This window comes from Lutjanus erythropterus, chromosome 9, assembly GCF_056507025.1.
Source record: "Lutjanus erythropterus isolate fLutEry1 chromosome 9, fLutEry1.hap2, whole genome shotgun sequence".
Taxonomy (NCBI): domain Eukaryota; kingdom Metazoa; phylum Chordata; class Actinopteri; order Lutjaniformes; family Lutjanidae; genus Lutjanus; species Lutjanus erythropterus.
Genome location: NC_139325.1, coordinates 38,343,544 through 38,398,558, shown reverse-complemented (window position 1 = coordinate 38,398,558; position 55,015 = coordinate 38,343,544). Strand labels below are relative to the sequence as shown.

Sequence of the window (55,015 nt, the reverse complement as noted above, 5' to 3'; positions counted from 1 at the left end):
TTTGTTTCACCTGTTACCACTCCTTCAACATGGCAACTCCTCTCTTGATATTTACGGAAAGACACTTATCAGCTTTCTTGTCAAAAGTTAGATGAGAAGATCAATACCGCTCTCATTTCTGTCTGTTAAATGTGAAGCTACAGCAGGCAGATTGGCATAACATAAAGACAGGAAACAAGGGGAAACAGGTGATTAAACCCACCTTCCAGCACCTGTGAAGTTTATTAATTGACAGGTTATTCATTTATTTAATTCATACAAAGTTTCTTTTCATTAGCATGAAGTTTGCCAGGAAACCAGTGGAGATGCACTGCACAGTCCACAAAAAAAGTTCAGCACATATTATCCCAGAAAGACAAAATTTGTTGTTTTTGCACTATCAGGGGTCTTGTTAGACAGATTTTTGAACCAGCCTTTGTGCTAAGCTAACCAGCTGCTGGCTGTAGCTTCATATTTACTGTACAGACACAAGAGGAGACTCAGTGTTATAATTAACTCTGGGCAAGAAAGCCTGTAAGCATTATTTCCCAAAAATGTTCAACTCCTTCTGTTCCAGTCACTGGACAGACAAATCTGCTGTATGTTGACTCAGTTATGGAGCCATAATGTGAAACAAAGAGTCTGTCTGGTGTAAATCTTTACAGCTACACAACCGCTGCCCTCGTTCTGAAAAACGGCACCAAACTTCAAGAGAAAAGGAAAGTGGTTTCACATGAGAAAAGAAACATTTAAAATACGGTGCATATCTGTTAAACTTACAGCAATTTAAAGCTGCTACAAGGAGTTTTTAATCATCTATATGACCTACATAAGCAAACAAGACCATCAGCAAGAAGGCTGTCTCTTTAATTATTCTTGATGTCTGCCACCAGGTCGGATTCTCTGTGGAATCAGATGAAAGAAGCCTGTGTTTTTTTTCCATTTTTCCCAACAAAAGTCACAGTGAGCACCAAGTTAATCACTTAAAAAAAGCAGGAAGTTTTTATTTCCTTAATTTTATTTTAGAAGTCATGTTTGTCTCCACAGGCGCCTCCAACATCAACAAAATATTAAAGTTCCTTGTAGTAGTTTTAAACTGATTGATGATTCTGATTGTATCGGGTCAAACCATCAATAAAACATGCAGCCGTGATGCCACTGCTCATTTAACCTACAGTGGGTGTGAAGGACACTTACTGACAGTACAAGCTACGTGATGAGCTAAACTGTCCTTTTTTAAGAGATTCTTTCAGATTACGGAGCAACTAATGATTATTTTCATTATCAATCAATCTGCCAGTTATTCTTATGATTGATCAATCAAAGGTTTTGTCTATAAAATGTCACAAAATTTTGCAAAATGCTCACTACGATTTCCCAGAGGCCAAAGCATTTGTTGAATTTCTATTTCAGATCTTTTTTTTTCTTTTTCTAACAAGGCCAGGCTCGTCTTCTCGCTGCAGCTTCATACTTACAGTACAGAGACAGACAGACAGAGCGTGGTGTCGATCTCCTCATCTATCTCCCTGCGAGAAAGCAAGTTTCCTAAAATGTCAAGCAATCATTAACGAGGCCCGACGACTGAATCAATGACTGCTACCGTTTACATAAAATCCACTGCTACAGTTAGTTTGGATTGGCTGTTACAGAACTCACAAACTGATGGTTCTCGCTCACTAAAAACACATATTTCATGTGCTACAGTACCCCGAGTACGCAGCTTTAATAACGACAACTGACTTTGGCAATAAACAATGATTCAAGAAACAAGAAGAACCTTTTAAAGGCTGTACAGTGGTATTTTACAAAACAGCTGTTTGGGTATTTACAAAAATGTTGTTACAGGGCACAGTTAGGAGAAGTCGAGTTGTTTTGTTTACTTGTTTTGCGATAAAAAAAAAACTTTCTGCCATTTTATAACTGAATTAAGAATGAAAGCTCTTCTACCACGTGAAATTTTGTTAAAAATCTTGAATGAATTCCATCTAGAAGCAAAGGTTGAATGATATGTTTTAAAAAGACTTTTATAAGCTTCCAAACACAAGAACAGAATTTTTCCCCTGTGATTCTTAAAATACTGTTCGCTTCTAAAGAAAATGTCTGAACACCTTGAAGTTTGCATAAAAAATACTCACAGAAATAAATTATAAAAATAGTGTACTACTGAAAAAATCTTTTCAGAGATCAACACTGTGCATAACAACAGAAGAAGTCCGCTTTTGTCAAGTTTGCAAAGGGTATTGCTTCACAGTATGTGGACATCATCGATTGGTCCCGCCAGACAAAATTTACTTCTTCAGCGCAAGTCAAAGAAAATGAATTCTATACAGTGGAAAACAACACTGACGTATGAACAGCATCTCTTTGAGGACAAAATAAAAATTCTATGTAACAGAACCAATGCAATGAACTAGATGAAGAGCTACGACACCTTTTGGCTTTCGTGTAACGGGAACGTCGCTGGGTGATGAAGTTGCAGCAGTAGGGGTGACTGACAGACGGCAGGGAACAGGGAGTTTCTTTAAGTCACAAACTCTGTGAGGGCACCATGAGAGGACAAACTCACAGCAAACGTCCGACCTATTTTTATTCCAGCGTTCACAGAACCAGAGCACTGCAGAGAAGTAGAACTTTTTGAGGGTTTGAGGAAGTAAAAAGCAGCAACGGCAGTGACCGACCAAAACACGTTAAGAAAAAAAAAACAGAAGTGGTGGAAAAAACAACAAGTCAGGTGTTGAACCAGTCTCGTTCCACGATGTTATCTGAGATCTTTGGTAGCTTTGGGGACCTTGAGAACTTTGTAAATGTCATTAGAAAAGACTGTGGTGAAGTGGGGTCGTGAGTTCCTGGACATGTGGGTGCAGAGGGGGACTTTACCAACATTTTGGGGATCCTCAATGTCCCAGATCTCTGGCATGCTGCACCCAGGCCTGGGAAGAAAAAAAAAACAGAAATAGAACTTCACTACACTGCTCTTTCTAATTCTCTCTGGACAAAAGCTTCAGCTAAATAACCAAAATCAGACTGTGGGTAACAATGTGGCTCCTTCTGTGAGAGGGTGCCCGTGGTGTTGAGGTACCTGGTTCGCCTGGTGCACCAAGAATCCTCCAGGACGAAGTAATCCACTCCCAGCTTCATCAGGTTCCTCTTGACCGTTTCTCCAGACATGCGGCTGTACATGGAGTAGACCAGCTTTGTTCTTTCTCTGTGAGGAAACACAATAAAACACACAACACAATACATAAGGTGGACTTCTGTCACGTTTTATGCAGTTAAATTACAAGAACGAAGACTGAATCAAACACAAAACCAGCTGGATTAATTAACTTAAAGCAAACAAGTGCTTGAACACTGCAGAACTTTGAACCTGTAAATATTTGGATGACATCCACTCTTTGCTGGCTCTTAAAATCAGTCATGAAAAGAGGAGGATTCCCCAGAGAAAAATTTTGTTTCTCACAATCACCTGTTCTTTGTCTTATGAGAAATAAATGAGATTCTTACGTATCTGTTTCTCCTAAAGCTCCTGTTTAAGAGGAAAAGGAAGAAAACAAAAGAAAAACAGCAGATCTTTTGCTGAGCTCATAAATGTCTCAAAGATCTTCAGTGGGGCTCAGATTATTCTCAGGTTGAGATGAGACAAAGAATAGGAGGAGGAGACAAATTCAAGGCGTATGAGAAAATGGTCTCATTTATGTCTGAGAGACAGAGTAAATTTTAAATGAAGTTATAAAATAACATGTAGATTTCTTTCTTGGAAATTCATTCTTCGTGCAGCTCTGATCTGAACAAAGGTGCGGCCATGCTGGTGCGACTTCCACTGACCTCAGACCAGCGTCCTCGTAGTGGGGGTGGTTGACGATGGGCCGACCCGTGGAAAGCTTCACGCTGGCCATTGTGGGCATCGCGCCAGCAAACACGGAGTCTGCATCAGTCAAGAATAAGTACAGAATGTAGTTCTCTATTTGCAGCAGTAAGATGCATATTTATTTTAAGACAGAAGACACAGACATGATAGAAACATTCATCATTATAACACATTACTATTCAAAACCACCACAAAATACATACAGCTGAATCAACACCTCGCTACAAGACAAAAAACTGAACATTTTAAAGTTTGTGAACTTAGTATTTAGCTCAGGGCTGTTTTATTAGACTGCAGTAGTTTGAGATAGGTGTACACTGAGGCTGCATGATATGTTAAATGATATGGGGTCAAAACAGCTTGTCAAAGGACTGCAGTTGAACCCTAACACTTAACCCATAAAATAAATAAATGACATGGAATGACATTTATTAGGATCTGTACAAAATAAACATGTTTTCTTACATCTAGAGACCAAGATTTGTCAGCAAGGCATCTCTGCAGCACTACAGTACTTCATTATAATGCTGTTTTTAATTACTATACCATATTGCGATTTCAATAATATTTAAATTAACTGTGCAGCCCTTGTGTATGTAATTAACTGAAAACTGAGTGTGTATTCAATATTATCATTTCAAATTTATTCAGTGATGTTTAATCTTAGATGTTCAGACCGCGTTTAACCTTCAAATTCGTCCAAACAGTGCTTACCGTCTACAGAAACAACCAAAATGTCACCTGTCGCACACTGACCTTTACCTCCTTGACCTTTGCAAGGAAATATTAATTATTTTCCACCTGCTGTAATCGTGAAGGTATTTCAGATATTCAGTGGATCTGCCTGAGTAGATTTTGTACAGCACACACAACTATAACTGCATATAAATTGGAACCAGAGGCTCTCTTGGTGATGTCTATTGTTCTACTTCAGCATGAACTTGTAATGCATTCTGGGACAATATTGACCATAATAATCAGGATTATAATTTTCATGGCAGCAGGTGACTCCACTCACCAGGCCTGGTGTTGTCCTGGATCCAGTCCAGCAGCTCCTCCTGCGGCAGGTTACTGAACTCTCCGATGATCGCCCACTGGGCCTGCAGGTTGGCCACTCCCTGTACGGCCATGATGGCCATGACCGCAAACACCACAATCTGGTGTTTTAACTTCTCCCCAATCCAGCCAAACAACTGACAGGGAGAGACAGAGCGTTACTGAGGGACAGAACGTGTGCTCAAACATCTCCTCGGCACTGTTCAATATACATATAATTCAAGTGGAAATGAAGCTTGAGATATTCTGTTGTTTTTATTCACACTCTTTACTTGTGCGAGGAGGCGGACCTGTTTGGAGCAGATGAGCGAGGCCATGATGCACATGTGGGGCGTCAGGAAGAGCTTCAGACGCATGATGAGGATGGCCAGGACAGCAAACGCCACCAGCTGCAGACTGTGGTACACCAGCTGCAGAGTGACAAGTTCACACACGGTCTCATGATCAAAACTGACAGGAGGGTGCAGAGGAAATAAATCAAACACGATAATCCTCCAGTAACTGAGACCAAGCTCTTCATCAGCCCACGTCATTAAACACAGAAACATAAACATCAAACCAAAAACTAGTCTCAATCACAATTCTGAAGAGTTTCAGACCACTTTATGTGGATTCATACTGCTGTTTTTTGCATTGCTGCGATACTGATTACTGAATACAAAGTATATCTGAGATTAAATTAAGAGAATAAAAGTTAAGTGACACAGTTACTGCCAGGTGCTGCTGAAATAATTTGTTGATTAGTCGACTGACAGAATATTACAATTGTCATAATCATAACTTATTTATCAAGAAAACTCCAAATACTGAGGTCTAACAATTGTGTTGAAATTACAATTTATTAATAACGGAAAAAATAATCAGTCAGACTCCATGGTGATCGAGTACGTCATTGGTTGACCACTAGATGTCATATTTGTGACTTGTTACTGATAGCATAATTACCTAAAAGCATGTAAAGATTATAAATTCGATCTGCATGCTCTCTGTGTGACTGTGTGAACAGTGTTATACTTATGGTGGCCCACCACATTAAAAATATTATCCACCATAAAATTATTTTCCATTTTTGGAGCTGTGCACCTCTGTAAAGTGTAAGATCATGCTCTTCACAGACAGGTCTGCTGTCATGTGTTTGTGAGAGACAGAGAGTGAGTCAGGCTTTGTTTTTGTTTTTTTTTAAACAGAAACAACGGGTACAAATCTTGCAAGGGTTTTGCAAATCAAGGGTTCCCATCTAGACACGACCAAAAGTGTTTCACACAGCAACAAGTCGGAAATATTAACGCAACCTCTACATATTTAATGTCTACAGTTTTCACCTGTGTTTGCTTGCTTTTAGTGAGTCTTTTTCATTGCCGTTGTTGGTGCACTGCTATGTTCCTTGGTGCATTACTGCTGCCAGGTCTTGATTAGTGTTACAGTGTGAAACCTTAGACAGATGAGTCTATCACATCACTACATGCTTGTGTGCATACAGTATGTGATATACAAGGAAAAGGGGAACCCACTTGTAAAAATTCGAAAAACTCCACAGGGTAACATTAAAATAAGCTGATTTTCTTATTTTATATCCTTATAAATTAAATATCTTTGGGAGTGTTGATCTGTTGAAACAAGCAATTTGAACACATACATTTATTCATCTATGAGAATGACTCAGTCAGTAGATAAAAGAGCTATCATATGTTTAAAATTCTACTGGTCGAACATGTAAAAAAACTAAAAATTCAATCTGTAATGATGTGTATAAATTCCTAAATTCCTGCTTGTTATCTTGACACCAAATTGAGAAAACCAGTGAGCTGAGCTACACAGATAATTGTGACATCAAGATAACCGAGATGTAATGTGAGGAAGCCTCTTGGATTCGACATCACAGATGGAAAAATCATGGATTAAGGTACGGCTGCTTGCTGGTGTAAAAATGAAACCACCTCACAGTAACATTAGCTTGTCAGTGAATTCAAATGGTGGAGGAATTACGAATGAATGGAACGTTAATTCTGCAAAGTAGGTTAGGATTATGTTACGTGGACTGTTTGAGTTAATTCAAATTAATTTTGTGTTCTAATGAGATCATAAATTGCAGACATACAGTCAATGAAACTATGATCACTTTCTAGGCAGCTCCCCTCTGATTCAAACTGATCTGAATTCTTAAGAAAAGCTACATTTGCTGGACAGACTGTATAATGACTTCTGCACAACACTTTCATCTTCAGTGTTATTTTTTAACACGACTTTCCCTGCGAGGACTGAGGACACCCTTGGGTCTTTGCAGTGTTATTCAATGAGCTGTACGGAAACATTAAAGCAATTATCTTGGAAACTCTGGAAACTTCCCCACACTGGCTGGTGGATGAACATCTCAACCTTTTTTCCTGCCCTGGGAAGGACATTAGAGAAAATGACATGAAGCAGCTGGGAGAGAGCTAACAAAAGGCAGCACAGTGTGATTTCAGAGCAGAAGGGACGCTCCCTTTCATTTCTTAGTAATGAGAAAAGGGATGAGAATCGGTTAGGGACGCGGCTGGTAACTGAGCTGCAGACGTTACTGCGCTGGAGGAATCTAATCAAATAAAACAGCTTTAGAAAAATGGAACGATGGTGTGTTAAAAAAAAAAAAAAAAAAAAAAAGCCTGAGAGCTGAAACTGAGGCGTTATCATCATATTACTGGTTCATGCATTTCACAATAACATAAACAGGGAACGCCCAGGGTTCTCCAAGTTAAATTTAAGACTTTTAAGAGCTTTTAATACCACTTAGAATAACACCAACTTCCTGACCATACTGACAAAAGTATGAGGGATATTAAGGAAAATCAGTTTGGATTGTAAGTCCTTTAAAATAACTATTATTATACTTGAAAAACATTATATTATACTACTCATATTCATATTACCTGTAATAGGCTTAACCAAATTGTATTCTGGATTCTGCTGCCACCTGTTGTTAAAATAATTCCCATCCATAATGCCCATCCTGAGGTGACAAGCTAAAGTTAGCTTGTAAGAGTCTGTTCAGACCCGGTATCAACCTGTGTCCTCTGTGATCTGATCTCAAGTGGACAGATCTAAATACGTGCATTTCCATTCATCCACTCGGGATCCGACCACACTTCCCTGCCCTACATGTAAACAAACACTGGGGCTATTCTGTCAGTTGAGTACTGTCCATTTGAATCCTCAGTAAGAAGATTTGACAATTTGTTCCTCTTTTTTTTTTTTAGTTCCGCACCACAGTAAACTTCTCTATCAGCCCACAATGAGCTTCTTATTTTACCTACGCTGTCAGCAGCCCAGAAGGAGAGGCTCTGTGGTGCGCTGAGATTTTATAACAGAACTATGTGCCAGATGACGCACTGGTTTACCTCATCTGACTCTGTGGAAATCTGATGTTTTCACATCACAGATGACAAAGAAAGGTGTTCAGACTCAGACAAAGTAAAAGTGTGTGTCCCGGCGCACCAAAGAGCAGGACCCTGCCTGCTCTTCACAGAAACACAGTGTTTTCTTCCAACAAAGAAACAACTTTTGCATTTAATGCTAAATTTACAAAAAGGCTTGAATAATTAAGAATTCACCACAGCTAATTCACTTAGTTCTTGACCAGCATCTCACACACTGAGACAAATGGACACAATCTTTTTTCCACAAAGAAAGAAATTAATTAATTTAGCTTATAACATTTGCCAAATTTTACAAAGAGGCCCAAATAATTAAGAATTTGTTGTAGACAGCGTTTCACGAAGTTTATAAACTTTCTTCTCACTCAGCAACTCTCAAAATAGTGTGATTTTTTTTAGGGAGTAGGCGGCCCTTTAACATGGCCAGGGACACATTAGCATCCACACTGCTGTAAGAATGTGGTCCCATGCAGCCAAGACCACAACTGAATGAGGTCTGAGTGGACAGATCTCTGGGTGTTTTCACACCTTACCTACTCAGTGCTGTCCACTTGTGATCGGATCACTCAAGACGCATGTTAATGCCAGGTCTGAATGTAGCAACTTGTGGGACGTTTTGTTCTCTTTCCTCTGATTTCGCCGGAGCTCGTGCACGCTCCGGTCGAGAGTGTAAAGCAATGCTGATGTAAAGAATATCTGTACTGCCTTAACTCCCAAGGCACAGCAACATTTTGTATATCTGAGAGTTATTTATAAGGCTATGTATTTAATTCTACAAAAGGACAAGAAAAAAATGTTTTATAATCACAAATTTAACACTTCTAAGGGCTTACTTTTAGAATATCAAATTTAATGTTTTTAAAAATACTTTTAAGACCCCAGTGTGCCCTAAAGGAGGACATGAAAATTAATTTTTCTCACCTCTCCTTTTCCAACTACTTCAGACCTGCAACACAGAAAAGACAAATGTATAAATTCAGCAGTCCACTTGGGACAAAAGGTGCAACTGCATGAATTATAGAAACAAACAAGATGCTGTTTTTTCAAAACATGCACATACTACTACTGTTGTATTGATAAAATTAACATGTAAATATAATAAAATCAGTGACAAGCCCGGCGAGGAGGCATCTGGACGCTCACCCTGCAGCTTCATCAACATCTTCAGTCTTCCCTCCGTCCCTCAGGAACCTGACTATATCCTGGAAAGTCTGAAAAGGACAAGGTCTGTCACATGTCACGTTTCCAACAAACCATGCAGCGTATCTGCAGATCTCCTCAACAGCTCGCCCAGCTTGTACTGCACACCATGCTTTGTCAAATTGACTCATGTATTCTTAGCTTAGCGTGGGCAAGGCATAATGAGATTAGAGTACATAAAGAGCAGTTCCTTAAATAGTTATTTTCCCTGATGTTTCCCCCCACCGAAATATTTCACGTTTCAGGAATAAATCCCTGTTCTTCCATTCTCAAAGCTTAAATATACATATGTAAACGTCAACTATGCTTCACATGCAGCGCAAATAAGACAACTGCACACTGAAAGAGTCTGACCTGAATTTAAAAAAAATCTCTGATTTCAAGCAGTTGTCCTCAGGGGTAGAGACCTACATGTGACAGACAGACTCCCAGTTTTGTCCTCCTGCTGCAGTGAACCAGTGTCTCAAGGCTCTAAAGTGATTTGAACCTCATGTTTGACTGCCTGCTGTATTGTTGTGAAAGGTCAGATGGGAGGCTTCGTTCTGGAGGCCGGACACTCTTTTTCTTTCACTGCAGAATTTCTAATACTACAGACGACACAGGAGACTCTTCATTTCCCAACGATTTTGAGAAAGGAGAACAGGGGTGTTATTCATATATATTATTGTTATATTGTGTTCCTTTTACCTGGTTTTCATTGCATTATATTAACATGAAGATGTGTCTTTTTGTAAGTATTTGCATGTAGATTAATTACTGAAGTTAATTGTGTTAGATGTTTCTGTCATTTTCAATTGTTCTTTGCAGCTTGTGGTGATGGATCAGTGTCGTACAACTGAAGACCGTGAGATGTGGTTGAAAGTTCTCAAAAAAGCATGGAAGTGGACTTTGACAGGGCTCAACAATAAGGCCTGCTTTGAAACCAAACCAAAGAGTTTGTCAATGTCTGTGGTACAGAATATTTACCTTCCAAGCGATGAGAGCAACCACCAGCATGTTAATGGGCAGCAGCAATGTTTTAAGGTAACGTACAGGAGTCTGAGGGAGACAGACAGAGATACAGAGCGAGGTAGAGTAAGAAAAGAAAAAGGAACAGAGCTACACACATGTAATAATGACCTCTCTACTCTAAGCACCTGTATGCACATTCACAACAAGCAAACACAAAAGCAGGGTGCTGTCTAACACAGAACTCAGCTCAGAATGAGCTGCCAGGTTCTGCTGTCAGGTTTCTATTTCCTGTGAAATTCAGATCTGGTTCCCTCTACATTGAGACCTGCTGTGAGAAAATACCAGCCTCTTTGATACAAAACAGCAGGCATTCTTCTTTTTCTGATGTCTTCACAGGAGACTGAGAGACATTTTGAAAGCACATTTTTTGGTAAGATTTTTCACACAAAACCACCTGAAAATTGCATTTTATCAGCGAATGACTCAGCGCACAAACTGAAAGCAATAATAAATGTCAACTCTAATGGGGGGGGCAGACTCTGGTCAAAACAAACCTTACCTCAAACTCGATGAAGTCAAATTCGGCAGCACACGTATACATCAGGGTGTGGAAGTCCTTGTAACTTGTGAACTTAGACTTGATCAGTCCACTGATGTGAGCCTGGAAAATACAAAAAACATACATCTTGCATTTAAAATGTCCTCTGTGCTCTGACCAAAAAGGACACTTAAAAGACATCATCCTAAACTTCACTATTTTCTGACATTGTTTAGATGTTGCAGACTTATGTTGAACATGACCATCAGCTTTAGTCTTTGTTATTTGATAACCACAACTAAATGAAACATTTTGTACAGGGGCTTCGATGAACCCTGCAAACTCGCTGCATTATCACTTGGCAAAACTCAATATGCACACAGTGAAGCTGATCATCTATATGGAACAATCTCCTAAGAAAACTCATGAAATGCATGCTACAAAGAAAGGGTCTGTGTAGTGGGTAAAAAAACCCTGCGAAACTCAGTCTGTGTGGCATGTTGCATCTGTGCTCCAGGTATGTCAGCCTTTAATTAAAAAAATATCATCACTTATCATATTATCATATCAAAGTGAAAGTAGAGCATCTTACATCATCTGAGGCGCAGAGGATTGTGGACAGCATGAATTTGAGCAGAACTGTGGAGCCAATCCAACCCAAACCCTGCATGACCTGAGGAGAAAAAAAGAGATGACACACTGACAGGCTGACAAGTACACACATGCGCACACACATAGCTCAGACAGGAACCTGTAATCAAAGCCACCACATGCTGTGGCATTGGGACCATACTGTGCAGGCTACGCTGTTAACTGGACAAACTGACCAAAAAACTTCAGCCAGTTCCATTATATTTCTTTCAGCTTCGTTGTTTATCAAAGTGAGAGATGGTTACTGGAAAAACCAGTAACCAAACCAGTATTGAATTTAAACATTTAATATGAAATGACTGTTTTCTTAGCCACATTTGGTTATTTTTGCTGTGATAAAGTGGCAAAATCATGTGCATCCTCTAAACACAAGAAGTAAATTCTGCGTACCCATGTGACGATGCCAGGTTTGAAGAGTTGAGCAAATCGATCCCTCAATGCAATGATTGCCTGAAAACAGGGCAAAACAATAACAAAATTAAAAACTAAACAAGAAAAATTCACAGCCACAGAAAAATGGTAAAACACAAACATATACATCATCTCACATTGAAAACCTCTTTAGTCCATTTCCCTTTTCAATACCATTTACCACGACAAATTTCTTTGTTGTTTCAGACCAGCTGGAAACATTGATCAAACTGAGCTTATCTTGACTGACCCAATAAATCTCAGCAGTCAATGATTGTACAGAATATATCAGTCTCCAAGGTCCAACTCACCCAGATGGAGACGAGTGAGGAGGCGTAGAAGGACGTGAGCAGCATGGAGTTGCCAAACATCAGGATAAAGCAGACGCCAAGCGTGATCTGCAGGGTGAGAGGAGGGATCATTCATCACATATATTCATACGGCCGTTGGACTGTGCAGTACTAGTAACTGGTGTTTTTCAGCCACTTGATGTGCATGATCTGTCAGCATAATTAGAAATAATGCCAAAACATGCAAGCTTGGCAGAGAGTTCAGAGGCACAGCCCGCTTTCTGTGGCTTTCCAGTGGTCTCATAAAAACACTCAGCTCCGTACTCACTGCTGTCTGCAAAAAAACAACATCTCTGCGTCTCTGCAGCAGGAGGGTGGTCTGGGATAGATTGTTTAAAAGTCAGTAATAAGTCCTTCTGTGTGACAGTGTTGTTGAAAACACTCAAGAGATTTAAACTAATGCAATAAACTTTGAATAGACAGCCGCTAGCACAATATAATCCTATTCAGTGAACTCTTGATGCTTAATCCCACAGTGAAGAGTGAAATAATGCACCACTCTGCATTATGTAGACAGCAGGCCAGTGATTCTAAACCAGAAGCACTTCTAACCAACACAGCAATTACCAGGAGGGGAAAGCTCCTTCAATTTGAAAAAATAGAAATCTTGTGCATAAAAACAGTAAGCAAGCGAGCAGAAGGATCTGGACACTTAAGTTAAACGTCCAGTGTGTAAAATTTATGGGGATTTATTGGCAGAATATGGAAGAAATTAAATATGATTTTCATATGCAGGGTTCAACATTAATGTTTATCACTCGCCCAGTCTGGGAAGTGGGTCAGAAATGCACTTGCTCAAAATCAATTTTACCTGCTGCAGCACAAACTGTTTTATTAGCGGTTATTAAATGACAACAAAGACTAAAGCTAATTGTTAAATTCAATCTAGGGCGTGATGTATTAAAATGTCTTGTTTTGTCAGTCCAAAATCCAAACATATTCTGTTTAATATGATAATAAGAGAAGAAAAAAGGGAAACCACCATATATGAAAGGATGAAAATGGCATTTTCTGTCTTTCTTTAAATGAAAAATTACTTTAACAATTAATCGATTATCAAAATTGTTTCAGAGCTGAGAATAAGAATTGTTGTGTTTTCGCTTGCTAAGAATGAGCTAAGCATTTTCATACTAAACTAAGCTAAACCACAAGCTGAGACTTTCTTGACTAAAACGGAATCAAAAAATAATTTGTTCCATGCCACAGATTACAGTTCTTATTTTTTCATGTTAATTTAGCTATTTATTTTATTCTTCATTTTCTGTGTCCCTTTCTACAGTTGCTTGGCATATCTATATGTTGAATTATTTAACATACAAAGTCATTTGATCAAGAAAAGAGCCTTCTGAGTATCTTTGCATAAACATACTGGTCCAAAATTGGTGCACAATTCACATAGAAAACGTCTTTTTAGGGTTATGGTCCATATTAGTAATCAGTGAATATTTCCCTCTAAAATCAGGATCAGTATTGGTGACAAAAATCCCATAACGGTCAGGCGCTAACAGAAATAACTGATGATGGATTAATAATTCAAATATTTGTTAGCTGCAGTCCTACATGTTTGTCTGTCCTGTAACAAGTGACACTGCTCAGGCTCATGAACAGTGCTGTAGGTCACAGAGGACACACATGCCCGGTTGTGTGTCTGGATTTCTTTTCTCACACAAAGCCAAAGTCATCATTGCCAAGCTCTCTAAATTATGCAGAGCCATATGCCTTCCTCTGACACAAATCTCCACAATCTCACCACAAAGTGCCTCCTCCTTATCTATGGAGCACACAGTCCCTGGCTAACAGCCTGGCATGCTGAGGGGATTAGGGGGAAAGAATGTGGAGCAGAGGGACGAACGGCCAAAATAACACACACACACACACACGTGCGAACATCTTTACACACTCTCACATCAACACAGATATACTTTTGTCCTTGGCAGGGTGAAACAACTTCACATATCCTCCCTCTTTCATGTCAAAAAGGCACTCGTTAATGCTAAAAAAAAAAAAAAAAGTCATCCCTGTCTCTGCTGGTGTTGTCCTCGTGGCTCATGAAATTCTTCCGGCCGAGGAGCTGAGCGAGATAAGGAGAACCGAGGCAGAGCACATTACAGCTCAGAGGACAGAAGAAGCTGGGAAGACTTTCACTTACACTGGGAACAACATATCATCCACACACACACACACACACACACTGAAAACTCACGTACATTTTTGATACAGCCAAGAACTGAGCAATGCGACCACATGATGCACCAGAGACAAATAAATATGTAAAGTTAGGATTCTGGAAATCTACTGTACCATGTGAGTGACCAGGATGGACTGCATCTTAGCGGCACCGAGGTAACCCAGGATGTAAGACGCAAACAGAGAAGCCACCTGGAAAAAGAGCATAGAAAACTGGCAAACTTAACCTCCTAAAACCCAAGCTTTGATTTTGTATGCATTATTAATTCCTTGTAGCTATTTGAGATTAGTAGGACCTGAGTAGCACAAAACCTAAGCACTGTCTTTGAACAGGAAGTAGTTTTTGAAAAGAATGATGTCCTCATATAGGGTCGATGAGGTTATTCTACTGTAACATAATAATGTATAAACCTGGTTATTTCAATGATTGAACACAGGCTTTGCAAAAACAAAACTGTAAACAATGCTAAACATCTAAAAGCTTTTTGATTTAGTCTGTTTTGTATCTTCCTCGCTCCCCACGCCAAATCTATTATCATCAATATTCCTGCTGTTGACAGAGAAATGCTCTGAGAAATAATATAAATGGAAACTAATTTGCACCACATGCAAGAACTATTTACACGCTTGTAAGCTGTTGGCTTCTTTCCAAATCTTTTGTTTCCTTTCTTTTACCTTTTACTCTCACATGAACAGTTAATGTTATAAAGTCCAAACGTCCTCACGAGTATCTCCTAATTAGCAGCGTCCTATCTTCTTACTATTGCTAGAATTTGTCAAATACATATTCCACATTAAAATACAAATGTTACTTTGTATAAATAACCAAGTTTCAGTCATAAAATTTGATTGTGTTTTGTACCTTTTCCCCTTTTATCTTTGGAGCCATCTTGTTGTTGCACTGATAAGTGTACTGTGTTTTGGCTACCCCTGGATAGCACAAAAGAGTGTCCACTAATGAGGACATCAGGTCTAATTTCAGCAGAACACAGTATCATGTAATGTCCTCATTTGCAGACGTGGGGTCTCAGGACTCAGCGCTACAATAACATACAAACAACTGCATTTCTTTTTCAAGTTTGAAAGTCCACGTTTGCACTCCACAACAGGAACTGAAGGTTGAGGTTGTCATTGCCAAATATGATTCACTCCTGTTTCTTATCATCCTGCACTTTAGTGAAATTTGAGCCTCTGTGGGCTTTCAACATCCACATCTGCAGATAGACATAGATACAGATGGACTACTTCACTTAAGTGAAAATTCAGCACTTTGATGCAGATGTCCAGTTACTGTTGACGGTAAATGTAGTCGATTGAAGCAATAAATCCCTCGGCGTGTGCAATTTTGACAGAGAAAACTGAGTTTTTCTGCTGCAGGCTGTTTCAGCTCGGCTGACTCTGAGCAGCCAGGCAGCGTGCTGGATGAGTATTTGTGTCACCTAACACTATGAAAGTAATAGCTATAGGCTAGGATGGTGATAACACCGCAGCACGGACGAGAGCAGCCATATGTCACTTTCCTGTATTAGAAAATGACCACAACCCCCTTTGGGTGGAAACGATGGACGATAAGTGGTCAGTCAGTATGAGTGTCTGCGTTAAACAATTTATCACAGGTTAGTTAATGATGTTACTAAGTAAATAGTTTAACAGTAAAAGAAATGTCTTAATGATATCAAAAGTGACAGATGTCTGAAATAAATGCTCTGAGAATACGTTTGAACTGGTGAAGACCGCCAGTCAAATTAGAATGGTCGTTTTCATCTAAAGTGTCTGGATGCTGTTGTTCTCATCCATGGATGAGAAAGTCACATGTTTGCCCACAATGCATCCTGGTACGTGTAGGTACTACTGCACGGCTCTGTGAGGAGGAAAACTCACTCTTCTTGGTCTGAAGAATTTATGGCTTCAGTTGACTACATTTACCATCAACACTGACTAGACATTCACATGGAAAGTGTCAAAAAGGAAGCTGCGTCGAACATAGATCAGCAAAATATGCTAAAAAAATAACTTAACATTTGACAATTAAAAGTAAAAACTAGAGCTTTATGTATTTCCTCTGTATCTTGTCTCAGTGCCTTTTTGTGTTAAAGCCAGTTGAATTTCTTCGTCTCCTTCATGAATTCTTGTTGCAACTTTTCTCAGTTGTGTGAATCTGAAGTCATTGTTTTGCGAAGCACAACTGTCAGAAAAACACACAAGGCATCGATAAAAGGAACTGATAAGCTCAGAGGCTTATGATTCTGATGGATTTAATATTTTGGAACATGTTGTCAACTGGAACCCGTTCTTGATTCCCATCCCTCATCCTCATCATTTTCTGTTATCTTTCCACTATTTCTATCTAATAAGAGGCACAAATTAAAGAAATCATTAAAACACTACAGTTTAACTTGATTAATAACATTTGTATTTACATGATGCATTACACATTTCCAAACTAATCATTCTAGTTCCTTTTTCTGTGTCTAAATGATGAATTAATAATTACATTTTGAAATGGAACTGCAAAATAAACTTTATCAAGGCTTTTGATGTAACTGTTATTCCATTTACTAAACTTTGAACAACGTCCTACTTTAACATTTCCAGTTTTTTCTTTCTTTGTGTAAGCAGCATCATCACAAGACAAAATATGGAAACAAAATTATTGATTAACAAATTTTAAGATGTTTTAATCTTTTTTCGACTTTTAAATATATAAGTCAAATTAAAATTTCATTAATCAACTTGTAATAGCTTTTCAAAAGTTATCAATCTATCAATTAATTATAATTAAACACATAAGGAGTCTATAATAATTCCATTGGCACACCAGGCTCTGTAGTTATGTGCAGGTATGTGATATCAGTAAGATATTATAAAACTATAGATTAATACCAGCATATAGGATATTTCAATAATATCAGTAATTGTAAGATTGTCCTCACTTTTAAAAAATGCTGTGTATCTAGTATATTTATCAAGACTGTGCAGTGCAGGAGGATATACAGTATTTGCCCTCAGGCTGGGTTTTACACACACACACACACACACACACACACACACACACACACACACACACACACACACACACACACACACACACACACACACACACACACACACACACACACACACACACACACACACACACACACACAATGGGTGAGGAGAACTGGTCCAATTAACAGCTTACAAACATAAAACAAAAGAAATAATAGCTGCTGAACAACCCGCCTCATGTTGAAATCCCCCTACAGAAAGCAGCGGTGCCCTGAGGAGGCCGCCGACAGCGTGGGCTAAACTGTTGTTGAGCGCAGAAGCTCGCAGCAGTGAACCGCATGTTCTTTAGTCCTGGTTCAAACTCCGGCTCTTCTGTCTGCCAGCCTACACTATTTACTTTCATGTCTGCATCTCTGACAGAATCTGTCCTTCTCGCAGCCTCAGCTATTTCCAGGATTTTATGTGCTGTATGTTAGAAGGTACCCCAGTGGATCTCAACGTTAAATTTAAGACTTTTTAAACTTAGACTGGATTTTAATGGCAACATCATGGTCATACTGGCAAAAGTATAAAGGACAAAACAGAAAATCAGTATGGATTTTAAGCCAAAGAAAAGCATTATTTAACTAAGTACTGACTGACTGATTTGTTCCAAAACTCACGAACCCTCCATGATTAAGAGTATAAAGCGATACACCAACATAAACCTGCACTGTCCTGAAATACACACCAAACAGAGGAAACTGTAATGTGACACAAACACAAAACATCTGACAGTTTATTCATGACGTTATGGTTTTTATTCCTAATCCTAAGAAACAAGAAAAAAAATTAAGTCCTTTGTAAATGAAATACAACACTTTTATGGCCTTATTTTGAGAATATTAAATTCAATGCTTTTTTAATACTATAAGGGCCCTGATGTTATGAGAGGTTTATGATATAAAAATAAAGATATAAACTGTGTATTTCTGTAATTTCCATGTCTCTATCCCTTCTCGCAGTTTTACACCTTCCTTGCCAGAGTCTTTCCAAGTCTCTATTTTCTCCCTAATCTCTCTGCCCCTTCTCCTTTCTTCACACATTCTCTCTCAGTGTTTTCTCGTGCTCTCTGTTTACCTGAGTGAGCAGCACAAACTGGGCGAACTGCCAAGGCAGCATGAAGCACAAATTGGAGACGCCCAGGGCGACCATAGCTGTCCTGCTCGGGCTCCGTGTCCTGGGGAGAGAGGAGAGACAGAGGAGAAAAGAAATAGAGTGGTGAGGGAGTGTGGGTGTAGAGGAGATAAGAGAGGATGCATTAAAACGGCTGAGAAAACATACACACATATACACAAGCACACACATTCAATTTCACTCAGGGTATACTACAAAGACCCGGTTATGTAGCGAGCCAGCCTCAGAAATACGACATGGAGTTCATTCTCCTTTTACAGCCAGCGGGAGAAGAAGTCACAGTTTACTGGCTGCACTCGCACAACACGAGGTGGCGTCCACTAGCTGATGTTCAGTGAGAAGATTACTTGTCTGTGTGACAAGAACATTAGCTCACCATGCTGCCTGCCTCAGTGCACTATTCAGCAGACAACAGAAGCAGGCTTTGCTTCACCCCAGTAATTACAACACAGAGGACAAACTGCTGGTCTGTATTACTTTAACATCACAGCTTTTTCATCATGTTTTACTTTTGTTATTTCACATATTCAACAGGGTGTTAAAGGGTAGATTTGGTCCTTTTCAATTTGAACAGGATTTTCCCATCTTCTTGTATCTAATGATGACAACAGTTTTTGCACCTTTTATTATACAGAGGGTATGCATGTGATGGGGCAGCATCAGCTTTCAGCTTGAATGCTAAGAAAAAAAAATCTTTTCTGATAGACTGCACAAATAGATTCAACAACAAATCCATGCAACCCTTTTACAGACTGAAAAGCTTAAGAAGAGAGAAGAAAATGAACCACTGTAATTCACAGAACGAGTGGATTTACAGTTGACATTTTGTGTCAGGTATGTTGTAATTTGAGGTAAATTTATATGTTATATACTGCATTGACTAACTTTACTTATGGATTAAATATCTAGCATCTTTAATTTATATTCTGTGCAGCAATCACAGATCCTTAATGGATGCCAACGTCTCTCCAATGTCATAAAGTAAAAATATCTGGACAGACGTGTCCAGATACAACATGAATATGTGTCCTCATCACTTTAATTTCACCAACAAATCCCACCTTAAAGTAGCTTTATGACAAAAAATACTCTGTAAATACCATTAAATAGTGTTGAAATCATCATTTTAGAGACATTACAACTAGCACTGTTGTCATCTTTCTTCATGACATGGAGCCACACTTCATTTCACCAAAGGCCGTTTCTTCCTCTCATCATAACTACTTCCTGTTCCGGCAGCGTACATGCATGAATTTGACATCATTGTTTTGCAGTGTGCAACTGGACAACAATTTCTGAAATCAGTCAGTACTGAGTGAGTTGTTAACTGGGCTGTAATGAAATCCTTACGGGAAACTGCAAACCATCAAAGTACGTCCACTGAAAGTGCTTGTTTTACCACCGACAGGCTCAGATTGTTATTCAAAGTGTTCGAAGATCCATTATGTTTAACCAGAAACAGCTGATTTATTCCCCTTAATAAAGCCACCAGTCTACATTACAGAAACACAAATTTCACCATTGTAAAACACGACTGGTGATTATTGGAACAGTGAAAAGAGGTACCAAGAGGATTCTGCTCAGGTTCATTTTGCTTCTGTCACGTTTCACATTGTTAAAATCACTGTTCCATTTACTTTTCCATGTTTTTATTGTTCTGTTATTCTTCCAACAAAAAATTCAAGCACCCAGATACAGTTAGATTCAGAGACTGAATACCAAACTAATGCAGAGCACAATGTTCCACCGTTTTCCATTAAAATTTGTGGAGCTGCAGGTGTGAGGAGATGATTATATGATGACACTACTGGCAATATGTGCTGTATGCCAACCTACTGGTACACCATGAAATAGCCACTAAATTACACAGAGGGGTAAGAACCATGAAATTATGAGTTCAGTTTGAGTTCAAATTAAATGAAAATGACTTCTACTCTAACATTATTTCTCTGTTTTATGTTGTAACAACAGGGTAAAAATAAAAAGATGGGATCTGGACCACTGTGATTTTAAGACGCTGAGGCTGCTGGTGAGTTTACCGTAAGATGTAGGTGAGGAGGAGCATCTGCAGAACTAAGAAGGGGTAGGCAAAGCTCTCCCTCAGTGGTGGAGTCCACATCACACGAGTGCTCTGATAACACACATAAAACAAAACGAGCACATTAAAAAGCAAATTAAAAAGTAATTCACAAGCATTTTGTTCCTCTGCTGCTCATAAATAACTACAAACAAAATCCTAGGCAACGATCAGTATCGGCTTAAATAAACCTAAAAGTCTTAATGTTCCCTACTGTCCACCTGAACCTGACAGTATTTCAAAGGTACCAGATCTTCAACACTCTTACTTCACTTTGTCAGTGAAAATCCCAAAGTGAAAAATTATTTGGGAGCACCAGTATGAGTGACTCTGAGTTCTGCCTCCAGAATTGGCAAAATAAATGGATTCATTAGGGTTCAACTGTGTAATTGGATATTTTATCTTGGCTCTCTTTTTCTTATTAGAAAACAGCCGTGTAGGAAACATTCAGGTAGCAGTTACTCGTTTTTTAGCCGACACTGAAAATGACAAGCAGCACAATTGGCAGATCATATCAACTTTAACTAATTAATGTTTATTCTCTGAGTAATTTGACAGGACTAAATTAAATATGGGCTGTTGTTCGGTCTGAGATCATTTGTGAAGGAAGAACCTCCATTCTGTAACATTTCTGTGCAGTCAGAGGTTAACTTTTTGCTGTTTGAACTCCAACAAACTAATAAGTCTCATCTGGTTAAACAATTTAATCAGATCATGTCACGTTCTTCAAGTTAAACTTACACTTATATAAAATCAATAATTTAAGCTTATAAACATAACAGTAATGAATCAGGACCTTCAAGCTTCTCCACATCCAGAAAGCTCATGCTTTCTCCTCGGGTGAGAAAGGTCTTTAACATCCATCATGGAGGACAGCAAAGTTTTCTTAACTCTGTATGAAACTGTCGTCTACTGTTACCGCTGCTGGTATACTTTGCCAGCCTCTCCTGATTTTACTATCCTGCTCTCATCCTCTAAAATGATATCCTGTTTGCCTGAATCTAATGTGAATACAGCATCGAGACCCGAGACCGTGGACAAAAACTCAGGACATCCCTAGTTTTCTGTTCCCTGGCTGCCACCCACTCTTAAAAGGGAACCTGTCTCTATTGTTTGATAAAAATCACACACCACTATTTATACATAATTACACATTTTACACTACAATCTCACACATGGCTGTCACCTCAGAATGCGCTGCTACATTATCAACCCACTGCCTCTTCTGAAAAAACAACAGCAAAAAAAGGGAAACTCAGTGAGACTCATGAAATGTCACCATCTACCACTGCACTCAGGGGAAATAAACGACTGGAAAGGGGAGAATATGCTGTCTGAAAAGACTGAGAAACACCTCTGTGTGTGTGCCAGTGTGTGTGTGATTGAAATGTTGCTTTATTGATCCGGAAAAATAGAGACTTCCTATTTGTTCTGAGGGAAGCTGGAGAGAAGGAGGTGGGTGGAGGGACTAAGCTTTGAATGCCAGCCAAAACCAACTCTAAGCTCCTTTGAGGGCTGAAATGAGTCCCTATTAACCATCCTCTGCTTTTCTGAGAGCTTTTGAGTTTCGAGTTTTACACATTTCAGAAGCTTACACCCGGAGAGACTTGCACAGAATTATAGCACACAGCAACAAAAAAACTCCCTGGACCCACTGACAGTGATAGTAGTAAGGACAGCGCACTCACCTCGCCGTGATTGAAGAAAAAACACATTGTGGTAACGATGCCGCCCAGTCGACTGCCGCTGCACAGGAAGAATGGACAGAGGTGAGGATAAGAGGGGCAGAGAGCAAACAACAGATGCAGAAAGGTCATCTTCAATCTGGTGTTTTGAAATCCATATTTGACAGCAGATAAACCACAAAGCTGTTTTTTCCATCTAGGCCTGACAGCTGACTGCTGAGGGATGAGATGGACCATAAAAATTCATCCTCTTGTGTCTGATGCCCGTCTGAGCATGACTGAATGGGGCCCGGGCCCGCAGTGGAGTTACCTGAGGTAGGAACCGTAAATGAAGAAGAGGCTCATCATCACGCCGTTCAGCAGGAACACACAGGTCACGTAGAAATACGCTGGGTCGCCCATCCCTAACATCCACAACAACACACCACACAGACACACAGAGGGTGATAATTTAAGGGTTATTGACGATGAGCGCCAAGCAGAATGAAACCACTATCAACAAAAATAATTACTTGGCAACCAATTTGATAGCAACTGATCAATCATTTAAAGTGATGGTTAAGTATTAAAGTCAGTGCATTAGCTGCAGAGGATGGCAGCTGGCAAGCCCCCAGTTTGGAGAAGCAGCAGGAGTACAGGTGTATGAAGCTAAATAATGTCCTGCTGTGGACAGGGTCAGCAGCAAAACTTATTTTGGCCACCTCAGAAAATACCACTTTAAAGTACATGCTATATTTAAAATATTTTCAGATTTTATCAATAATAAAAATAATAAAAATAAAAATCAATAATTTTACTTCTCTGATTCACAAGTGGCTAATATATATTTTGTTCCTGACCCTGTCCACTGTAGTAAACTGCTTAGCTTCCATGGTACTCCTTTCAACTGGCATGTACTGTAGGTAATACACTGATTATGGATAAGAACTTCATGCAACTCCACTGCAAATAATCCAAACTATCCCTTTAAGTCATTTATCAACCAAAACTTCCAGACATTCGTTTGTTCCATGCTGACCATTAAGTCATTCCCAGTTCAAGTCCGGACATGAAACTTGCACGTCACTCCCTCTCTTTCCCCTCATTTTCCTGTTATCTCTTCTGTGTCCTTCCCACATCCCAGCAAAATGTCACAAAAAATATGGGTCATGATTCTCCAAATCCACAATTCAATATGACTTTCAACTTTAAGGTCACGATTCAACTATTCTTTTTTTTTTACTTAAACATTTTTTTTTTAATTTTGCCCTGACAGTTATGCCATTGTTAGACTACTGAGTCTTGATGTGTTAAGATCTGCAGATGAACTGATTTAATACCCTGACAACTGTCAGCTGGGAGAACTGCGGATTCTGCCTTTCGATTAGAGGCTTGAAAATGAAAGTTCATATTGACTGATTTTCGATTTAATATTGAAACACTGACACATCTAATTTATTTTATATCTTTGGGTTTCAACTGTTGACACTACCTTGGGCTTTAAGATGGCCACTTTAAATAGTATCGGAGTTTCATGAAACTTATTGACTACAAAATTACACAATAAAAGACTGTATGTATGAATCAATAATGAAAACAGCCGTTGACTGGAGTGTTATTGATATTCTAACCAATACCAATAATGATCAGAAGACTCTGAACACACTGGTGCCTCAGTTTTCTGTAACAGTCTTGAAGTGGCAGACATTAATCTTGTTTAAACTGTAAGTCAGTACAGGTGCAGGGAGTAGCTCTGCAGAGCTCTTGGCCAGGGTGATAAATTCATGGTGCTCTGTTCTCCCGACGAAGATGCCATAAACCCTAATCCCCTGCTGCAGGCTTTCTGTGGCCTGTTTTTATTTTCAGCCATGTAATCCAATTTGTGATTTCATATTGCCTAAAAAAACACCATTCCACATGACATATTATGCAGTATGTAAAGTAAATGTGATGTAAATGTTTCAAATTGTTTATGTGTTTTTGTGTTACACATTGTGGCTTCTTTTTATGCAAATGTTATAAAATTTGGTAATTTTTTTGCTCAGTATGTGGGGGATTCTGTAATATGTTGTATTTGACATCAAGTCACACAACTACACAGTATAAAGTGTAATGTAAAAAAAATGAGTGTAATCACTTGACAAATGTAATTTGTATGTTTATATATATAATATAGAATTATTTGTATTTTTTTTCTTTTTCTCCTACCACTGAAGTGACTTAGCTTGTCTGTTCTATCAATAACTTCTGGCAATGTTTCCAGTGAGGCCATGTGTCTCTGGTATGAATCCAACTGGGAACCTTGGTCTCTTCCCACATTACCTGTTACTCTCCCTGCCATAAAACAATAGGGATGCACCATAAATATTGGGGCTGTTAAATTATCATTCACCATTGTATTTATTTCAGTATTTCAGTATTGTATTATTTAATATTTTGTTATCATAGTGTCATAGTTAGATTTGGTTCAGTCAGACCTGTAAAATATTAAATTATCCATCTTTGTTCACTAAATCTTAACTTTTCCTACCCTCAGGTGTGCATAAACATCAGGTTATATATACTTATTTTATTGGTATCTGCCATGAGAACCAGTTAATTATCAATTATTGGCTGAAAAAAGTTCATATCGTGCATCCCTATAGAATACTGTTTGGATCTGACTAGTGGTTGTTTTTATAGGGCAGGACAGAAAAGAAGCCAAAACGTCTGTTTGCATGAACAGTCTGTAAAGATCTACAGAAATGTCAGATTTGAATTTGTATGCCAGTATGTTGCATATTTGAGATCTGGGGAATATTAAGGTCATATCCATTTAACACTGGGGAGTGCTGCAACTAAGCGTATGTGCAGTGAGAGAAAAAAAACACTGTGCTTAGGTTTGACATTAGCTAGAATGGTAACTTAATGCTACGTTAACAGAGGGTTGACTGACCAAACATAGGGTGATAAAAGCACAACATTCACCAGTAACATTCAGAGTCTGGCTCCCAAAAATAGGCTTTTCAGTCTGATATACAGGCCTAGACCCTATTAGAGCCAATGTAACACCAGTCGCCTCAGAGTAGCAGGCCACATAACCAAGTGAAAATGTCATCTTCCTGTGTTGTTAGGTGCCAGAATCGAAGAAGTAATGCATCAAACTTGAAGTCTTATTGCATACCAGCTGCAGCTGCCAGTAAAAAAACAGCCAACTATGGTTAAATGCAAAAAGACAAAAGCCTGGAGATATGTATCAGCCACAACAAAATGAATAAAATGAATTCACAAACTGACAAGAAAGGAAATATTCTCTATTTTCCTAATCAAACAGAAAAGTACAACCATTCACCTTCTGAATTCAGGCTGTTTTCCTTTCACTTGTTCAGATCATTCAATGAGCAAAACAAACTGACAAAAATCACCTCAACACAATCTTCGACGGACTCAGCCAATCGCATCTGTCATCCATCCACTGAGTAAGCGTTTACACGTCGGCCAGTCTGATCCCGTTGATTAATGTGAACTTTTTCAGGTCACAGTGGCGGTGCTGGAGAGTGAGCGACCATACATATTCTGAAGAGCTCGTATTTTCTTCAGCCATTGTTAAGAAACGAGCCAACAGAATTTGCTATTTAGTATTAGCTAAGCAACGGCGATGAGACCAAAGGCTTTCTGAAAAGTTCAGAAAATGTTTCAACTTGAAGCAGCTGCACAAAAACCTGCCGTATGTGCGCTTTCCTTATTGGGAACAACTGAAAAATCATGGTGGCGCTCAGAAAAATACACACTATGGACACAGAGCCTTTGTGAACACGTTCCATTTGAGCAGCTGGTGTGCTGACCCAATAACAACAAGAATAATAATGTGACAAATTTTGATAATGAAACTTAGGTTCTTCTTGTAGAGGGCTGATGCACTATTTCCTGACAACAAATTGACTTTGTTCCACCTCAGCAGGTACACAGGACAGGCTGACAAGGCTCTAATGACTAACAAGGTATTTGGAAGTCTGTTGACATTACTGAGAGTCATTTCATCACCGTGATGTGACAGTAAATCACGGGACAAACAGAAAAAGGAGCTTGTTCCAACAGCAGCTCAGCGCGAAAATGAAATATAGACTTCTCGCTCTCTACTGTGTCATTCCGCACCTCACAAAAATAATGCACTTGCTGACAGTTACAGGAAATGCACCCACTTTGTGTTAGCTGTTATGCAAGTCAGCTTGCGTCAGGTTTATGTAAACACTGTGAAAACAGCCTGTGTACATCGACCCCAGGGTGCCTCACTTCACTAATGAGACTGACAGAAACACACAGATTACAGCTCCACAAAGGAAGGCTGACAGAGGTTTTTGCTTGTTTACTGTCAGCAGACTTTTCCCTTTTAGGAAATGTTCCCACAAACAAACATCAGATAACTATTTGTGCGTAACAGGTTAAAAGCATTTTTCTTTCCCCTGAGCTTCTACGATAATAATCATGTTTCCCTGATGTTTAGGCCCTTAATGTTATACCTTTGCTTGAGATGCCTGACATAATTTTGTGAGCTTTGCTTTGTAATCTCACTTCATTCTTTCCTTTTTATTGACAGTAATATCAAAATGATAAGTCGATTAAGTGACTTGTTCATCGACAGAAAATTAATCAGCAAGATTTGCTGCTTTTCTTTGGTCTTATGTGACAGAAAACTCATTCATTAAAGAAATTTTTAGCTGGGCTATGCTGCTTGTTTGTGAATTCAAATTTGTGAATTTTGTACTGTTTGTCAGACAGACTTCATCAGGAAGCTTTCCCTTCTGTAAAATTTATGCATTTTCTCTTAACTGCCAACTCCCCATGAGGCTGACATCTGTCGATGAGGGAAGAAAATCATCAAAGTCTGTGAAAAAATTAGTCATCCAGTCAATTCAGCACAAGCTAGTGTGGCTCCGGGTCACTACAGTGAAACTATCTGTCTGTGTAATGTAGTCATCATTCAACCTGGTGGCTGTGTGTGTGTGTGTGTGTGTGTGTGTTCACAAATGACCATATCTGCAGATCATACTGGACCTCCTGTACCTTCACAGCTGTCCACAGGAGTGAGTCCCTCTCCTCTGTTAATGGACCAGCACATCTTTGTGGGAATCCCAAAGTACCCCATCACACCTGTATACAACCGATACCAGCTGGCCAGGACCACCTGGGGAGCAGAGATGGAGAGAATCAGTGCAAAGTGTGTTTTAACAGGTCTGAAAGGCTTTTCTGTCCTGCTGTCTCTTGGGAGTACAGAAACACAGGAGTTCTATTGTAGTCCTGTAGAATTCCATTACTCTTCCACAAATGTTAGATTGCTTTCCTGAGCTGAAAATGTTGATCTTTCTTGCACCGTTTTGTTTAAACGGGTAAACAGTGTGATCCCTGACACAACTGAAGTAGATACATAGAATTTAAGATGCTGCAGCTGGTTTGTTACACAGAACCATCTGAGAGGTCATCCCTACAAACTGCTAGGAAAAATGCAGGGACTAAGGCTGCGAGAGTATGGATTGTTTCTGACCGTGATGAAAAAGCAACATATTCCCACTGGATGGTGATTTAATGCAACTTCCCAAAATAATCATGTTTCATCGCTGTTTTGAGCTCCTTTTAGTAATTGGGCGGTGCCTTAATTTACCTGAAAGTGAGGGACAGCGAGCGGTAGATGACTGATGGTGTTGCTCATAATGAAGCAGAAATTTAAACTTAGAAATAAGCTGTCAGTCTGGCAGTAAATGTGCAGTAGAGGTTACAGTGTGTCAGTTAATAAACACTGCCTCTTCTCAAGACCAAGAAAAATCTCATCTGTTGTTTCCCAACAGCTTTAAAAATGAAGAGGGTTAGCCACGAAGTAAGCTGAGCAGGAAAGGCTAATGTTAAGCTTATGCTAATGCTATGGTTGACATTAAGTGTTGGATGTGTCTTACATTGGATACATCCAACACTTAATGTCTTCTGTGATCATTTATCCATTCTTCAGTGTTGAAAATTGTTGTTGTTGTTAGCATGTTGTTAGCCATCCACCGACAAACCCTGTAACCTTACGGTTGCGTGTCGACCATTCAGCCTTTGTTCCTGACTTGTCAACCAATCAGAGGCTGTGTTCCTGACGGTCTATCACAAGCTAACTTCAATCAATCAGAACAACATCTCAACACCAAACCACAGTCTGAGGAGTTTTGCTTCATTTGTTCTTTGCTCATCTTTAAATAAAGAAATACTCTGTATACTCTGTCTGAATGCAGTGAAAATCCCAGAACACAATTCATCCAGATCCAGATTTCACTTGCCTGGTCAGTGGTTCAGAATTCTACTTGCTTAAAGTAAATTTTTACTTGCACCGATACAAACTGTTTCATTTATTAGCGATTATTAGGTAACAACCAAGCCTAAGTTAATTCTCATGTTTAATTTAGGGCTGCAACATCTATAAAATCTGAGAAAATAGTGAAAAACCAGACCAGACAAAACAAAATCAGACCAAAACCGAAAGAAATCTCTATACTTGAGAGGCTGAAAACACTGATTTCTGCTATTTTCACATGCAAAATTATTTTAACCCTTAATCAATAATCAAAATAGTTTAATTTGTACAGACCTCAAATTCATTTTTGCAAAAATAATAGTTTTATCTGGGGCACAGGATTCATTTCACATCCAACTTTTCTTTAAACAAATTCTTGTATCTAACTCAGAAATGAAGAATGATTTGTAGAGCTCTGGTGTCTCATGACATTTGAAATTTTATTACTTTTTCACTATTTCGAAGTCTGATAACAACAAACAAAATCCGTAAAAGCTGAGATGGGTCATGCTACCCTGCTGTCTTGTCAGGTCAACATTACCTCTGGATAGAGATTGAATCTCTTCAGTGTGTTAATAACCAGAGGGTACTCTGTCAGCCGATCGTTCATGACCATGTGGAGGCCATCCAGGAAAGAGGGAGCTTCGATAATGGTCTTGTAGTAGGAATAGTACAGACCCTGGAACCAAAAGAAGACAGTTGATTAAAGTCAGACAGAAAACTCAACCTGAGGCAGACGTTAGAAAGAGAAATGTCAAGGCAGAGTGACAGAGAGAGGAAGACCAGAGAGGCAAATGTATAAAAAGGGACACACTTAAAAAGAGAGCAAACAGAGCAATACAGAGAGGAAGACACAGTAAACAGACACTAAATATAACTCTACAACATACAAGAAGAAACACGAACAAGTTATACAGGCTCAGCAGATGGCAACAGCTCACAGCCCATTTGGTGGCTCACAGCAGGGGTGAGAAAAGAAAAAATATTCTGTTTGCATATGATTTCACTGTCACCTTCAGTGTCATTTCTCAGAAGGGCATGAAGCCTGCGCTGCATTTTAAATATCAGCAACTTTTACACACTTACAAAGATGGGGACATAAAACATACGCTACAGTAAATGACACACATTGGCCGATTTTGAACACACAAAGAAAAAATGCACCAACCATCTTGCATATTGTTAGAATCACAAACATCAGTTCTGAAGAGCAAATTCAATATTGTGAAACGACATGATGATTTTCTCTGAATGTGCAGCTGATATGAAGACACTGGATTTAAGGGTAACTTCTGCAATTTTCAACCTGGACCATATTTTCCCACATTTTTGTGTTTAAAGCCCCTTTTATACTGGACAAAAACCCACCATCATCTGGCTTGTGTCTTCAGTGGAAAAAGGTACAATCAGCATTCATTCCCAGGTCAAATGACTCAGCACTTGAAGGTGTGACTGTGTTTATGATGTTTACTTCCAATAAATTCTTCATTTTAAAAATTTACCCATTATTATTGTCTAAAAGCTATTTTGAAGAGGCAAAATCAGGCAATGTTGGGTTTTCATCAGCAGTAACTTAACATGACTCCTATCCAGCTGGAAGTAAACTTTAAACAGTGACGCAGGAGAAACTTAACTTTAAAACACAGAGGTTCAGTAAGAAGATACAGAAGTACAGAGAACTGACCACACAGACACTTCCGTGTCGGCTTTCCAGCCTAACATCCTGTCAATCTATACTCTTTAATAAACAATCTTTGTAGGGATCCTTTCCATAATGTTGTCAGACACTTAAAACACTAGAAGTCTGAGCCTGTCACTGGCAAAACACTTTAAGTTGACTTACTTTGACAAGCGCAACTGCCCATTAAGTTTGCACTACTGTCCATTTCACGGCCGACAGCCGCAGCTGTCTTGCTCAATACTGGACCAGTTTCAAAAGATTGTTGTCCCCATTAGTCATCTACATATAAAACAGGGAAAATAAGGTCCGGGCTGAAAGATACCCGAGTAACCTTTTATGGTTAAGTCAAATTGCACTTCTGCCTTGATAATACTCTTTCCGCCTCCCTCCTGGTTTCAACTGAAGCCTGTACAACTGTTAAACTGAAGCCTGCGTTCCTTGATGTGAACTGTGCAACTGCGGCAGGCGTGCAGGTCAGAGTTCACCTTCATTCAACTTTGCCTTGCAAATTTGCTTCAAACGGAAACAGAGAGTCACTGTTTGGAAATGTAAGATTCATTATTCAATCACCATGCCATTACCTTGTTTAGTACAATACACAATACGAGAGTACAAACTGTAGCACCGCTTGCTCAGACTGCTCACACTTTGTGGTCGCACTGCTCGCTATTTATTTAGAACCTACATTAGGACCTAAATAAAAAATGATAAACTGTGACATCGCATCCTTTTTCAAGGCTGAGTGCGGAACAATTTTGCTGAGCAGAAGGCTAATGTGACAGCACCTTTATGATGACTAAGGTTGTAACTGACAGTTATTTTCACAATCATTAATCTGACCATCATTATCTTAATGAATCATTAGTTGGTCTATTAAAATGAAAGGTGACTGACATCATTTCCTTAAGCCCAAGGGGCTATACTCACATCACTTATTTATATTATTAGATAAAGTAGTTTGGAAAATTTTACTGTTCTTCTCACTTTCCCAGAGTCAGAGACTAATACATGTTTTTAGACAGACCTTTTTTATGTATTTGTTGTGGTCTCAACATCAATATTAGGCTATCTTGGCTAAACTGTTGAGTGTCCAAGATCAGATAACATAATAATGGTCTCACAGATATCCAAGAATTGAGTTTCACTAGTCAAATAAACTAAGAGAGGGGGCTTTTATCTAAGCTTTGTCCGAGGAAAAGCCTATGGTGTCAGACTTTGAAAATGATTACTTGATTAATGGTGAAAATAACAATGGTTCAGCCATATTTTAGACACAAAATAGTCAGTAAATGTAGAAAACAATTGTGAGGCTGTATCTTCAGTATTATGATCTTCCTTTCTTCATTTGAAAACAAGCATTGAAACTGTAAGCTTAACCTGTTTTGAACTGAAACTCAAACATGAATATCAGTACTGGCTGACATGAGGAACATGTTATTAGTGCATCCCTTATAAAAACATTTATATTAGAAAAACTATTTACCATTTCTGTACGAAAAGCCATTTCCTTCTCCAGGTTTGACAAGTGAGAGAAGTGTCTGTCATTCTCAAACAGCTGTGAGAGATGATGCCTAGTCATGATAGGAGAAATATGTGAGCCAAGAACTGCATCCACAAGTAAACACAGCTGTAATGTATGAGTAATAACATGCTGATAGAGCAACTTACTTACCAGTGGAGATACCCAGTGAGAGCAGCTGTGGACAGAAGAGATTTAACTTTAACTGCTGCTAAAAAACAAAGCTACTGCAATGACACCCAGACAGAGGCTACAGAGAGTAAACCAGTTAAACTACGGGAGTGAAGACTTGGATAATTGATGTGGGTGAACACTGTGGTGCATTTTGAAGAGAAATTATAGCTTGAACTTTGCCAGAAAACCTGTTAACACGTGTGCAACTGACATGTCATATAAACAGAGGGGAACACAGACTAGTTTAATGCGATTTTGATGGACAGCAACAATAGGTAGCTAACGGTGGTGAGCTAGCGTTTAGGTGAGCTAACGTTAGCCAGCTGATCAGTGGCGGAGATAACTTAATTCAGCGGATCCGCTAATGCTACAGACCGTTAGCAGCCGTTAGCTCAGAGAAGCTAGCAGGCTAACGCTCCTAACTTACCGAGGAGGAGAGTGATTCCCAGCTTCACGGCTGCAGAGGGAGTTAGCCCGAGCTTGTGTCTGATACCTGAGAGCCCGTTTGAATGGGAGCTGTTGAAAGCTTTGCCCTCCCTGCCTGCTCGCCTAACGTTACTTTTGCCAGGGGGCGAAACAAGCGGGCTCTTGTCGCGGTCAGTCTGGGTCGCTGGACTCTTCCCGGTCTGTTTTCTGTTTTTAGCCACCATTGTGTCCGCGGAGAGCCGAGGTTAGGCGGCGAGACGCCGTAGCAAAAACAAACCCGAGGGTGTGTGAGCCGAGCAGCCCCACGGTGGCTCGTATCTGGTCCTCGGATCTGCCCCTTTTACTACCTGAGTGATGCTTTCACTGACTCCTCGCTTCACACACTCGTAGAAATCTTGTGAGGCTCCGCCCCCTGCTGGACGTTTGCCGCAACTACAATGAGCATAGGGTGGTAACCATGGCAACGGCAAGTAGTAGGTACCGAAAGAAAGCAGCAGAATATACTACGGTCATGTCCTCGGTATTTTTGGAGCGGTTTTAGCAAAAGAGAAAAAGACACCTCTTTTTTTGCGGGGAATGTGCTACTTTACAATATCAGAAATGCTTCATCAGGCTTTTTTGCCCCTTTGTCCTGTAGAATAATTCAGTGCACAAAGTAAACTAACTCAAGTAATGGAATACAAAACTGTGCATTTATTAAAAACTTCATTCAGACCAACCAGATCTGTATTTACATTTATGAATGGTTTGAGCAGATTTATTGTTACATATTGTCCTTTCAGTCCTGTAGGTATCAGACTCGATCCACCAGCCTTTACAAACCAGTAGATGTCACTGAAGGACCACAATATATCTGTACTCTAAACTCACAATTCTCATCTCATAACAGTGTCTGGCTGCCTGATGCCATGTAGAGAGTTAATTTACAGCATTATTTAAAAGGGTCACATCAACTTTATTCACCCAATTGTTAATATTTATTATTTCATGTCTTATTCTGTTTTATTGAATTTACATTTTATTGATTGCAGCCACAATATAGCTGCAGCCTTGTTATCATCATCTGTGGGTGGAAGATATTCTACAGATTCAGGCCATAAATGGGGACAGGAAAACTGTTTTTTTATATAATATGTCAAATGAGGATTCTGACAGTTGAGCGGACTATAAGACAGACAGTGATGGTGGTCATGGTGCCATAGTTTCAAACTGTATGGTGCGGAGACCTACAGAGAGGGAACATCAGGACAGATGAGTCAATCTGCAGGACAGGGAGGAGAAAAAAAACCCCATCATGACAGCTTCCCTCAAACTCCACAAACAAACCGACTGACTGACCGACGAGCTGCCGCCAGGGGAATCTGTGCGCCGATTCCTGCTCAGGGTGATGTGGTGCCAGGTTTGGGAGGAGGTGCCTTTGGGCGAGAAAAACCAGGGAGGGATGAGAAGTTCTGGGAGACGGTGTGTTTGTTTTCTCTGCCGGCTCGGTACCAGAAGCCAAAAGCTGCATGTGAGAATCTGTGAGAATCACCAAAAAAAAAAGAGAGAGAGAGAGAGAGAGAGAGAGAGAGAAGGAAGTCAGTGAAATCTGATCAACCACTCTAATAATGTTATATCAATAAATATGAATATTTGTTAGATAATCTGACAGGAGTTTGTGGCTTTGACCTTTGACCTTTCTCTAGTCTTAAAGTTTCTGTTTCTGTTTAATCCAATTTTTTTTTATTTTTTTTGGTCCCTATTGTACAGACTAATGCAGCAAGTATACTGGTGATGCTTTATCTGATAGGTTTATAATAATAATATTAATAGTAATTTCCTAAGAAGGTTTGTTTGTGTCGTCTAAACCAGTGGCTCCCAACCTTTTTCCTTAGTGCCCCAACCCCCTCCCCACTTGCATCCAAGGAAAGCTGAGCCCAAATGATTTTGGGTAAAACCCATAAAATAAAGTGTCATTCCATTTTTCATATTTGATATTTGAATTCACTGATGAAGAGCTGAAAAGGGCAAAGTTTCCCTCATTAGCAGCTTTTCTTCACATTATTCCATGTCTGACAGTCCAAAGAGTGAGCAACATCCATGTTTTTCTTTTCAGTACATCCTTTTTTGCCACCAACAGATGGTTTCAGTTGAACACTGATCATATTCAGGATATGGAACAGAAGAAATCTGGTTATGAATTTCGCAGTTGCCTCAGTCCCTGTCATAATGACATTTTAATCTAATCCTCATACACACAATATAATTGTCAGTGTGTTGGTTCAAAAACTTGTAGTCTCTAATATAACTGCCAAATTCAAACAGGCTTTCTCACTGCCCACGCACGTCTGACAGGATGCTTATTGTTACACCGCCCTGCAGCAGTTGTTGTTGGAGCGCCATGCGTTTGTGCCCTCCCCGTTTTGTCTGTTTAAAACCACCAGCACATGTGGACATCGCATGGGATAAAAACCCGTTCCCTGCGTGCCACATCTCTCATCATCAACCCCGACTTCCAACCCACCAGATTCTCCCCCCCTCTTCCTCGCTCTCACGGTGGTATTTTCTCAAACTCCCGGCCGATTCGTGGCTGGCAGGTTCGGCTGAAATACAATAACTGAGGCTGAGTTGTCGTCAGGGCTGTCAGAAACCCAGAGGTGTCACTGGACGGGACAGCGGTGAAGGACAAGCTATTGAAAATGGTTAGCTCAGCTTGGGATTGCACTGAGGGAATTTGTTTTTACACCAAACACGGCCTGGCAGAGGCACCAGCCGGGTGAGAGTGTGTGTGTGTGGGTGGGTGTGTGGGTACAGTCAGGGGCTTTTTGGCTGAGTCAGTGTTGTGGCTGGAGGCTGATGACACCGTCTGTCCAAGACGTTTCATGGGATGTGTTGCTTAAGAGACCTCCTGCTAATCAGAGACATGTGGTCTGAGCAAATTAAACAATTAAACCAAGACTATTTCCCTTTTAATGCAGTATTATCATTTATTTATCTTCAAAATAGTACATCCGTTGTGTGTGTGTGTGTGTGTCCTGTCAGTGAGCAGGCTGAGGTGTGAAACAGTTTATAAGCAGAGCTTTCAGAGCAACGAGGTCGCCTCTGCTGCACAAACATCTCCCAGATGGCTGCAAGAACTGAGGAAGCAGAGGAGGAGGAGGAGGCTTCTGGCTTGGACAGTAACAGAACCCATCGCTGCCAAAATAACCAAGGGACAGTTGGAAGAAGACAGTGAGTGTGTGTGTGTTTTATCACAAAATACAATGGCTCATAATTACAAAATTGCCAAAGTATGAATCACTTTTTGTTTAACTTACCTCCTCACTGTAATAGTGGAACAATGGGCACAGTCCTTTGTGAGGACCAAATTTAGTTTTAAGTGAGACAGGAGAAGGGGGCGAGAAAGAGGGGGTGACGCACTAAAGAGCCACAGGCTGGAATCGAAACAGGTAGTTTTAGACCTTAAGACTTGGACGTTTTGTCTGGCGTTCATCTCCTCTAAGTGTTGTGTTTGCAGTTTTCTCTGCTCTGAAATGCTGGGGGCGTGTCCCCCGTTTCAGTGTCAAACACCACTATGACCTGAAAACGACCTGAAACATGGACTCTCTGTCTAGCAGCTTTATTGGACATGTCCAGACATGTTTGAGTCTCCAGAGCCAGAGGACGGTGACAGGATGGTATTTCTTATTTCTTCTGTGTCAGGTTGTTGGAATCGAGGTGAGCTGACTTTAAAGTTAGATTAAGTTAAGTCTTGGATATCATCTGACTATAGTTCAGCCTCTGGAGGCGATGGCTGATGTGTCTGGGCTTCCAGCGTAGCCAGCGGATATCCAAGTAACTGTTAATGGACATCTAGGCCAAGACTTCATCTTCTGTGCAACTTAAGACATGAAAACTGAGTTGAGATCTCTGTAAACAGATAAAATTATATTTTAAGTTTTAAAAAGCTAATAAAAAGCTAAATCATCATCACAGAATAGCTGATGGATTCTGAAATTGTATTTTGGCCAGTGCTCTCCACATGGATCGTTTACCTGCATGCAAAGCCTGATCGCGCGTGATTTGTCAGTGCTACTCAGACTACAAACGGACTGCAAATGTAAACCAGAATGCACTCGTATGCATATATTTGTAGGGCTGCAACTGATGACTATTTTCAGCATTGATTAATCTGCTGATTGTTTTCACGATTAATCATTTAGCCTATAAAAAAGTAGAGAAAAGCCCAAAAGTGACATCTTCAAATTGATTCTTTTGACCAACCAACAGTCTGAAACTAACAGACTCTTCATTTACTGTCACAGTGACAAAGAAAATCAGCATTTAAGGAGATAAAATAAGCAAAAGTCTGATATTTTTGCTCGAGAAATGACTGCAATGATTAATCAAAATAGTTGGCAGTTTTTGCCTTCAACTGACTAATCGACTATTTACTGATATCTGTCTGTAGAGATGAGGTTAGGTTCAGGTTCAGATTATAGTGAAGGTTGGGGTTAGACATGTTGACTTGATGGTCTTGGTTAGAGGACAGGGAATGCATTGTGTCTTGCATCCTGTGTTCAGGAACACAAGACTCTGTGTCTCAGCTGTAAGAACAAGCAACTCATCAATTTATTTGGTCCTTCAACAATGTGGAGAAATCATTAGCATATAGTTTGCTTGTAAGGTCCATCAGATTTAAGATTTTTGTCTTAATTCTTTTTTAATTATGACACTAAAACCCTCTGATAATCTGGTTTGAATCATGATTTTATGTGTATAGTTCTCAAATGTAGCCTCACACTGCACCAAAGGGAAAACATCATCTTTAAACCAAACTAAACGCTCTTGTCTCAAAACTGGTTTGGTAACATTTATCTATTTATTTATATTAAATTTATACAATTTTATGTTTGGTGCATAAGAAATTGTATTGTAAAAACCTGACCTTTAAAAGTTGTCTGTAGTGTGTGCGTGTGTGTGTGTGTGTGTGTGTGAGGCAGAAGACGGGACAGCGAGGGGGGGAGGGATTAATTTACGGGCCAACTGGCTCCCCGTGTAGCTGTGACATGTTTATCACGCAGCAGAAACACATGCTGTCAATGATCACTCGTTGTTTGAGTATCAGTTATCTCAACATTAAGGCCCATTAGTATTCTCTGGAAACCAATTCAATTAGCGCTCTCCAGGGGCCCCGGGGCCACAACACCACATCAGTCAGGTCGCAGAGGAGAGCGGCTGTCGCGACCAGGACACACGTGTGTGTGTGTGTGTGTGTGTGTGTGTGTGTGTGTGAGAGAGAGAGAATTTAAATCTTAGAGGTTAAGATTTAGTAGATTTTTCCAGTTCTGACCTAAAATTAGAATTAAGATTCATTTTAGAAAGAAATCTAACTCACAGATATACTTATAGATGTTTTTAGATGTCATTCGTTATTTTATGTTGAATGACTGTGTTGTACTGATTTAGGAAATCAAAATTTCTGTCTCCTTAAGTCAGTTTGTGGTGCATTTTGCATGCAGATATTTTGCATGGTAACTCAAGAGTTTTACCACTGTTATGAAACTAAACACAACTCAAAACCTGCAGCTGCAGTGCATTTGGACTTACTTTCTTCAGCTGTGGGTGACGATGTTTTGCTGTTTGTATTTAGATGACTTCAACAATTTTTTTGCCATCAGCCTTTACTACAGCTGCAAGAACTATATGTTGATGGACCAGTGGTATTTGTAAAATATTTGGAGTATTCTATAGCTGTTACATTTACTCTACTTAAATATTGGATTATTACCTTGGAACAGTGGAAATTTCTCTTTATTTTTTGTAATTATAACTCACCTGTAGGCGCATTGTGCATTACACAAAAACAGTATTTGTGTAATTAATCTCATTGCCAGAAGGGGGAGATAAAAGTTTCACACATAATTCTTTACTTTACTGCACTTTCACTTAGCTAGGATTTTAAAGGAGAATATATTTACTGTACTAAATCATAAAATGACCACGATATGTCATCAGGGATTAAAGAAACATGCTTCAAGTTAAAGTACTGATTTCAACAACAACAACACTGCAGCCAGTATGTTCTTCTTTGTCTGTTTTTGTTTTGGCCACTCTGCCCATTTCTTCATTTAGAAGGAGTAGATGTTTATAACGGTTTAATTGAGTAACATATTAGTGGAGTTTGGCAGGCAGTGAGACAGACAGTCACTGAACTCCAACTCCAGAGTGTGTATTTTCAGAGTCTTAAGAATAAAATGCTGAACTACACATCAACAGACAACTGACAGTTATAAACAGCTGATCAACTTACTGCGCAGGACTCATCCTCGCTTGTATAATGTTGTGCTCATCTTGCGCTCTGGTAGGTTCAGAGTCTGTGCAACCTGCAGGTAACTTGCCTGAGCTTTAAGTCTGGGAAGGAGGGAATGGGGGAAACAACTTGCTCCAAGCACTGAAAACATAACGTCTCTATTTGGACTGCAGTACTCATTTTTGACCACTTGGGTTTTACATATTGCTCCTTTAATGCAAGACTTTTTAGTGGAAATGGAGTACCTTCACATGAATGCGTTGGGACAGAATGAGCTGGATGGAGTTTTTCTTTATGTTAGTGTTGATAAATGAACTGATAACTGATAAATCCCCACGAGTGTAGTGACAGACAAATTAAGGTTGAGTCTGTCTGATTGTAACCATGTGAGTATCTGTGTGTTAATCTGTATGAGTGATAGGCTGTTGTGAATTTTATGGTCATGCTCAGCACTCTTTAACTTCAGCAGGTGCTGCAGCTGTAGTACTTCTCCCTCCCCCAGGTCATTGTCATGGTAACACCTGTTTTAGGTGGACGGAGTGACGGCCTCGGCCTCGTCTTTAATCCTGGTAACACAGCTGCCCGGATTACCGGCGCACCTTGACCTCGAGCGTTTGAATCCCTCGCTTCCCGGGACAAAGCTGTCGTCCGGCTCACCTGCTGCTCCACCGATGGAGAGATAAAGGAGAGGAGGAACAGAGTGCGATACACATCAGAGACGATGCTTCATTTCATTAAACGAAAGCTGCTGGCGGATCAGAACAGTGTTTTAGTTCATATAACACACGAATGTTATGAAAAGTCGTATCAGCAGTCAGTCAGCGCCGTTCGTCTTTGACTTAGATCAGTTGTAGAGCTGATGACTAATCTGCAAACTGTCTGACACCCATGAATATGTTTTAATTAATTTAAGTGCCAAATAATTTCAGTGGCTTCTCCAAATAATTTATTGACAGTTACAACATTTCTGTGCCAGTTCCATCAACATCCAATTTACCTAAGTGGATATTTTAGTGAAAGTTGTAAAATGTTAAAGGGTAAGAAAGTAAGAAAACTTTATTGATGTAGCACTTCATTATAAACACAGGCTACAAAGTGCTTTAACATCAATGTGACCAGGGTTAAGTTTGTTTTGCTCATTTTTAGAGGAAAGGGAGTGAGTTGACTAATACCAACTGTTACTGGAGTACATAACAAAAAGGGGCGGGACTTAGGAAGGGTCACCTGTGATCACTCTGACCCAACAGGTCATTCTAACTCTCTGCTCACCATCTCTGCAGTAGAAATTTGGGAAATCAGCGAGTAGCGTGAGTCACCTGAACCAAAATCTTACATGATTAATTTCAAAGGCTTGAGTCTGCACGAAGTTGAAACAGAAAGTAGTTAGCTGAGCTGTAGCTAATCACATAGAGGTCCTCTTTGGGGGCAACTTTTCAGATAATCAACTAGCTTTATAAGGTTGTGCAATGTATATTTTTGCTTCAACATTTCCCAAATCTCTATGACAGAGAGGGAGAGTGCAAGACCTGGTTAAAAAAATAATGTAATTGTCCTTTAATTTAATAATCCTTTAATGAAATGCAAAAACAAAAAATCATACATCGAAAAATGGACAATTCTCTCTTTTTTCTCAGTCCTGCATGCTTTAAAAATGTCCACAACCAAATAAATTCCCAATTCCCAAAGTGTTTTTACTGGTGTCCATATTAAAGACATAAACATACGAAAGCAGACAATAATAAAAAGGTGAAGGTGAGGTGAGGTGAAGATGGATTTAAGGACTGATGATATTTTGTTAAGTTCAAGGCTGTCATATAAGCTGACTGTGAGCACACAAAGTACAATTAAAGAAGAAAAGCTGAAAAAGGAGCGACAGAGGGAGGGAGAGACGGAGGGCAAGTGAGAGGCCAAGCGGTGAGTTGAGAGAGAGGACATGATTGGCTTAAGTCGGTGCAGAAAGATTGTTTCCTTTGGCCCTGCGCTGCAATTTCCTGCCCTGTGATCATCTCTTCCATATGATTAGGCCGATGTGCAGAGCATGCAGTCATATGACGGGCTTTGCTCTGCGCCGGCTGTGCACACAAATGAAGCAGAGCAGCAACAGAGTCAGCAGGGCCAACACACTGAGGATTAGCTGCAGCAGCACACAGAGGAGGACGCACAGGTGATGGGGTTTAGCCACCAAGGCTAGCTACATGTTAGCATTGTTAGTGTTGGCTCCAGGAGTTGGTAATAGCTAGACAGGTAGGATTGGATAAAATTCGACCAATCTCTGTGAATTCTGCATGGCCTTGCAATTTTTCTCCAACTTTTCTACAAATTTGAGCAACGCTTCCCTTGAGTTCCACTAATGATCAAAGTCCCCTGTACAAACGTCAAACATTTACATCTCAGAGAACTGACTCAGTGTTCAATTATTTACTTTTTTTGTCACAGGAACTGAAAAGAAGACAAGGTTTGCTACTGTTATTGCACGTTTATCAATGCTCTGTGCTCTTTTATATATTATAATTTTGTGGTTGTTGTTTTGATTGAGTTTGAGCTCCAAAAAGATTTTGCTTCTGTGTGTAATTCGTCTTAGATGCACTTTTTGGTTTACATTACAAAGTCAGTGTATTTTGTAAGATTTTTTTTCGTAAGGTTACTTAGAACACAAAAAAATGTTGCAGCATAAAATGCCTTGAGTTTTTAATGAACTGTACAACAACAACAACAACAACAAAAAAAAAAACACTTGCTCCCACAATTTGCAATCTGTATCACAATCTTTTAGAAAAGCAGCGGTGAAAACAACTCGGGGGTTGCTGCTCAGAGTCAGAAGTTACCCCAAAGACGAGGAAACATGGAGGACGCTGGAGTAGGGGTAGGTTGTAATAGTGAACCTATTGAGAAAGAGGCAAAAGCAGAGGCAGCGTTATAGACTGTGGTGGTTTGTATGGCCATTAAATACATCACGACATGTGGATGGAGAAGTTTTTTCACTAACTAATCGACGACAGTTTTACAACAGTTTTTAAAAAACTTCTTCATTCTGTCCTGCGGTTGTGTCTCGCTTGAACTATTGGCTACACCGTCAGTGGTTTTGATCTGTTTTGTCCGTATCTGTAAACTTTCAGAAAAAACTGCACAAATCCAGATGAACTGAACGCAGAGTGGAGACAGAAAGCTCCGTTCGTATCCATATGTCTATCTAACATTTATCATAAATGAGCCTTAAAACTCAAACTGGTCCTCACAAGAACAGACATAAAAGAGCGCACTCACAAGTCCACGCACACGCACACACATACACACACACACACACACACACACACACACACACACACACACACACACACACACACACACACACACACACACACATCTAAATGCAGACCTAACCAGCCCTGAGTAGGGTCTATGTAATATAATTAGCCCAAATCAGTGACCTCCTTTTCAGACCCTACACAATGCCAGAGGGGCCCTGCTCTCCCTCAGCAACCTCCCAACACCACACACACACACACACACACACACACACACACACACACACACACACACACACACACACACACACACACACACACACCTTAAAAACTCCCCTGCCACCGCCACCACTAACCTCCAGAGTCTCCCAGCTGGGACCTACTGGCTAATGGACACTGGACCAGTTAACAATGCAGCAGAGTCTGCCAAACACACTGTATTTGTGTGTGTTTGTGTGTGTGTGTGTGTGTGTGTGTGTGTGTGTGTGCGTGTGTGTGTATGATGCAGACAGAGATGTGATGAGCTTTCTGTTCAACTGCATGAACCAAGTTGTTTACCAAAATAAAATTCTGAGGAAATAAAATGCCAAGACAATAATGAACTATTGTACATTTACATTGCAGCCTGTAAAGCTACACTACAGGTAATACGTAGACACACACTCTTTATTAGGTTTCTATGGAGTAAAAATGTATAATTGTCTTTGAGTTTTGTTAATTCTGAGTAGTTATGCTTTATATAGTTATAGTTATGTTCTATTGGCTGTCATTTTCCAAAGAAAACATACTTAACATTAATTTTAAAGGTATTACACAAGAATACAAACAGAAGAAAGGATTAAAAGACAAATATAAAAATAAATAAGTGGAACAATTACAAACCTGCAGTTGTCCACGTTCAACTCGCTTTCACCCTGCTATGACAATATGCTTTATTAGACACAGGCTTGGGGATTAATGGATTACATTAGAACAAAGTTACATAATTAGGATCAGAAAAAAGGTAATTGTATTCCATTACAGTCACAGAAGAAAAGCAGTAATCAGATTACAGATTACAATTTTACAACACATTTCATGCACACAAGTCGCAGTGTGCATAGCAGTTTACTTGAAGTTTGAGTGTGAACAACTACTTAACAAAGTACATTTCAACTTGCATAGGTACTGTGTGTCTAAATGTGCATTCATGCATAACAAAGGAAGGAGTAGTTGTGCAAACAAAACCAAACAGAAAACTTAAAGCATTATATCAGGCTATTAGTTCATTCATGTGAACATCATCACTCTGTACTTGGCAATTTTTATTGTTTCCTCACAGGAGACACACAAATGAACTCCATTTTCATCCTCTGCGTCTTTCCTTCTCATCCCGATGGCTTCGTCTGCTTCTGCCTGTGTTTATTTCTCTTTCTCCCTCTCTACCCTCCCCGTTCTTCCAGTATGTGCCCTCTCTGTCGCTCTCATTACCACAGCCATTTTTGACTAATCCTCTGACTAATCCTCTGCTACAGACGTACCTGATCGAGTATTGGGGAAGCAACCTGGAAAGCCAATTGCTTTAATTAAGGTGAAGAGACCCCGGCCATTCGGAAAGGTGGGACGACCCTGTGCGGAGTGTGTGTGTGTGTACGTGCTGTGTGTGTGTGTGTGTGTGCGTGTGAGTCGACCGCTGTGACTTACACACTCGACGAGGTTCTTCTGTCATTTGTCAACACCCTGATGGTTTAATCTTTCCTGCCTGCGCGAGTATTAAAAGATTATGAGCGTTCTGCATGGCTTCATGCACGCCGCATAAGGGGCTGTTTCTGCTGGGGCCCTTCGCTTCATTTCCAGAGGGGGTGAGACAGAGGCCGACGGGGGGAGAGAGTCACGGAGAAGCGGGAGGACTTTGCAAGTTTCCTCCAGTTTCTGATGCCAGATATGAGAGAAACTTTCTAAAACTTTGTTCATTTCACCGTCGCACCATGCTGTGTGTTTTCAGCTCGTAACCAGTGATTTTCAAATTTAAAGAGCAGAATGATTTTCATGATGCATAAATGTTGGAAATCCCCCCTTCTTAAGAAGAAAAATGCAGTTACAAGTCTTGCTTAACCCTTCGCTAAGCCTTGCCACCTGTACCTTCTCTTCTCGCACTGTTCATACACAGTTTGCAGTGATAACAGGGGCCAGTGTACTGCTCAAAATTCAAAGGGACTTTTGAAAGATGGACCTACCTAAACTGTCACTGTTGTCGGCTGAAATGTCGACTTTTGCTGGCAGATTTTATCAGCTTTAGCTGGCTAAGGAAGCTGCGGTTAACTTTGAGAATTGGCTGAAAATACCTTCTCCAGGTGACTCATTTTAAAACAGGAATCCAGCAAAAGAGGTCTTAAATATGCACTTGAAAACATAAATACATAGAAGATATTGTGCTACCAGAGTGCTGTTCTTGTATTGCAGCAATATACAACTTAGAAAAGCAACACAGACAGTTTATGCTTTATTGTTCCTTCTTTCATTTACCTTTTAACTGCAATTTTGCACAACGTCCTCCAAATTTTTGATCATGGCCTCTACAATTACACAAAAACAGGTTAGCGGTTTTGTCATCCTATTTTGGTACAAAAATGACTTGGTTTTTCTTTATGCTATTGCATTACTTATGATAAAAAACTAGCAAGTTGACAGCTAACACAGCAAAATATCAAGCAAGTGCAACAACACAAGACATAGTAGCAAGAAGCCCAGGCTCTCCTTTTATTCGTCTCGCCAGTCATGAATAACCGTTCAGATATTTACTCTTTGTCTCTTGCCAGGTTTCAAATATGTTGCGCTCTTGCCCATCTCCAGTGCCCATTCTGGCACCACTCCCTCCCGGCACCAAGCCCACCCCACCCCCCCCACCCCCCGGCCCTCAACAGGTCCCACACCTGAATCCTGGCGGTTCAAAGCTGCTGTGTCAGTGGCGAAAAAACCACCACTCCTCCGTTGGTCTGAGCGGAGTCAACTAGCTGCATGGAGAACTGAGCTAACTAGCTAACGGCAGCTTCAGTTAGCAGTAGTTAGTGGTTACTTTAGTGACAAGTAAAGCTATCTGTCCAGGAAGTGAGGAGGCAGAGCAGCAAGAGGACAAGCAAAAAACATTCTCCATAAGATCTGATCCAGTTTTGCCAAACTTTAGACTGGTTTAAGTGTCACCTATTTGGCAGAAACTTCTCAGTATCAGTTTCTTTTCACCAGGCAAATATTACCTGTGGCGTTCCTCAAGGGCTTATTCTTGGCACTTTACTGTTTTCCATATACATGTTACCAGTGGATCAAGTTATCCACAGTTTGAATATTTCTTTCCAGTTTTATGCTGATGATATACAAATCTATGTGTCCTCCCTCACAACCTGTCTCACTGGATGTCCAGTTACTTACTCAGGCTAAATACTGACAAAACTGAAGTGGTGGTGTTTGGACCCAAAGTGCACAGGGATTTATTAAATCAGACGTAGCAAGAAATTAGTTTGTAATCTTTGATTTTGATCTGATCTTACATAAAGAGGGTTTCCAGAGTCGGAATGAAAGAGGCAAAATTCTCTCTAAAACAAGTCAGCGCATCAACAAAATGATTTTGAAGCTGCTATTATAAGATGAAATGGTTAAATGTGTGTGTAAATGGTTAAGATTAACTGTTGTTTTAAAGTCAGTTTATTTTGTTAGTCTATCCATCCATCCACGGTGACCTCCTCCATCTGTGGACTTTGTTGCTCTGTAACAACGTCAGCTGATTTCGTCCTTTGTTTTTGTCACTTAAAAGTAAACATTTACTGTTATTGTTGGGGAATTTTCCAATTTTAGGTATCATTTAAGGGCCTGGAGTATAAGATATTTACTGAAACGACTGACGCTGTCATTCTTTTGGGGACAGTCTCCACGTCACAAGAGAAAACACAACGATAACTCATGATTGTTCATGTAGTATAGTAACGTGACAGATAAAGGTAACATCTACACACAACATCAAGCTCGGTCCAGATCTCAGGTTATTTGATCTGTGGAGTATGAACAGAAATTAACAGATATTTTCTGTTTAGTGCAGACAAACACTCCCACAGTGCCTCGCTGCCAGTCTGTCCATCTATGAGCTTGTCCACCAGCCCAGGTCAGATGCAGAGAGTCTATACTTCTTGCAGGCAGGGCGTGTGTGTGTGTGTGAGTGTGTGCGTTTTCATTAACACAGGCTCCAGGTACTGAGGCGAGGTGTAATAGGCTCTTTCAGCGCCTCGGCTGGCTGGCGTGCTGCAGTGATCTTTCAGCGGCTGGGCGCCCCACTAACACCTCTCTGCTCACTGCAGTCCTTCAATTAGCAGTTTATTATTGCAGGGGCCCTCAGCTTCGGCCCCAGGCGCTTATAGCCACATGCCAATACTGCTACTGACAGTCTGTGAGCTCGGGGTGCCAGAGTGCAGAGTGACACCTTTCAGCAGCAGACTTTGGGTTTTTGATGAGCCGACCAAAGATTTTATGTGTGTGTGTTTGAATCCAGTAGAATATACAGATCCACTTGTGTGTGTTTGTCTGTGTGTGTCCCGTTAATACTGCCGAAATGAAACCTGTTTTGTTGTCTAAAAGCATGAATGTGTTGCAGAGCAGTCAGTGACAAAATGGCCACCGAAACGGTCTAACCTAACTTTTAATGTGGTGTTTTCCTCTTAGGAAAACCACACATTTGCACACATAACATTAATTTTTGAGGACGCGCACAACCATCACTTCAAATGGATACAAGATATGCAAGGCAGTCATGATAGTGACGCAGTGCCGCATAGTTAAAAGCAATCTTCAGCCTTGATGGTTGTTTCTGCTGTTGAGGCTCTTGACACACATTGCTCGTACTGTTATTTTTAAAAATTTATTATCTTATTTGCACGTCAAGCAGACATAACAATATGGACCTGGACTGACCGACCAGCCTCTCCTCATTGAAAAAACGTGCGTGTTGATCGAAAGTGCAAGCAGCATATGAGCATATGCCTGATATGTCCGTTTATTGTTAGGCGGCGTCCCCCCAGTGGCCATAGCAACCATGACAGGAGAAGGATAAGGAGTGACTTTCATTCAAGTTCTGTGTGGAATGAAAAGTAAACGCAGAGTTATTTGAAGTTCTGAGTAACTTTAAATTTCGTTATGGATGTGACATCCATTTTGTCACTTACATTATACAGTTTAACTCAAACCAAGTAGTTTTTGTGCCTAAACCTAAATGCAGCCATTTTAGAGCATAAATTACGTGATTTATGTCATTGTGCATTGCGGGGGTGACATCACTTCTGTCACATGACAAACATAATGTAGTTATTTTAACCCAAACCACAATCTTTTCTTAAATATACCCAAGTAGTTTTTGTGTCTAAAACTAACCAAACTGTGACCTTTTTACAATGTAAACCATGTGTGTGATGTCACATAACCCAGGTAATACTCCACCGGTAATATATGTAATTTTGGGAGTAACTGACCTGATGTGTTGGACGACTGAACACAGACATGATGATCTGCACGTCTGCTGACATCCCATGTTCGCTTTGCTCACGCCTATATGTGCTTTACTGGGTGGAAGTGGGTTAATACACACACACACACACACACACACACACACACACGCTGCTGACAAATTCTCTCTCTTGTTTTTTGCATGACCAGAAACTACACACACACACACACACACACACACACACACACACACACACACACACACACACACACAGAGCTGCAGCCCCCCTCGCTCTGCTGCCAATGCGCTGCTGGTTAGATATTGTTAGGATTCCATTTGCCATTTACATTTTCTCTGCTTGACATAATTGAGGAATGGATGCTCTTATGAAAATTAAACTCTCAGTCCTCCCGGGTTACTGTAACCCTGTTAAAATGTAATGAGATTCTTTATGCGTCGTCTTGTGATTTTTTTATTAAATAGAATATCAGTATGACTAATTCCCCGGGCCCAAATGTGGACTGGGACACCGCATTATTGATAGGCCAGTGCATAAGTGGTCTCTCTTGGCCTGCCTCTAATGGCCTAATAATGCATTATACCAGTATCAGTGGGCCTGTGGCTTGCAGTGCTTATTGTCGTTATTGAAAACACCTGGGCGGACCATTCATCAAGGTTAAATCACCAGGGCCCATCCGTTCATTAGGCTGTCAGTAAACATCTTTATTTAGTTTCGGCTGCCGATACTGACAGGACGGAGGCACGAGGAGCCCTGACGAGCAGCTGCGGCCCCCCGAGCGTCCAGGAAGACGCAAGGACACGAAGCCGGCCGTGGCGAGGCTCCCGGCCCGCGGTTGGTCCATGACCGGCGGACCGAGCCTCCCCCCTGTCAATTGGACGGATGATGGAGCAGAACAGATTAGGTCGGCCGTTCCCGGAACGGAGACGATTTTTACGATAGCTGTGCATTTGCGGTGCATATTTATCTTCTCTGATGATTGTTTTGAGTGTAAGCAGAGGGAGAGGCTGAAAAACTGTTGGCCGATCTCTGAGAATTTGGAGTTTTTTTTTTCCTCCTCCTGACGGATGGCTCCAGGCCCTAACGAAGAAAGATTGGCCGGGCAGAGGCGCCAGTGGAGAAATGATTAACCTCATTGACTCCCATCTTTAGTTAAAGAGCAACTTGACAAATCATCACTGCACAGGCTGAAGGCAGCACTATTAACATATTCATAAGGAGACTAATTCAACACACACAGATGGCACCTACACCTGACACACAACAGTTCAACTGATAAAAAAAAGTTGTTGTATACTTCTGAACATCAAATATTTTGTTTCAGAAAACATAATTTCAAGCTTTAATTATGGCAATAATTATAACTGGGGTTCAGGGACCAACAGGGTCCCCAAAAGAATATTTAAATTTTTACCACTATTGTCTGAAATTTGGAAGAACAAGGAAAGAAACAGAGTTGGGTGTTTTAAGTGATTGTAATTTATTTATTTTTGATCAGTGGTTAACTATAATTCAGAACTAAAAATAAAATTTACTCAGAGGAGTTCATGCCCTTCATCGAACGTGCATGGTCCTTGCAGGTGTACATAAAAAGGTCTGTCTGGCTTTAAAGGGACACTTCACCTCAAAATCAAAAATAAATATTTTCCCCCTGGCCTGTAGTCCTGTGTATCCAGTTTAGATAGTTTTGGTGCGAGTTGCAGAGATATGAACCACAGAGGCGTCTGTGTTCTCTCCAATATAATACGACTAAATGACACTCAACCACTGTCTCTTTCTAAAAATCAAGACTGGTAAATCACAATAATCCACAGATCTTGTTGTGAGCAGTTTCATGTAGGAACTACTTTATTCCCGACAGAAAATAAAGTAGTTTAGGGAGATTCTTCTGCAGAAAGAAAGTAGTTCCTGAATCAAACTGCTCACAATGAGGTCTGTGTATTATCTTGAGTAACTGGGTTGATTTCTGGAAAGAGACATAGGTTTTGAATTTTTCATATTAATTTTTGAGCGCTGAAGCTGACTGCCATTTAGTCCCATTGTATTGGAGAGAAAGCAAACATCTCTACAGCTGATATTTCCCCAAAAAAAAAAAAAAAAAATCTAGATGGATAACTACAGGCCAGAGAAAAATGACGTATCTTTGATTTTCAGGTGAACCTTCAACATTTGCATGCTTGCACGTGTCTCTGCACACAGACCCAGTTATTGTATGTAGCATATATTTTATTATATTTTATTTATTTTGGATTCTATTTTTTTTTACTACATTTCCCCTTGTACTGCTATCGTATCGTATCGTATCGTGTCGTGTCGTGTCGTGTCGTGTCGTGTCGTGTCGTGTCGTGTATCCTGTATCGTGTATCCTGTATTGTGTATGGTATGGTATCTTATATATATATATACATATATCTTATATGTTATTGTGGGAGTACAAGTACAAGTTTGAGATTTATATTAGCTATCTTCTGGTCATACCCATTTCTGTTAGATGAGACGTGTTTCTGTCACAGCACACTGAGTAAAAATACATTAACAACACAACACCTTCATTGGATTAGCTGACTTACATTTGAAAAACAAACCTGAAATTTTGATTAATCTTGATCAGTGATGTTTTAGGAAAAAGACTCTTTTCTACTGAGCTTCTGTTTTCCACATTCCCATGTTTGAATCCAGTTTAAACAGTACAACAGGCCTGTCTTAACTTTAATTCATTACCAACTGTGATATAAACCTCTGGGCTCACGCTAAATACTAAAACATCATTAAGCTGTAATAAGACATAAGACTCATTTGTTTTGTCCCTGGCTCCAACACAGATAAATAATTCATTGTCTGCTCATAATTAATTTCTTTCCAGCCACTGGACTCTTGTAGCTGAATTGGACAATTTAATGAATAAATTAGGCAGGTTTGTGACGTCTGCTGCTGTGTGCTGTAACACAAATGAGACCTAATACGGTTGACCGTGACATTAACGATTAATTCAGAGAAAATTGCAACAAATTAAGCAGCTGGGATGAAGTTTCAGGCCTTAATTTTGAAGAAAAAAAACAGGCCAGACTCTGCTCTACTGGTTTGGATTCTAATCTGGAAAATGGGCTAAAAATCAAATGCTGCCATCACTGACTTCTGGTTGGTTCAAAATAAATGATGAGAGGGACGTCTGAGTCAGTCAGAATTAAGATTACAAAAGCATGCTGGTAAAAGATTTGCTGACTTGTGGCCCAGTGAAACAAATGATGTGTTAGTTCATCAGTTTATCACCGACTCTGCAAAATGCTGCACATTTATCGGAATCTCTGGGATTTTTTTTTTCTTTGTCTCGATCACTCACACGCTCGCTTTCTTTAATGATCGGCAGAAAGATGAACAACATATTTCAGCTGTCCGGTCATACATGAAATGCAGGCTTTAAAAAAAAAGCTTTCTTGCAGGCAGATTGTGTGCCTTTTAAAATGAATCTTTTATACTTTGCTGCTTTTCCAATAACATCTGACTTTCTCTGGGATAGATTTACAGTGACAGTCTGCAGCAGAGTTGGATCAACAGCCTTCAAACCAAAGAACAGTCATGTATAATTCCATTATTTCATGCACATTATATGCACGATTATCTTAGCCTATAACATGTTGCTTCAGACTGATTTTTTATTAATCATTTACTAAATAGAAAAATTGGGTCATGTTGTAGATTTCAGAATGTAATGTGCAGTAGTGGCACGGTCCGGCCAAAAGAGTTGCCACCTGGATTTAACTAATCAAATAGTTAAGATCCTTCCATTGGATAATTACTGCAGTGATTAATATGTTTCAGCTGACAACAAGTTATTGAACCCTAACTGATGCAGTGAGCAGCTTCTCATTTCTTAAACAACCATGTCAGAAGACATGGATATCCTGTGGTCGTGGAAAAGATGTCACTCTGTTTCAGAAGGGTCAAATTATTGACCTGCATCAAACAAATAAAACAACCAAGGAGATGATACTAAAACTTGTTTAAGAACTGTCCAACACATTATGAAGGATAGTGGTGAAGCATCATCTTCAAGGAAGAATTGTGGTCAGAAAAAAATCTTGAGTGATTGTGATCAGAGATCACTTAAACGTTTGGTGAAATCAGATCGTAAAAAAATCAACAACAGAACTCATGGCGATGTTTAATAGTGAAATTAAGAGCATTTCCAGACACACAATATGAAGAGAAGTCAAGGGATTGGGACTAAACAGCTGTGTAGCCTTAAGAAAACCACTTATCAGTGAGGCTGAACGGAAAAAAAAGGCTTCAGTTTGCTAGAGAGCATAAAGATTGGACTCTGGTTCAGTGGAAAAAGGTCATGTGGTCTGATGAGTCCAGATGTACCCTGTTCCAGAGTGATGGGGGCATCAGGGTAAGAAGAGAGGCGGATGAAGTGATGCTCCCATCATGCCTAGTGCCTACCGTACAAGCCTGTGGGGGCAGTGTTATGATCTGGGGTTGCTTCAGTCGCTCAGGTCGAGGTTCAGCAACGTTACAAGCCCAAAAAATGAGGTCAGCTCACTACCTGAATATAGGATTCATGGGGCTCAAATAGTGAAAGAGTGTTCAGCCTCTGACTGAACTCACTTCTTTCTGTCATTTCCCTTCAGCTGCTCTCCTTTGTCCTCCGGTCTCGGTACATTTTTGAAGCTGTTTCACTAAACCACAAGATCAGAGTGAATTTTTCGCTCAAGTTGAACATTTTTCCACTTGAGTGGATGCTCATCGGCCTCAGTTTGTGGCGTAAATTAGCTTGTAATTACATCCACTTTCTCCTTTCAGGAGAACATGCATTCTCTAAAATTCACTTCACACTCTGTGATGTAGCTAAAAAACTTGTTTCATTTAGTCGATATTGATAATTTATCATTTGTAGTAAAGACCAGGAGAAAATAGGCTAAATTTACCATTTTATTTCAAACTTAACCACCTTACTTTGAATTTAACCACTTATTTTTTAAAAATGCATTTTATTTCAATAATATAAAGAATACATAATCACATTATAGCACATCAAAAACCATCAACATAAACAGACACCATCAAACAAATAACTATCAAATTTAACCACTGTATTTAACACAGTACACATGTAACAGACTTGATAGACTTTATTGAACAATTTTCTTATTGCGATTGATGAAGTGTCTATTTCAGAAGCATATTACTATTGTTTAATTCTCCACGTCGATCTAAACATCAAGAGTTTTACTTCCATTGCACTTTCCTTCACCTTCACCCAACATGATGAGCTAGAGACACACGTCCAGTTTGAACACAGTTCACAGTGTAAATGAAAAATCAATCCTCAACATGTTACTGTGATTTTCAGTTTTTGGAATTTTTGATTTGCTGGAATTGTTGCAATAAACAGTGAGACAGAACATGAAAAGGCCAAGGGGAGACAAATCACAGACAAAAGAAAGCTTTGTGTCCACACACACACACACACACACACACACAGCTCCGGCACACTTGGAAGAGATGCACATGTGAGACGGGCGGCCCGCTGGTGTTGATGAATTGATGTGGCGGCCGGCTCTTCTCCTGCCAGCTCAGGACACAGCTCGGATTCATGGGAACCAAAAAGTTCCAGGGAACAATATATCTCTCAGAGACCGAGGGCCGAGGCGGGTGGGGGGGGGGCGTCAAAGAGCTGCGCACGTCTGTCACTGAGCTGGCCGGGCCCCGGGGCCTCAGACCAAACACAAACAAACTGCAACAGCTCGACCCATGCAGGGAACTCAGATACGTGCTGCGATGCACACACAGATGTGATGTCTGATAAAAATTAACTTCTATTCAAGCTTGAAGAACTGACATAACGGTCATACAGTGTGTTACATCTCACTTATCTAGAAGCCAAAGATCTTTAATGCACATTTGAGAGCTGGTATTCTTCCTTTGGCAGCTCAGCAGATTTAGAAATATTCAACAGGAAAATTTGGATCATGACTTGGGAGGAGTGGAAAGTCTGATTTTTTTTTCTTATGTACAGATGATCAAAAATTGGTATGTTTCTGGCCATCTGACTGTAATAATGTATGCAATATATACATTTAATCTGTTTTACTGATGGAGGAATCTGCTTTGTGTGTCTGTTTGCCATGTGGCACTGGACTGGACATGTTCACTTTTATTAGTTCACTAAATCTCTTTCTTTTTACGTTGTTTTTTTAGCTGCAGCTGTCATTCAGATGTATCTGCCAAGATTTAGACCAAAAACAGGATAACCGTTCAGAGTCAGTACAGTGGGCAGAGGCCGTGTTATTCCTCCACTGACCTCTAGGGGGAGATAACAGCATGAAAAGCATCCTGACCTTCGACACAATCAGGACAAAGTGCTGCAGAGAAGAAAAAAATCACCTCTGAGGAGACGAGCATCTTCAGAGACAGACAAAGACATTTATTTTCACTTCTAGTGGCATGTAAAATACCTTTCTCTGTTTTCTTGCCTTTGATTTGGATGATTTCTTGAAACCGAAATTATCCTGATATCTGGTGCCTTGAAATCTAATAGTTTTTGCTCTAATGCTAAAACAAATATGTCAAATGAAAACATAAAAACATGAAACATGAAATACTCTAGAAAAATGTGAAAGAAAAGAGCAAAAAAGGTGAAAAGTAAATCCAAAAATGTGCACTCTACCATCAGTCCATGTGTCTTAGCTGCAGTCTCACCTGCAGTTGGCATCAAAGACGCTAAAACTCCCTCTTTTCATCTTTCACAGCAGTGCCAACATCTTTTTCCAAGCGTCTGGAGACAGACACGAACAATTAAAAGCTGTTAAGTGAGCTTGTTTGGCAGCGGCAGCAGCAGCACACCGGACAGCAGCAGCGGCTGCAGGCAGCTCTCCTGGCAGAGCAGAGACTGAGGGGAGAGTGAAGGCTTCTCGACAGCGTTCGTCATCCCGGCCGGGCCCCCGAGAACTTCTGAATGAGTAAAATGATTTGATTATGTTGAAGCTAATGACGAGGGGCATACTTAAATCCATCTCCACGGTTTTCTTTGCTTCTGCCCCTGATTCAGCGCGCTGTCAGCAGCTTGTTAGACGGGTTTTTACTGCAGTGCTTCGGCTCACTGCCTCATCAGATGAATACTGAGAGAGAGAGCAGAGAGGTAACAATAAGAAAAAGAAGAAGGTTTGACCCACTGAGTCTGGAAACTAAAGCTTATTAACATGTTTCACAGTGGTCACTGAAAGGTTTTAAACTCATCCAGGGTTTGTCTGAGTCGTCTTTAACTTTTATTTATTTTTATTCAATAAACCAAACTTTATATGTACAGAAACTTTCATGAGACATAAAAATGATTGAAACAAATGATTTGAATGATGAAATAATGATGACAAACAGTAAAATACATAACAGACAATAAATGAAAT

At 40.0% G+C, this 55,015-nt stretch overlaps 1 protein-coding gene across 1 annotated transcript; it reads right to left on the bottom strand.

The window, feature by feature from the left end:
- Positions 1-1,668: 1,668 nt before the first annotated feature.
- dpy19l1l (dpy-19-like 1, like (H. sapiens)) lies at positions 1,669-32,991 on the bottom strand. The gene is made up of 22 exons (XM_084727540.1): positions 32,612-32,991; positions 32,164-32,188; positions 31,975-32,062; positions 29,352-29,489; positions 27,550-27,670; positions 22,838-22,931; positions 22,531-22,588; positions 20,805-20,896; positions 18,709-18,808; positions 14,716-14,793; positions 12,376-12,462; positions 12,044-12,103; positions 11,595-11,675; positions 11,024-11,125; positions 10,480-10,551; positions 9,457-9,524; positions 9,235-9,259; positions 5,194-5,313; positions 4,866-5,040; positions 3,805-3,904; positions 3,059-3,184; positions 1,669-2,909 (listed from the first exon to the last, which is right to left on the bottom strand). The coding sequence occupies exons 1-22, from the start codon at positions 32,832-32,834 to the stop codon at positions 2,738-2,740; spliced, it is 2,205 nt and encodes a 734-aa protein (XP_084583666.1). The 5' UTR covers positions 32,835-32,991; the 3' UTR covers positions 1,669-2,737.
- Between the last annotated feature and the right edge of the window lie 22,024 nt (positions 32,992-55,015).

Excerpts from the sequence above, each read along its gene's own strand:
- dpy19l1l (XM_084727540.1), bottom strand. The coding sequence starts at position 32,834 with ATGGTGGCTAAAAACAGAAAACAGACCGGGAAGAGTCCAGCGACCCAG. Across the intron at positions 32,063-32,163 it reads CTCACTGGGTATCTCCACTG|GCATCATCTCTCACAGCTGT; the intron begins GTAAGTAAGTTG and ends TATCATGACTAG. Across the intron at positions 5,314-9,234 it reads AAGTAGTTGGAAAAGGAGAG|CTGGTGTACCACAGTCTGCA; the intron begins GTGAGAAAAATT and ends GTCACTCTGCAG.